This window comes from Mesocricetus auratus, unplaced genomic scaffold (genome assembly GCF_017639785.1).
Source record: "Mesocricetus auratus isolate SY011 unplaced genomic scaffold, BCM_Maur_2.0 Super-Scaffold_100081, whole genome shotgun sequence".
NCBI classification, from domain to species: domain Eukaryota; kingdom Metazoa; phylum Chordata; class Mammalia; order Rodentia; family Cricetidae; genus Mesocricetus; species Mesocricetus auratus.
The window spans coordinates 254,590-323,853 of NW_024429237.1; the positions used below are offsets into that span (position 1 = coordinate 254,590).

Below are 69,264 nucleotides of genomic sequence, written 5' to 3' on the forward strand. Positions count from 1 at the left end.
GTACAAGAATGTCTCATCCAGAAACCAGGTGAGAAGCTGAGGTGCTTAGGGAAGCAGGCAGAAGGGAAAGGGAGCATTTCTCAAGGTGAGGCATTTAAATAAATAAATAAATAAATGAGTGAATAGTCAAAATATCTGGAAAGAATAGGTACAGGCGTAACTTAACAAAAGACTCATTCAAGGACTGCAGCATGGAAAGGCAAGAGTCAAGAAACATAAACACACTTGGGAAAATCCTTTATCTTTTCCTGCTTTCAAAACCCAGTTTATCTCTGGAAATCTCACCAACTGGCAAACTAAGCAATAGTGAAGAGATTACATTAATAGCCCCTCCCTGATGATAAGGTTGATGACTACCTTATATGCCATTCTAGAACCTTCATCCAGTGACTGATACAGATACCCACAGCTAAACACTGAACTGAACTCCTGGAACCCAGTGACAGAGGTGGAGGAGTGATAAGCAAAGGGGTCAAGACCATGCTGGTGAAACCCACAAAGACAGCGGAACGGACAAGGGGGAGCTCTTGAACCCCAGACTGAGAGGCCAACAGCAGACTGATCCAGACTCCATGAATGTCAGTGAGGAGGCCTCAGAAATCTCTGGGGCCTTGGGTAGAAGATCATTGTTTACCATGGTGTACAAATGAACTTTGGGAGCCCATTCCACATGAAGGGACGCTCTCTCAGCCTGGACACATGGGAGAGAGCCTCTATCCTGCCCTGGATGAAATGAAAGACTCTGGAGATCCCCCCAAGGAGGGCCTCACCCTCCCTGGGGAATGATGCGGGGATTTGGGGGCTGGGGGTGACTGGTGGAGGGACAAGGGAGGAGGGGTGGGAGAGGGAGCTGGGATTGACATGAGAAGCAGACATGTTTCTAATTTAAATACAAACATATACTGAAAAAGAAAAAACCAGCTTATTTGTATTTTTATTTATTTGTATGTGTGTTGGGGGTTCACATGAGTACAGTATAAACAGAGCCCATAAGAAGGTGTGTCAGCTTCCTGGAGCTAGAGTTACAGGCAGCTGTGAATATAGGACAGAGGGAACCCAACTGTGGTCTTCTGAAAGAGAAACACATGCGCTTAACCAATGAGCCATCTATGCATTCTGATTAAATCCTTTCTTAATCAAATTAGATATAAATAATTAAGGAAGCTTGTAAAGACATTAAAGAATATTCAAATCTTGCAAATTTTAATTAATTATAGACATTCTGGAAGTATAATTCTCCATTGGAGAAAGTACTAGAAAGAGGCAATGCAGAGCAACTTACAAAAAGTGAATGAGTTCAGGGGTTAGAAAGGAAAAGGAAAGTCAGACATGGGATGCCTTGTTCTAAGAAACATAGAGACCAGTGTTAGAGTCAATGAAGATCCATGATTGAGAGGGTGTGCCATCCAAGTTCTGAGATTAAGATAGGAAGACAAGGGAACCAGAGTCAGAAAAAACAGCCAGAAGCTTTATAGTATTTCAACATCCTGGAGGCCTCTAGCTCAGCCCTGGGTACCATTGGTGACTCAGTACCACATACCCCATCATTCTCAGACATTCAGCATCCTCGCATAACACGATGTCATTCTGCATGCAACCTGGGCATATCCTGCCACACACTGTGTATCATCTCTGGATTATTTACATCAGATGAAGTGAACAGTTGTTACCCTATATTGTTCAGAAAATAATGACAAGAAAAGATTCCGTTCATGTTTAGTTCAGACACACTATTTTTCTATTATTTTCAATTCACAGCCACTTGAAAGCATGGATGTCACACCTATGAATATGGAGGGCTGACTGTATTTGCTGAGAATCAGCTAGGTATGGCATGGCGCAGGTATGAAGTGAAGACACTATATCCAGAGAGAGAGAGAGAGAGAGAGGAGAGCGCACAGAATTTAAAACTTTTAGTGCAGCAAGAAGTATAGAGAACTTTCCATCACATCTTGATTGGAGAAAGTATGAGAAAGCAACTAGTACTTTCTAAATGTGAAAACCAAACACCAGTACATCCTAAGAATAATCATGACCATGTTATCTTCTACAAGTTTAATCTAACATTCTTTGTCGTATCCAGCAAATGTACATAAGGTTTCTTTCTCAGTGCATGTTTGAACTACAACAGAAGTTGAACACACCAAAACAAATACCAGCTGCCCAACCATGTTATGGTGGAATCATTATCACCACCTTCACAGACACCATTCAAAGCAATAGGTGTCAGTTGTTATCTGCCTGGCATGTTAACTCAAAATTGGCAGAGTAACACTAGAAGCAGACACGTTTATTTCCTCCACTTCTCCAATCAGAACACTGAGCTTCATCTCTATCCAAACTCACATCAGAGACAGAGGCTGGATTCTGGGGAGAGGGAAAGGTATTTCCTCAGCTCTTAGCTATAGGTGAAGTCAGGCTTTGTTTCTCAATAAAAGGGCCTAATGGAAAAAGCAGTAAGAGGCCCATTGTTTTTGAATAAAGTGAATTAATAGCTATATTCACCCTCCTACCAAAAATCAATGGCTATCTCTGCAATGTGTTTATTAAATAAGTTAAGACAGCATTGACTGAATGTGACTCTGCCCCATGCACAGTGTGAGGCAGCAGACAAAAGCACTCTGCTTAAGTCACTGGTTCATCCAACTGACTAGAAGGATGAAACACATGAACCAGCATCTCTGATGGGCAGGCAAGCTTCTCTGTAACTTCTACCCTCTAGCTGACAGCCATTAAGTACAGGGGCTTAACTTAGGTTTCAAGCATTGGCCAGTACTGATAAAGTCTCATCCATCCCTTTGCCAGAGTTCCTGTTGTAGTGATACTTTGTGATCTAACAAATAAAGCTTGCCTGAAGGTCAGAGTGTAGAGCCAAGCCCCTAGTTAGGCATAGGGGCTAGGCAGTGGTGGCACACATCTTTAACTCCAGCATGTGTGAGGCAGAGGCAGAGAGATCTCTGTGAGTTCAAGGCTATCCTGGACTACATTAGATTGATCCAATCACAAAGAGAAACAGTCAAGCAGTGTTGGCTCACATGTTTAATCCCAGTTCTTGGGAGTCATATGCCTTTAACACCAGCACTAAGGAGGCAGAGATAGGAAGGGATATGGCTGGATGGAGAGAGGAATATAGAGTGGGAGGAGATAGGAGCTCATTGCATTCAGTATGAGAATTCCTAAGAGACATGATCACCCATTCAGTCTGAGGATTTGGTAGAAGTAAGAACTAGTGGCTGGCTATTCTGCTTCTGCTTCTCTGATCTTTCAGCATTTAACACTTTATCTGACCCAGGGTTTTTATTATGAAGACCAATTAGAATTTGTATTACATTCTGTTTCTGGAATGGTTTTGGTTTGGGACTCTGAGATGGCAGGTGTGGGTTTCAGAAGGTGGGAGGAAAGAGTGGGCTCTTTTTCTCAAGAAAAACATTTCCTTTCCCTCCCCAACACCAAACTGGAAGTGCACTGCAAAGTATGTAACATGAAAATCTAGCAAGAGCTAGCTCAGGTCCTAAAGGGAAAGCAGATTATGGGAAGCTGACCACACAGAAGTCAGAGAGGGAGGGAGGGAGGGAGGGAGGGAGGGAGGGAGGGAGGGAGGGAGGGAGGGAGGGAGGGAGGGAGGGAGGGAGGGAGAGAAAAGAAGCAGATTCTCCAGATACAATGAAGACACTGCTAAATTTTATGTTAGGCTGCCATTTATATAATATTTAAGGCAGGGATACATTACTCTACCCATACCATCTCTACAATTTCTCTCTACTGGGACAGGTGCACTATTTTAAAGTCACATCTCTCACCATGTTCCAATAAGAGAAGCCACAAGCCTAATTGCAATTCTTGTACAATTCTCAGCATTTTGTAGAGTATACTAAAGCTTCTTCCATGGATTCTAAAATAATCAAATTCTGTGTAGTTTTTTGGGTTTTGTTTTTTGTTTTTTTGTTTTTTGTTTTTTGTTTTTTTGTTTTTTTGTGGGTTTTTTTTTTTTTTTTTTGGTTTTTCGAGACAGGGTTTCTCTGTGGCTTTGGAGGCTGTCCTGGAACTTGCTCGGTAGACCAGGCTGGTCTCGAACTCACAGTGATCCGCCTGCCTCTGCCTCCCGAGTGCTGGGATTAAAGGCGTGCGCCACCAACGCCCGGCTAATTCTGTGTAGTTATAGGGAGTACCCTCAAGAAATTTGTAGCTTCAAGGGGAGGTTAAGTGTGTGCTTGACTGCAAGGAACTTGAATCCTGAGTCCCCCAAATCACCATGACTTCCCATGTTCATGTTACTTACTCATGGGAAGGTGAGTACATAACATGCTGAAGGGACAGATGAGATGGGGCCAGGGAAAGAATGGACATAAAGAGAAAACTGAGGTGTCATACTGTCTTGATGCATTGCAACTTATTCTACTTTATAACACACCTATGGTCAAACATACAGTTTGTCTACAGTCAATCCACATCATATCATGTAAAGAAGCTACACTGTGGTGTTGAAAAGATACCAAACGAGGTTAAAAATGCACCCAACTAAGGGTCTAGACCCTGCTCCAAATGATGTGACAGACTTTGAAGATTCCTATGGAAGGCCTTACTCTCCCTGGGGAGCAGAAAGGGGATGGGATAGGGGGTTGGTGGGGGGACAGGGGAGGAGGGCAGGGAGAGGGAACTGGGACGGACATGTAAAACAAGCTTGTTTCTAATTTAAATAAAAAAGGGAAAACATGCACCAAACTAAAGTTTTTTCATGTCTCATCTTGCTGTCTTTATTGTTTGTTTGTATTATTGTTGTTGTTTTGTTAAATTCAATGTCATTAATTTCACATTTGCAAGGAAATGTACTCTTCTAGAAAATGTGCTCTCTAGAATTTTGGTGCCAGAAAATCCTTATCCTGGTAATAGTTGTGGGAAAATAGCAAATCTAGACTCCTAAAAAGCCTTACTATCCCTGGTCTTGTTCAGAGGAATGCAATTGCCAGCTCCATGAAAGCACCAAATTGCATGCACTTAATTTTAATGGCATATCAAAGGGCTCATTCAAAGCAAACATTAAAAATTCTAACAGGGACAATTATGAATAAATTGTTTTACGACTATAAATCTTAATGCAGTTTAATTGTATTTTAAAGATTTTCCAAAGATTTTGACTACCCATTCTTCTTCACATTGAAATTACTTTATCATTTTTTAAACACAGTTACACTTTCCTATTCCATCAAAATTCAGTGATTTAATTAATACCAATATATTAATAGATATCCTGGTGTATCTATTACACCAGGCATTGAACCAAATGAAAGGGACGCAAAACCCCAAAAGCTGATAGTCTTGTCTTTGAAACCAACCCTAGTTATTAATTAATAGGAATTATGATGAGTGGTATCATACAGGTAACATGTTAATTGCCATGAAAGCAGGTTACTGACCCAAGTTCTTGGCAAGGACACTGGAGTAGTTCAGGTCAAACTAAGGAAGACCTGCATTTGCACAGAGCCGCTGGAATATGTTACAAACCACCTCAAATGTTGCTTAAAACAAAATATATCTAGAAGTTGGCCAACCAGATCCTGGGAACACTGTAAGAGGACACTAGAACAACCCCTGACAAACCAGAGCTGACAGGAAAGGGACTTTGTAACACTAACGAGAATCAAGAATGAAATAAGTAATACTGGTTATTATTAGAGCCCTGCAAAAGCCACCTGCCCTAACCAAGGCACAACTCACTCTATGGTGGCCTTCCTCACTCAGAGAAGGGTTTAGCCACAAAGTGTCATTGACTTTAGGTCAACACCACTAAAAATTCAAAGTCCTGACTACGAAGCATGCTGTAAAACTACTGAAATCTTGTTTTCCATAAAAACTCAGCCATGATCCTTACCCGGCAACTCATACAGAGAATTCAGAATGGATTTCCAAGACTCCCCTGCTTCTCACCCAGCGACGTCTGTAAAGTGAGCTGCACTACTGTAGACGTGTAAGCGGTCTATGCACTCCAGAACCAAGTTGATCATTCCCTGGAGAGGAGGTAAAAACAAATCACTATTAGAAACTAATTCTGAGCCAGGCATAGTAGTTCACCTGTACAATCCCAGCATGCAGGAGACTGATATAGGAGGACAAATACAAGTTCAAGGGTAGTCTAAGCTACAGAGGAAGACTGTCCCAAAAGAAGGAAATTAATTGTGCTCAGGACAAAAGGAAAAGAGGGATAACTTGATTTTAAAGAGAAGTCTAGCTTAACACTGTCTGTTCATTATAAAGAAAACTAAGATCATTTATTCAAAAGGCAAGAAGAAACACATCTGCCTGAGAAACTAAATGTTCTTCAGATAACTGAGAGTTTCAATCTTGGTTTTCATTCCCAAACAAAAGTGAAAGAAAATTGTGAAATTATTTCTTCACATTTGCTTTGCCAGGTTTAACAGCAGTTGGCATGAACAGGTCATGAGGGGGTATTGTACTATTAGTGACTTCATCCTTGTTCTTAATAAACATTATAGCTACTGAATTAAAGATATAGTGAATTAAGTGAAAGAAAGCAGCCAAAAAGAAATTTTAGAACAAATAAAACAATTCATTTACAAGAAGCAGTCTATGGAGCCTTCATTGTTATTGCTGGGTTGATGTTTGCAAAGTGAGACAGCACCATAAAAACAAAAGCTATAAAATATTGACTGATCGCCGGGCGGTGGTGCCACACGCCTTTAATCCCAGCACTCGGGAGGCAGAGGCAGGCGGATCTCTGTAAGTTCGAGACCAGCCTGGACTACCAAGCGAGTTCCAGGACAGCCACCAAAGCGACAGAGAAACCCTGTCTCAAAAAACCAAAAAAAAAAAATATTGACTGATCAGATTCACTCATTGGACAGAATTTTAGCAGCATCCATAGGTCTCAGCTAGGTCCCTTCTTGATTTTTCTTTGTGACAAAATGACAAAGAAAACAAATTTTATCCACATTATATTGAAAACATTTAAATTTATATTTTAAATTACCATAGTCTGATATTTAGGTGGAATTCCTTCAGATAGGAAATAATTGTATCTGTGCAGCAATCGGTCCAGTGATCCAGCATATGTGAACATGAGAACTCCTTTAATTAATCACTCTTGTTCTTACTATTAACTTGTACAGACATTGCTGCAATTTCGTGCCTTGGTGATCATAGATCATTTCTTTTATTTACACAGAGAAACAGCTGCAAAATTTAGTAGCAGTTTCAAAACTATCAGGAAAAAAAAAGCTTTAATAATACAGCATAGATTTGGGAACTATGGAAACTCAAAAATCCCCCACGCTTTTTCTTCATGCTTTTACAAGGTACTGTGTTCTTGAAAGAGAAAGGGAGAAGGAGATGGAAAGTGTTTGTTCCTAATCATATGTGTATGTCTGTGTGGATGTGTGGTATGTACATGCATGCAGTACTGTCAGAGGCCACAAGAGGCGCCTTATCACTTAGAACTCGAGCTACAGACAGTAATCCTCCTGGCATGGATGCTAGGAACCAAACTCGGCTTCTGGGTGAGAGCAGTACATGCTCTTAACCTCTGAGCCATATCTCCAGTTTAAGTTAATTCTTTAAGAGAACCATCACTCCTGTGTTGGGAACGCTTAAAATTGAAATACCTGCTAAGATCCTGACTGGCTTTATTGTCCCAACACCCTTACTTAAAGGCTGGAAACCTGTGGTGCTAATAATGACAAGCACCTCAGGACATTAGGATGGCAAACTAGTTGTAGTTTGACTCTGGTTACAGTGTGGTATATGAGGTTTTCTTGTTTTGTTTTGTTTTAGGCAGTGTGACATTATGTACAATAAATTATACATGAAAAGGCACACATGGGACTGGGAACAGCTCAGTGAAAGATCTCTCATTTGTGCAGCAAACAAAAGGACTTGGGTTTGTCTCCAGCACCACACATACACACAAAGTAATATATGCAAAGGAAAGGGTGCAGACACCTTGTTCATACTGGAAACTGGAGCTCACCCTCTTCGTTGGAGGCCATTTCCCGTTTCTATGCCAAGTTCACAGCCCTCTTAGCCTGAGGCTCTTTAAAGGACTTTCTTATAGCCTATTATATAGTTTGCAAGGCCTGATGAGTTGTGTGTGTGTGTGTGTGTGTGTGTGCAAGCTCACCTGCGCATGAACGTAGCACACGTGTGCACGCGTTCATGTGTGTGTGTTCTGTATTTATGGAACCAATATGAAACAGTGGGATCAAAATGTGTTCCTTGTTTTCAGCTTCTCTGGGCTGTGTTTTGAAACCCATAGCTTCAAAGGTGGCTAAGACGTACCTTCAAACAAAATGCTGCAAACTCAAAGCTGCTAAAGTCAAGTCTAAGACAGTCACAAAACAGACAGCAGGTAGTCACCTCTACTGGAGTCACTTCTACTGGAGTCACCCAGGAGTGCTCTACTGCAGTGGTAAAAATGGCCCAGTGAAAGCTGAGGGTAAAATTAAGTGTCCTTGCCAGGGGAGTGGCACAGAAGTAAAGATAATGAGTGGTTTCCTGTCAAGCCTGCTCTTCTGCTCAGTAATGCCCTGGTTACTCTCCTGGTATGAGTATAGATGTGGGGTGAACAGATAATTGTCTTTACTACAAAATTGTTTTCCCAAGAGAACAGAAAATGAACGGGTGTGATCTGACCTCTTCCTGGAAGAGATTCTGCCTATCCTTCAGGGCTCGCAGCCTGTTCTACTTGTCTTCATGTTCCAAGTGCTCATGGGGGGTGGGAGTGGAAGTAGCCAATGTGGTCCTGCAAACTCAGGCTCACAGAATCAATTAGTGGGTGCCTTTGCCTTCTTGCTGAGAGCATCCAGCCCCTAAATCAATAACAAACATTTCTCTAGGTTAGTGATCCACAATTTCAGTTCAAGGTACTTTGACTGGCAGATGATGTGACATTGACACCCCCTCTTATAGAAGACACAATCAACGGAACATGCAAGGCATCCTTTCTAGCAGCCATAAAGGCCGTATTCACATTATAACTGTGTAACACAGTATCTAAGTATCACAGTGCACCCCAGACTAAAGCATCCAGAGTCATGTCACTACAACAAACCCTGTTGGGCCAATGGAGAAAGGGTCCAAATACAAAGCCAAATGATAGCACTACTTTAAGATGTAAGGCCATATCTTCCTTGACATTTGCTTGTTTGAGGTTGGTTTGGCTTTTGGTAAGCGATTATTTTAGGTTTTACTATCATTGACACTAGCTGCTACTCTATTTAACTCCTATCAGTTAAAAAAAGCATGAATTTATGGGGGCTGGAAAGATAATTAGTTAATTGAGCAGTTAGGAATGTTTACTTAGTTCTGTCCTAGCACCCACATCAGGCAGCTCACAACCACCTGTAATTCCAGTGCCAGGAGGTCCAAGTCTTTCTCCTGGATTCTGTGAGCCCAGGCACTAACATACACAAACCATCCCACAGACACCTAATTTTTAAAATTAAAAGTAAGCCATTTAAAACTATACTCATGAACTCAGAGGTGAGATTATTTGCACAAGATGGAGCCTGTGGAGATGCTATCACCCACAGAGGAGAGTCTCAAAGAAGCCCGACTCCTCCTAGCAGTTAATGGTTGCTCAAGAAAAGGGAGTTATTTTATTCAGTGGTGTAGCATGCTCTCATAAATAAATCTGCACTCTTGCTCAATGGGTCACAAAAAGAATAAATAAAACTAGACAAAAAGACACACACACACACAAGCACACATGAATGTTTTGGAAAATTAAAATTAACATTTTGATTTTATCTTAGCTTTGTATTTCATAACACTCAAATTTTTATTTTATATGTATGGTCATTCATATAAAGATTGATGATGATGTTGGAATAGTTTAATTCAGCTTTTCAATCACTAGAAATAGTAAGATTACAACTATTTTGGGGTTTTGCCTGAAATTCCCTGGCAACTACACCAATTTACAGGTAATAAAAGGAGTCAAAGTACATTGTTAACATAGGCACAGCCATGTCCAGGACTCCAATGCCTCAGCCCCATGCAGATGGTAAAGTCTTACCCAGGTGAGATTCAGAGGAATGGCAGAGCTCTCCTCAGGGAAGTCTGCCTGTGAGTGTTTATGGACTACTGACCATGGTATACAAAGACTAACAATTGCAGCTTCCTCCTCCTGGATGTTTACAGTCTGAAATTGATGGTCTACAGAGACCACCTATAAAGACTAGCTAACCCCGCCCTCTGTGCTGTATCTGAGGTGAAGTTCCAGTTTTCAGTAGCAGATCCCATCTGTTATCAACTTTACTGTATGTGTGTCTGTCTGTGTGTGTGCCTGTTTTTTCTTCATTCCCTTGATGCCTCCAGCCATGATTTCAGAACCCAAGCTTCATGGGTTGTGGTACCAACTGAATCCAATTGGGATCGTGTAGACTGACACAACAATATAAGTGATACAGAACAGAAATCCAGATAATGAGTGCAATGTGAAGCTGGTTCCCACCTCACGTCTAAGATTTATTCCAGCTGATGAAATTCAAGGTTTAAATGAGACAGACAAACAACATAAGTATTAGATACACAAGATGGTAAAATTTGTGCATTTTTAGATATAAACACACACACACTTATAAGCACATACAATGAGAGCAGTCAATAATGAAATGAACTTTAATATAAACTTGGGAAGAAAAGATCTTTTGAAAGTTGGAAAGCAAAAAAGAGACTTGATTAAGGCAGTAATTCTGAAAAATAATTTAGAATTATTTTTCAAATTAATAAATTGTCAATGATACAACTACACAGGAAATTAATGTCTCTAATGTAAAAGGTAGTACTGTAGTAAGAATATTAATGAATAATAGCATAATTCAAAAAAACAAATGTAAAACATATTCATTCTCACAATTAGCAATTTTTAAAGTATATATAACTGCAAATTAAAAGCATTACACATGTTTTTGACCAGGCAGTGGTGGCACACACCTTTAATCCCAGCACTCAGGAGGCAGAGGCAGGCGAATCTCTGTGAGTTCAATGCCAGCCTGGTCTACAAGAGCTAGTTCCATGATAGCCTCCAAAGCCACAGAGAAACCCTGTCTCAAAAAACCAAAAAAAAAGTAATACACAAGTTTTAAAGCTTTCATTATACTTAGTTATGTGTGTGTGTTTACATGTGAATTTGTATATTTATAGAAAAATGTCTTCTATCATGTCTGCAAATTTAAACAGAGAAAGGTCTTCCACACAAATGATGACAAACATCTATAGCCAACTGAATGGCCAAAAACCACCTACCCCATGTCTTGCGAATGTTGGCACTGGATTCTCTAGATTGCTTCCTGTTGTCTAGGGGTGATGGCATCTTTGGGAGACCTTGGAAAAATTAGAATAATGGTCAAGTCCTGGGAGAGCTAGCTGTAATATTTATTGTCCAGTTTTTGTTCAATGAGAAAGCAGAAGGCTCCTCTGTAGTCCTGGCTAGAATAGTTGTGAGGCTGGATCATCTCAGCCAGCAGCCTTGAAGCTGTTCCAGATGCAGAATTCTGAGGAAACTACAACAGAGGCACTCTGAGAGGCTGGATCAGAGCAAGGGGCCACCTGTTTTCATTGGTGTCTGGGCCCCTTGCTCTGAAAACATACAGACTTCCAAAGGTAACATACATATCTGCATTTATATAAGTATGGAATGTGGATGTGCACAAGTCAAGCAAAAATGATTTTTTGTTTTATGTTTGAGCAGATAAAATCTATGTCACCTGCCTTGTAGGGTCTTTTTTTTTTAGGTTTATTTCTTTATGTCTGTAGCCATGATTTTCAGGGGGTCTTCCCCTATCAAACCTGATCTCTGTCACCCTTGAATGAATCCACAGCCTTTTGTTTTCTGTGGAAACAAAAGCATAACCTCTTTCCCAAAGCAATAAATTTTCTGACTTCCATTTTAAAGTTAAAGCATTTTTTTTTTTGGTTTTGATTTTTGAGACACGGTTTCTCTGTATAGCTCTGGCTGTCCTGGCCCTCACTCTGCAGACCAGGTAAAGTTAAAGCATTCTTAAAGTACCTAGGCTGATTTAATTCAGCCGTCTCTCCTACAATTCCAGGTCTCTAAGCAGCTGTCATTTGTTCATCAGCAATCAAAAAATTCAAAGTCAATAAGACACCATGTAGGATCCAGACTCTGTGTGTTTTCCATCTTTATGTGGCTTTTATTTTATTTTATTCTCTTTTTAATGACTTTATTATTTTAAACTATTTAATTTCTTATGAGCGTCTATACCCATTTTCTTTCTTCAGCATCTTAGCACGGCCTGTGTCCAAGAATGTGCGGAGGGTGTTGGGGATTGACAACACAGAGACTCGTTCAATGGTGTAAAGAAAACTTTAAGCAGGCCCCAAAAAGGCTCAAGAAAACTTCCCAAGAAAGGCCTCCCTCCAGAAAAGCTTCTGCTCTCTCTACCCCTGGCTGGTTCTGCTCTGACACCAGAAACTGATTTGGGTGTGTCAGAAGAGGCGGTTAGTCTTTGGACAAGGTCGAGGTCAGGGCGGTTCTCATGGGCCAGCCCTTTTCAGGAACTTATTGCCCCAGGCATTGTATTGTTTTTAGTAAACATGTTTTTAGTAAACATTGTCTTACAGCTGCCTACTCCCAGGCTGATGGGGAAGTGGGTCTCTGCTCAAGGTCTGGTGTCCCCACAATTGCCCCTTTTTTATTTTCTAATGAGGCACTCCTGGCTTAGGTCAAGTAGGGTCACCCTCCCTTGCCCGTCTTTGGGGGACCTTGTAACCCGTGTCCTAGGTGGGAGGTATCTTCCCCACAGGTTGTCCGTCAACGGAAGAACCTCATCCTTAAATCATCTGTAACCAAACTTCATGGCTATCGGGATTGCCATGGGCTAAGCTAAGCAATACTTGGTTACAGATCTCTTGCCTCTGGAACAAGGCACGTTTGAGCTCGGCATAAAGCCAGAATGCCTACTGCCACTGCCACCATTTCCAGGACCCCCATTGACATAGCGCCTCTCCATTACCATACCCATCACCAGATCTGGGCCATAGCATTCTACCAGCCTTCCTCTGTTACAAGGGTAACCTGCATGTGATTTACAGTTACAATTTGATGGTCAAAACAGTGATAAAATTTACAATCGTTCCAAGATCTACTCAGGAAAGCATTTAGAAAGTGCACTTGCACAGATACATTAGGTACAATCATTGATTTTACACATGTAGCATTATAAAAAATATGAACAATAGGCTTGTTGCACTATCCACAGAGCACCAAGTTGTTCCTGTGGTGATGCAGTTTGTTGATTTAACGTCACTAGCCTCAGCTCAATATGCGACTTGAGCCAAAGTCTCCTTTTTGTTGCATTAGGACAAGTTGCATTTCTCCAGATAAATAAGCGTGATTCCAGAAACAGGACCCACCAAGTCTGATATTTTAAGTGACCATGTCCTGTTCAAATACTGAAAAGAGGCTTTTGCCACTCATCACAGTCCATACCAATGTCCAAATGTTTTAAGTGGGTCCTTTTTTCCCCCAAAGGGAAAAACTGGCAAAACGAATTCTGTTGTTTCAAGGTGTGTCAAGGGCAGACAGTTAGTCTTTCCAGTTCTCTGTTGGCTTCGGGATGAAAACTCACGGGTCCGGAAGGTTGATGCAGCAGGTCTGTTGAGAAACTGGAAATCTCGAACTGACTGTTTTCTTTCTTTCTTGGGCTCTAGATTCGATGACATCAAGGGTCAGGAACACTGATTTAGGAGATCTCACTCAAACTGGCTTAGGTAGGCTCCCATGGTCTCAGGTCCAGTTTTTCTCTGCTCCATGTATCTCACTAAATGGTCTGACAGCTGCTGAAGCTTTATTCTTTTCCTGCAAGAAAACACAAACATGCCCTCGACCCCAAATTAGGGTCTTCTCCACTGTCTAGTGTGTGGATGTCTCCATTTGACCTGAGCAATGGTTGCTCAAGTTCCATCATGCCAGAATCTGTCTGAAGCTCATTGGCATTCACATTATAAAATTTTTGAATGAGGAGTGTATTATTTGATGAGTCATGTGGGGACTGGGGACATTATTCCCCCTTTTTTATTTTCTAAAAAAATTTTTTGAACTGTTGAAGCTGGACCATAACAGTAGAAGGATTTGTCTACCCTCCTTAGTTAACCATCTAGGTGAATTGGGATCACTATCTAGATTAGTAGACGCCCTTTAAAAAGGACATATCCATTAAATATTTGCCAAAAACTTCTGAAAATCACTCAAAGATTGTAAGCTATACTGTGTCCCAAATAACTTTTGAAAATTATTTGAAGTCTGTGAGCAGTCTTTCCCAATCTAACCTGTAGAGCTCTCGCTAGCTGACAAGGCCTCATTTTCATATTAACTTTTTTGTTAAAAAGACTGGATGTTCCTTTTAGCTATATCTAAAGCAATTTAGGTAGCTTTTTAACTATTTTTGAAGGTATTTAAGTATCCTTTTTAATCATATAAGCAGTTCACACTCACACATTCACAATCACATTTCATATATACCGGTGTGGCCACACCATACATTCAGAACATACATGCATCTTTCGGTCATCCTTTTTCCCTAGGTCATGATTAATCTGTTGCAATGAAGCTTCCTTAATTGAAATCTATGTAAAAGAACAACTCCAGCCAATCCTTGAACTAAAAAGGTTAAAAAGTCCTGTATGCCCTTCATCATTCCTCCATTTGAGCTACAGTCATGGGGTACAGCTGTACCTACTCCTTGTAACTCTGTAGATGCAAGGTGGAGAGGCCAGGCTTTTGGCCAAGAGTTTTTAGAGATGACTCATAAAATAGAACTTAAATGCAAACAGAATTTTCCATTTTATATACCTTTTTCTTTTTCTTTGCTTAGTACCAGTACCTCTTTACTGTTACCAATTTTTTTGATTCATCCTTTTTTTTGAGACAGGGTTTCTCTGTATTATTTGGAGGCTGTCCTGGAACTCTCTCTGTAGACCAAGCTGGCCTTGAACTCAAGAGATCTGCCTGCCTGTGTCTCCCAAGTACTGGGATTAAAGGTGTGCTGGGATTAAAGGTGTGTGCCGCCAACGCCCGGCTATTCACCCATTTTCAATCCATTCTCCAACCCAGGATGTTCCCTCAGGCAAAAAGCCTTAAGATTTACACAATCCACCCTCCAACTGAGGGCAATCTCTCGGGTTCCTCTCTTTCCCGACCTTGGTGTCAGGCTAAGGCCTAGAGATTTAATCTAGGAGACATTAAATATTTTTAATAAAACAGAGATTCCCCTTTAGGAGGGGAAAACTCAGAATGTTTAGTTTCTGATTTTTTAATCTCTCATTGGCAGCAGCTGCTCCCAATGTATTACTGGTGCTATAAAAATCGATGAACAGGGAGCTGGAATGACTAACTGGTATCAAAATGGGGGGGGATCATCACCAGCGCCCATATTTCCCTTACCTGAGTGTTCGGCTATGGTTGGACCATCTTTATCATGGTGAGCATTCCTAGTATCTGGAGTAGTATTGGGGTCGACTTGCCTGATGCACCATTCGGGGACCCAAATGGGCTTCTCACTTCCTGGAGGGAAAACACAAACAGCCCCTCGGACCCTAGCTAGTAGGGGAGTGAGTGGCTACCATTTTCCTGTAATCAAATCCTTCCATCTGACCCATCCCAAAGACTGGGAGGGTTTGTTCCAATGTCTCTCCATAGCAGACAAATTATTACGGTCTATGGTCAAAAAATTTAAAATGTAAAGTATGGTGGATAACTGAATATTGGGGGAGGTAACATACTCCCCTTTTTTATTTTCTTAAAATATTGAGAGTGGCATGGGTGCGCTCCACAATAGCCTGTCCTGTGGGGTTGTGAGGAATATCAAAAGAATGGACAATGTGATGTTCCCTGCAAAAGGCAGCAAAGCGATTGAAGGCATATGCAGGACCATTGTCCATTTTTAGGGCATCGGGAACGCCCATGTAGGCAAAGGCCTGTAGGCAATCAGAAATAACATCTTTAATCTTCTCTCCTGAGTGGAGAGAGGCAAAAATCAGTTTAGAATACGTATCCACTGAGACATGCATGTATTTTACTTTCCCTGCCTGCGGCAGGTGAGTGACATCCATTTGCCAGAGATGGTTGGCCCTGAGGCCCCGGGGATTTACCCCCTCATTGGGAGAATTATGATAAGGGGCACAATCAGGGCACTGAGAGGTAATCTGTGTAGTTATGGATAAGGGGCACCCAGTGTGAAATTTAATGGAGCGGGCATTTAGATGATACCGCTCATGGAGCTGGTGGGCAAGCTGCTCCTGAGTAAATAAGACCCTAGGGCGGGTCAAGGAGTCAGCAATTTGTTTGCCATGGGCAAGGGGTCCTGGAAGGTTAGTATGTGCACGAATAAATCCCACATAAGCAGGGTAGATGCGCTGCCAGATAAGATGTTGGAGCTGAACTAATAAAGAACGAACCTGGGAGGTTGGAAGAACATATGGAGAAGTTTCTAAAGGTCTAACAATATTGGCAACATAAACACTATCAGTATATAAATTAAAGGGCTTTCCCTCCAACATTTGGAAAGCCATCAAGCAAGCAAACAACTCGGCAGCTTGTGCTGACATCTGCCCTATGGGTACCCTCTTCTGCACCTGAGAAGAAACCACCACTGAGAAACCCTTGGAGGAGCCATCTGTAAAGACTGAGCGAGCTCCAACTAGAGGGTTCTCCTTTAAAATCTTGGGAAAAATCACAGGGTGTTGTTTAAAAAAAGACATCAAGGGGCTATTGGGATAATGGTTATCAAACTGGGTACCTGTAGATGTAATAAACAGGGTCCACCCATCATGGAAGATCTGTAGATGTTCCACCTCCTCCTTACCATAAGGAAGGATAATTTTATCAGGCCTCTTTCCAAAGGTTTGAATGCTAAACTTGTGCACCTTCCACAACAATTGTAAAATCAGATCATAGTTAGGGGCCACTACCTTCTTAGGGGAGGCTGACAATGTATCCAATAAATAGGACCAGTCTGCCAAAACACGGCAGTGGGCGAAAAGCTAGATGAAAATACAACCAGAACAAGGGGCTGCCCATAATCTATGTGTCAAAGGTGAGCTTGCTCTATACTTTTTAACAACAATTATAGGGCATCCCTGGCCTCTGGGGTAATCTGTCTAGGAGAAGTTGGAGCAGGATCCCTAGGAAGAATATCATAAAGGGCTTTAAGAGCCCCTGTTTTAATAGAAAGAGAAGGGTGAAACCACTGCACCTCTCCCAAAAATCTCTGCCAATCATGAAGCGTTTTTAAATTTGAACAATCGATTTGGAGTCTTTGTGGCCGGAGGCCAGTTTGTTGACTTTGATGACCCAAATAAGTATAAGGGGGTCTCTTTTGGATCTTTTCAGGAGCCAAAATAAATCCGCGGGCCTCCAGAAGCTCCTGTAGCTCTGCAAAGGCTGTGTAACATTGTCTTTCTTCGGCCTCGGCCAAAAGAATATCATCCATGTAGTGGATAATGTAAAGATCAGGGAACTTACGTCTGAGGGGACCTAAACAGGCAGCTACATAAATCTGGCATATAGTTGGACTGTTAGGCATCCCTTGGGGGAGCACCACCCATTGGAAGCAAAGGGCAGGCTCCCTAAAGTTAATCACAGGAAGGCTAAACGCAAACCGAGGACTATCTTGAGAATGCAAAGGAATAGAAAAGAAGCAATCCTTCAAATCAATGACAATCAAATGCCAGTCTCTAGAAATGGCCACAGGCACGGGCAAGCCAGGCTGGAGCGCCCCCATAGGCTGCATGGTTGCATTCACGGCCCTCAAGTCTTGTAGTAACCTCCATTTCCCTGAAGATTTTTTAATTACAAATATCAGGGACGTGGAAGTAACCAAATGATCCGCCTCCAATTGTTCTTGAACTAGCTGGTGAGCCGCCATTAGTTTCTCCGCTGGTTAAGGGCCACTGTTCCACCCATACCAGATCCTCAAGGTCAGGGCGATTCCCATGGGTCAGCCCTTTTCAGGAACTTATTGCCCCGGGCATTGTATTTTTTTTTTTGGTTCTTTTTTTTTTTTTTTTTGGTTTTTTTTTGGTTTTGGTTTTGTGTTTTTGGTTTTTCCAGACAGGGTTTCTCTGTGTTGTTTTGGAGGCTGTCCTGGAACTCGCTTTGTAGACCAGGCTGGCCTCGAACTCACAGAGATCCGCCTGCCTCTGCCTCCCGAGTGCTGGGACTAAAGGTGTGCGCCACCAATGCCCAGATGCATTGTATTGTTTTTAGTAAACATGTTTTTAGTAAACATTGTCTTACAGCTGCCTACTCCCAGGCCGATGGGGAAGTGGGTTTCTGCTCAAGGTCTGGTGTCCCCACATCTAAGGACATTTTTTAACATATTGTACCTTTTTAGAGGTTTTTTTTTTGTGTGTGCCTGGACCAGGCTTTACTGAGCATCTGCAGTGTTCTATGATCACGTGAGACAAATCTTAAATTCTGTCAGTCGAAGACACAGTTCAGTTTAGCACCAGCTGGCAGGCAGTAGTTGGTGACTGTGCCTCTGTATGCCGAGCACCCACCTGAGAGGCTTCAGAACTAGAAACCCATATCTTGTCCAGAACTTGTCTTAGCTTCCTCAGGCCCTATGATTGGATATTCGAGCCCCCACATTGGATGCCATATGAAGATGAATTTTGGGTCACCAGCTCACAACAATAATAATAATAACAATAACAACAACAACACAGAGACTTATTATTAATTATAAAAGCTAAGCATACAGCTTAGGATTGTCCCATTAACTCTTATAACTTAAATTAACCCATATTATTTAATCTACATTCTTTCACGTGGCTCGGTTACCTTGACGCTGTACTGCCCATCCTGCTTCCTCTGTGTCTGCCTGGCAACTCCACTTTTCTCCTTCCCAGAGCTCTCTCTGTCCAGAAGCCCCAGCTGTACCTCCTGCCTAGCTACTGGCTGTTTAGCTTTTTATTAAACTAATCACAGGGACACATCTTCACACAGTGTAAAGGAGTATTTCATAATACTCAGCCCTGACTCTTCTGGGAGAAATCTCCTTGTAGCCGTAAAACATCAAAACGCCCAACTCCATCAGAACCCAAGCCCTTGCTCTCCTTATTCCTAATGGAGGTGGGTGCTCACTGGGGGTTCCCACTGTGTCACACAACAGCTACTTCTGAGTTCTCCATGATTTCCAGTCAGGTATACAATGTTGAGTAGCAGTCTTCTCAAAGGACCCGAAAAAATGTAGCAAGGTTGCTGGTGGTCATCTGGGGGATTGTGGGCCTGGTTCCCTGGCACGGAGGAAGGACTGAACCACAGAGAACCACGCTGTGGAGAAAGGAGATTAGCAGCTTCAGGATGAGAGGGGCCTAAGACTGGGTCTGTGCTGAAGGCAGGGAGCTTGGGGATTTTACCGAGGACTTGGGTCCTCCCCTTCCCCTATTGATCCTGTTTAGAAACATGCCCCAGCGCCTTCCCACCATTCCTCCTCTCAGTGTCTTCAGGGAACAAGAAGCTTCCACTTGTCTTGTTCACCAGTGTCCCTCTAACTCTCCCTCACCTACTGCAGCAGGATATGTTTGCTTGTTTTGCAGTGCTGGGCGCTGAACCCAGAGACGTGAGTCTGGTAGGCCGCAGTCTGCCACAACCACGTAGGCTCCTCCTCTTTTCTGTGCTACACAGTTACTTTATTCTATTTTCGTGATGATTTTTGTGTGCATAGTGTTGATAAATTCATCAAGATGTGGCGGCCACACCTGTCATCCTAGAACTCCACAGCCTTCTAAAAATTCCATCACTTTAAAAAATCCAAGTTCTCTCTCAAAATCCAATGTCTCCTTAAAAGCCTAAAGTCTCTCAACTGTAGGCTTCTATATAATAGAAAAAAATTTTAAAAAGTTCTCATTCAAAGAGGGACAAACAAGGGCACTGTTACAGTTATAGTTACATCAGAGTAAATCCCAAAGCCAGATGTATAAATCAAATCTTTTAGCTCAGTGTCCAGTATCTGGAACTGAACCTTCTGGGCTCAAAGGGCTTCAGCAGCCGCATGTCCCTGGCTATTTATCTTGTCTCGTTAGTCTCAGGCAGGCTCTGCTCCACGGCCGTTGCTGCCCTTGGCAGTCATTCCATGGTCCCGGCATCCCCAGTATGCTCCGGTCTCTGCTGCAACTGAGGCTATAGTTTCACCAATGGCCTCTCTTCAGGGACTCCAACCCTACCCTACAGTGCCAAGCCCTAGCTACTCTCCATGGCCCCTTCAACCCTCAGTTTCTGTACTGCTCATAACAGCACCACATTGGAGATGCATACTGGAGGGCTCTACATCCCAAAAGCTAGCCATCGATGTCCATTCCCTTATTTGGCTGCTTCATTCCTGAGGCTGATCACCAAGGTCCAGCTATCAAAACCCCAAGACCCAGCAATCAAAATTCATTATCTGGCTACACTGGCCAACGCGTCCAGTCAGGACTTACCTAACACAGCCTTCCCCTTTTTCTCCTTGAAAAAACCACTCCTGGGAGCCAGGTGGTGGTGGCAAACACCTTTAATCCCAGCTCTTGGGAGACAAAGGCAGGTGGATCTCTGTGAATTCGAGGCCAGCCTGGTCTACAAAGCAAGTTCCGGGACAAGTTCCAAAGCTACACAGAGAAACCCTGTCTCAAAACAAACAAACAAAAACACTCCTGGGAGTTTCCCTTGCATCAGGTTTCTGTCTAACCCCCAAATGTCCCCCCACAAGATGTCTCTTTCATTACTCTCCCCCTCCATCCCCACTCCCACCAATCTATGAGGATGACTAAAGCTAAGACTCCTAGCAATAGTGGATAGGTAGTCTGAACTGGCCTTCTCCTGTAATCAGATTGGTAACTACGCCAATTGTTATAAGAGAGCCTTCATCCAGTGACTGAAGGAAACATATGCAGAGGTCCACACCCAGGCACTGGGCAAAGCTCCAGGAACCCTGTTGAAGAGAGGCAAGAGGGATTGTAAGAGCCAGGCAAGGTCAAGGTCATCACAAAGGAACCCACAGAAACAACTAACCTGAGCTCATAGGAGCTCACAGAGTCTGGATCTGGACCTATAGCTAGGAAGCCTGAATGGGACCCACATAGGCCCTCTACATATGTGTGACAATTATATAGTTTGATTTACTTGTGGGACTCCTCGTGGTGGGAGCAGGGCCTGTCCCTAATACTTTGGCCGTCTTTCAGGAACCTATTCCTCATACTGGGTTGCCTTGCCCAGCCTTAATACAAAGGGAGGAGCTTAGTCTACCTCAACTTGAAGTGCCCTGTTGTGTTCATGTCCATGGGAGGCCTGCCCCTTTCTGAAGAGAAACAGAGAAGTGGAGGGGGGAATGGGAGAAGAGAAGGGAGGGAAAACTGTGGTTGGTATATAAAATAAATGAATAAATGTAACTAATAACTTTTAAAAAACACTCCTGTAGATACCTGCTACAGTCTTTCCCCGATCCAAAAGCAGACCCCTGCTTCCCCGACCCCAGGGTAAATAATTCTCCCTTTGTGCTGAGAATTTTGTGTCTGTGTGTGTTCTGTGCTGACTCCGAGGCCCCTTCACAAACCCATTATCAAGTTCAGCTGGCAGCTTGAGCTGCAACCTTGGCTTCTGTGTGCTGACCCTGAGGAAGCTCATCCTAAACCCCACCTTGGTGACGCTGGCCTCTTCAGCCCCAGCTGATGAGCACTGATTGTCCCAGGAAAGCAAAGGCTTCACCTCAGTGCTGGCCTCTTGCTAACCACAGCTGATTCTTCAGCCCCAGATGGCCAGCAGTCAGAAATTCTTAATATAAAATATTTCAAGAACAGCCCTGAGAGTCTCTGAAAGACTTTTGACACACAAGCCAGGCTTCCATCATCTGTGGTTATCTCAGCATTTTTGTTTTTTGGTTTTTACGAGACAGGGTTTCTCTGTATTGTTTTGGAGGCTGTCGGTCCAGCCTGGCCTCGAACTCACAGAGATCCACCTGCCTCTGCCTCCCGAGTGCTGGGATTAAAGGTGTGCGCCACCAACGCCCGGCTATCTCAGCATTTTTATCTTGCAAGCTTCCGCAGAACAGTCCATTAAATTTTGAACACTAATGGCTTTTTCAACCCAAATCTCCAAACACTTCACAGTCATCCCAGAACAACACAGTCAGGTCTGTCACAGCAACTGTTCACTCTCTGCTATCAATTTCTGTCTGAGTTGGGTTTCTATTGCTGTGATAAACACCACGACCAAAAGCTACTTGTGGAGTGAAGGGTTAGAGGTGACAGGCTATCATGAAGAGAAGTCAGAGTGGGAGCTCAAAGCAGGGATCCGGAGGCAGGAACTGAAACAGAGGCCATGAAGGCATGCTATACTGGCTTGCTCCTTAGAGCTCTCTTTACATGTAACCCAGGGGTGACACTGCTCATAGGGGCCTGAGACATCCCACATCAACCATTAATCATGAAAATACTCCATAGCAGCCTGTAGGCACGGACCACCCTAGCCAGGCATGGGGGTCCCTGGGATGAGGATTCTCGAAGACTAGGTGGGTAAGGATTCAGTGGTGACAAACAGAAGCAAACACAGAGGCAGTTTGAATTTTAGTGTATTTTGCAGCTTTTCAGCAAGGCTTTTTATCCAGAATAAAGCATACCTTCTCAGAGTTTATATTCAGTGAAGCAGACAATGACATCATCATTACTAGGCTTTGTAACTCACAGCTTTTCAAAGGCTAATAAAATGATAAATCAAAAAATCCTTCAAAGCTAACCGTAGCTAACCATCTATTTCTAAGATCAGGTTAATAAATTTTATGGTTAGTTATTGTTTGACATCTATTGCCTAGTCACAATTGTTTGATATCCGCTGCCTAGTTCTTGTGAATCTTTGAATTAGATCAATTTTAACTTTTTCTAATCAAAAAAAATTTCTTTACCAAACATTAAAACCACTCTCGATCACACATGTATAGCCATATGAAATTTTATTGTTGGGAAAGTTTTTATTAATACTATCACTATTTACTTATATGAATTACCTGAATGATTCAAAAAGCACTGATTTTCCCAGAGACAAGGTCATGGTCAATGACCATGTCTCAGGGGACGGTTTCTCATTTATATCTTTTGTTTAAAATGTCAGCATAGGCTTTCAGGAACATTTTGTTAATATCAGAAAAGAATAGAGATTGCTATGAGAACTACGGCTCAATATTTTTCTCCAGCTGAGAGTTCCACAACTGTTTCCAGGAGACCTCCTTCTTTTGAAGTTATCGCCTCAGTCTGTGGAACTTGTCACACAGAATCTACTGCCTTTGGTATGGCACAATCTGATGTAGGCATTTCCTCAACTGAGTTTCTTCTTCCCAGATGACACTAGATTGTGTGAAGTTGACAAGAGCTAACCAGCACAATGTCTTTTTGTTATGTGATTCTGTAGATCGAACCTGGAGTCCTCTTTGACCCTCTGAGCCAATTCCTATGTTTGCCATAAATTATTGAGCCCCTTCAGCAAACTCCCCCCACCCCCAGCTTTTCACAGTCATATAACTGTTGTTCCAATTCAGATAAATGCATATTATGCCTGACTCCAACAAGTTAATTACAGTGGCGGTTTACATCCATGACGGGGGGCTCATTTGTGGGAAATTATGGTGTTTAAACATAAGACACCCTGGTGTATACATTCTTAGTTGGTACAACACTTGCTTGAACCAGTCCCTGGATTTGAAGGCCAGTATGCATGCACACCGACACACACACACACACACTGTGTCTAAAGTATAGGACTGTCCAAATGTTTCTATCAACTCTTCAGTTGTGGTTGATTTTGTTTATTACAAAAGGTTTTTGTATTTTGGGTTTTGATGGTCCTTCCTTTAACTCTCTCCAGCATCTGTATACCACAGTCACCTGCCTGGGAAAAGCAGTTGGATAGACTTGAGGCAGTTGGATAGACTCACCCCACCCCATCCATCAGGGTCTTGTTGCATAGCCCAAGTTGTCCTGGAATTCAGGGTCTTCCTGCCTTGTCCCCCGCCCCCCCCCCCGTTGCAGAGAAGCCACTCTCCAGTTCTAGCTTTGTTCTAAATGCCAAGAATAATACAGTAATTAATAGGGCCATTCTGAAACTTGAGACAGATTGAGGGGCACGGCAGTTACACCGGCCACTCCCTGGTCTATGGTCAGGTGATGGTGAGGCAGGAGAATGGCATAGAGAAGATACCACTCAAGGTTTGCCAAATTAGCATCCAGGAGCTTGTGGAGACAGCTCAGTCAGTGAAACGCTTGCCTTGTAAGCATGAGGGCCTGAATTTGATCCCTAAACACACATCTGTAACTCCAGCACTGAGAAGGCAGTGTCAGGAGAAGCCCTAGCCTAGCCTAATTGAAATTGGAAAAATTAATAAAAGTGTGAAAACTTAGATTCCAAAGCCCATATAGAAAAAAGAAAACTTTCAAGCTCCCCTGAGCTCCCAAAGGCAGCCCGATAGATAAGGCTAAACAAAGAACTGGGTATGTGACCAGAGGCCTGAGACCAGATAACACACCCATGTGTGTCAGCATGTCTCTGTCCTAAAGAAGACCTGATAGCCATCAGCTACAGATGTAAAAATCCCTGGCCCAGGGCTAGAGACCTTACTTTTGAAATAAGGAGCTCGTCATATAGACATTGACTACTTTGCCCAGTTTTTTATATAAATGTTGGGAGAAATTTTGGGCCTTATCCTGCAAGCAAGTGCTTTGCTGACTGAACCATATCCCTAGCCTTTCTTCAACCTTTCAATGAAGACTCCTGCCCTGACCCACAGGACATTCAACGTGGGGACTGGAGGGCATTAGGAGAAAGATGGGGGCAGGAGATATGAGAAAGGACACCAAGACAGGATTCTGATCAAGGAGACAGAACTTTATTCTTTCCAAGGTATACATAAGGGGCTTGGACGAGGAAGTGAGAAGGGGCAGCTTCAAGGAAGCTGTCAGGGCAAAAGGTCAGTGGGAGAGTTAACCCTCTGTGTTGCCTAATCCGCAGGGCAAAAGGTCAGGGGTAGAACCTCCTGTGTTGCTAGGTAACCTAACCATAGGTCCTTACTTTATCTATCTCAATCTTTCCCTATTGTCCAAGCCTATCACCTGGCAGACTTGGGGGCTTTCTGTTGAGCTAATCTTTAACTGCTAATTAAGCTGTAGGCCTGTTTCTGGAATTTAGCAGAGGTAGTAGGGTGTCCAAAGTCACATACTCTCTATGAGGGTTGAGTCACGACTTCTCTATGAGTATGTGAGGCAGCCGTAGCTGGCTGATGGCTGGAGGCCCCTGACAGACTCCCAGTCAGCACTCTGCAGGTAGCATTGGATTTCCTGGAACTGGAGCTACAGACAATTGTGAACCATAATATGGGTGGTGGGAATCAAACCCAAGTCCTCTGGAAAAACAGCCAGTGACAAGTGTTGTATTTGTGTGTGTGTGTGTGTGTGTGTGTGTGTGTGTGTGTGTGTGTGTGTGTGTGTCTGTATGCTCAAGTATGTGTTAAATATATGTAAGAGAATACATACCATATTTGTCTTTTGGGACCTGGATTATTTCACTCAGGGTGATTTTTTTATTGCTCCATCTATTTATCTGTGAATTTCATGGATAGTTTTTTTTCTTAACTGCTGAGTAATACTGAGTAAATGAACCACGTTGTCTACCCATTCATCCATCAATGTTCATCTAGACTGTTTCTAATTTCTGACTATTATGAATAGAGCAGCAACAACATGGTTTTGCAAGTGTCTCTGTAGTAGGGTATAGAGCCCTTTGGCTATATGCTCAAGAGTGATGTAGCTGAATCTTAAAGAACCACCACACTGATATACATGGTGGCTGTACAAGTCGGCACTCCCACCAGAAGTGAGTGTTCTTCTTACTCCACATCCTCTTCAGCATGGGCTGTCATTTGTGTTACTGACCTTAACCATCTGACAGGTGTAAGATGAAAGCGCAAGCCAAGCAGGGTGTTGCACACCTTTAATCTCAGCACTCTGAAGCAGAGGCAGGTGGATCTCTGAGTTTGAAGCCAGCCTGGTCTACAGAGCAAGTTCCAGGACAGCCAGGGCTACACAAAGAAATCCTATCTCAATAAAATAAAATCTGGACGTAGTTTTGATGTACATTTCCCTGATACTGATGATTAATTTTTGAAGCTTAACTTCTCTAAGCTATAATGTATGTCCCAAATAACTTTTGAAAATTAATTAGTTTGTGAGCAGTCTTCTCTAATTCAACTTGTAAAGTTCTCGATAGCTGACAAGGCCTCATTTGCATCTTGGCTGACTTGGCCTAGCTTATATCTACACTGACACCTTTGTGGGTGGGGTCTAACCAAGAGGCAGTTCCCTGAGTCTTCTTCTCAAAAACTTTTTCCAAATCATGTATTAACTTCTATTTTCTAGATTTCTTTTGTTAACCATAAAATTTTAGAAGGCTGTCTGTGTCCTCTCTGCTAAACTCTATAGAATCATTTATACAGATTCCCTTTGCTCTTAGATCAGTGCAGCAGGCTTTTGCTATTTTTCCATCAACTGGCTCTGAGGACTCAATTCGCCCATCTTTCCTGTTAAGACACTAACTGACTAGCTAGGTGCTTCCTTTGGCTATATCCAAAGCAATTATATAGCTTTTTAACTGTATCCAAAGCAATTTAAGTATTCTTTTAAATCATATCCAAGGCAATTTGAGTAGTTACTTTTTTGTCAACATTCACACATTCACAATCACATTCCATATGTACCGGTGTGGCCACACCATACACGCATAACAAACACATGTTTTTCATCTCTCCTTTTGCTTGGGTTATGATTAGTTAGTTGAAATGAAACTTTTTAAATAGAAGTCTCTTCCTTGAATTATGAGCATCCAAAATCTGAACAGATCCAAATCTATCCATGTTGTATTTCTTTCTCTATAAGGTCTTAAAACAGTTTCTGTCTGGCTGTATTAACAGCATTTTCTATACATTTGTCTGGGCATCAGCCACAGCAGCAGCTCTCACGGCTGTGAGCTTCCTAGGCTTTGGCCTTGGCCTTCCTTGCCTTTGTCCTTTGGACCTAGGCTGGCCTGTTGTAGGTCATCTGTGACTGCTTTCCTCTCCTGCATCCTGGGCACCAAGCTGGTCCCTTTTTTTTTTTTTTTTTTTTTTTTTTTGTTAGGACACTGTCTGACCATATCCAAAGTAACCTCTAGAAGGGTGTATGCCTCTCTTTCTCAGTATGCCTTGCTTTCTCTTTAGGAGTAACATTTTTTTAATTGAAGTTCCTGTCAGCCTGTTATCTGAACAAATCTTAATAGACTCATCTGTGTTACTTTCCTTTCTGTAAGGTCTTAGCATGGCCTGGCATGCCGCATTAGCATTTTTATAAGCTAGTTGTCTCCATCAAAAGTTTAACACCTGTATCTCTCCTTATTTTGGATGATGCCTGTATTAGCCTAGAGACAAAATTCTGAAATAACTCCTCAGGTCCTTGCCTGTTCTTTCTAAAGCCGTTAGTCTGTGTCCTGGCGGCTGGAAGCTTGCTCCAAGTTCTCTCGGCAGCTGTGCCAATCTGTGTTCACACTGCTATCTCAAAACGTAACTGCTGATCTGTATCCTTGTGTTGCCCTTCCTCAGCGAGCACCTCATAAGAAACGGGAAGGTTTGGGGCTCTGTTTTTTTTCAGCTGTGTTCTGACACTGCTCTGTAAATTCTGTTTTTCAGAACAAATTAGTTCCCTTCTGTCATGACCACCTCGACCAGCAAGGAAGACGCAACGCTCAGACTCTTCTTTAAGCAGTTTATTCAGGAACCTTGAACAATCTTCTGACCCCGGGGAGTGCCCACCCACAGCTTAAAAAGGCCCTTGAGCAGCCAACCCCAGTAAGCCATGTGGCGACAGCAGATAGGTCCACATACGAGGAAGCAAGCCTGATATCCAGCCTTGACCAAATAAGAAGTTGTTTATCACAGAGAGCACTTGCTGTCGGGCTAGCAGAAGGTGGAAGCCAGCACCATCTTAAGGGTGCAGCACTTCGCAGCTCTCTACACCCTTCTGATAGGCAGGACTTGGCTCTCAGCTTCCAGTCTCCTGGAGGTAAGGTTTCTATAGCAATATTTTCTATTAGCATCTGGACAAAAACTGCTTTTGGTCTATACTGAATATGAGCCATATTTAGCCCCTTGAGCTGTTTACATGGTATCAGCATACACACCCTGATTCCCTGGTCCCTATGCTCTGTCATAGGAAATGTCTGAAATCCCTGTACATCTTCTCCTTTGTCTGCTGCCTCTCTAACACTAGCTGGCACTGGAGGCATCTGACGTGCCACGGCTGCCGGCCATGATCTGAGGGGTACTTGCCCCTAGGCTGATCTATGCTTGCTGCTGCCTTAGACGAAGGAACATTTCTCAGATCCGAGGAAACTTGAAAAGTTCTTATCTCCCATGAGAGCGATTCCACTAAATCTTTCGAGCCTCTTAGCTTCTGCTGAGTTTTACCACTATGTTCCAGCCTCTCTGTCTTTCTAGTTCCCAGTCTCTCTGCCCTGTATGTTCTTTCTCATCTAGCCACTCCTCAGTAGGTGTGGTGGTCACTGTCACACTGCTAACTGGTTTAGGGGTGGATACTTTTTGCTGTCCTTTGCTTACGTATTGTTGAATCTTTATTTTCCCAAGTCCTGGGGCAGCTCTGATACAGTTGCAGTGGTAGCTTTTGTTAGAGGGAAAGATCTTTTTAAAACTTTTAAACTCTAAAATTTTTTTGTAATTAGTTTGGTTTTATTTCAGCTTTCCTGTCTATTAAAATATACATAAGTAAATATACAATCATCTGACCAATAATTTTTGATTCATATTTCTAAGTATGTACATTCCCTTAATAATCTTGAAGGCAGTCGCCACCCCTTTTTTATTTCTTTTTTTTCTTTTTTTTTTTTTTTTTTGGTTTTACGAGACAGGGTTTCTCTGTATTGTTTTGGAGGCTGTCGGTCCAGCCTGGCCTCGAACTCACAGAGATCCGCCTGCCTCTGCCTCCCGAGTGCTGGGATTAAAGGCTTGCGCCGCTACCGCCCAGCTCCTTTTTTATTTCTTTGTATCTATCATCCCCTCTAGGGGACAAACATCTCCAATATAATCTAAAAACCTTTTTTAAATCTTTGTTTTTAACCCATGTTCCTCATACCAGAAGGGCTTCCCTAAGCTCGGAAAGAGATTTCTTGTCCCATCACTTACCTCACCATAAGATCTCACCTCTCGCCACCAACTGATCAGACTTTCTGGCTTGTGCAGGTCATGAAGCAGAGAATTGTGTAGTCCACGGGGGACACTCTGAAGGGCCCTTCCCTCCACAAGTGGCGTTTTCTCCACAGGGTCCTGCCCCACATTGGGGTGCTACTTGACCCATCTGGCAGGGGACAGTCAACGTAAGACCAGGGAGAAAATGTGGGGACAAGGGGTACAAGAACAGACAGCAAGTCAACATGACTGATCAAACTGACAACTTTTATTCATCCCAAAGGGATTTATATAGGACCATAGGTGGGAAGTGAGGAGGGGAGGGAATGGGGTGTTAACTGCAGCTGCAATGAGCCTGGTGGAGCAGAGGTCAGTGGGAGGCTTAGGTCATCCTGTGTCTCCTAGTAACCTAACTGCAGGTTTTAATTCTGTCTTTCACAATCTTATCCTCTATTGCTTAAGCCTATAGCCTGAGTGACTTGGTAATTTTCACTAGGTTTGATCTTTAACTGATGGATAAGCCTCAAGTCTGTCTTCTCGGAGCTTGCTTCCCATCTTAAGAGGCTGCTTCCTATCTTAAGAGGCAGTATTTCTGCAGTGTGGCCTGGAGTCATGTCTTCTCTATGAGGAGGGCGTGATAATGCTATGGCTGGATTATGGCGGAGGTCGTTGACAAGTTTGTTGAACATTTCTTTGTGTTTCTCAGTCATTTGTGTTCCAACTTTTGAGTTGAACTAAAACTGTTTATTTCTGGACCCCATTTTAAATTGAGTTACTTACCTTTTGGTTTTGTTTTAGTTTTGGGTTTTTTGTTTGTTTACTTGTTTTCCAATTTTTGTTTTTAGTTCTTTACATATTTTGGATATTAGCCATCTATCAGATGTGTAATTGGTGAAAACTTTTACCATTCCATAGCCTGCTGCTTTGCAAGAATAATGGTGTCCTTTGCCATATAGAAGCTTTTCATGAGGTCCCATTTATTAATAAATCTTATTGCCTGTGCTACCAGTGTCCTGTTCAGAAAGTCCTTTCCTGTGCCAATAAGTTCAAGGCTATTCCTCCTATCAGATTCAGGGTGACTGACCTCAGGATCTTTGATCCATTTGGAGTTGAGTTTTGGGTGGGGTGATAAGTATGAATCTATCTAGATTCTTCTACATGCAGCTGTCCAGTTTGACCAACATTATTTGTTGAAGATACTTTTTCTAAGTATTTATTTCTGGTTTGTTTATTTAAAAATCAGGTGTCCATAGGTATGTGGACTTATTTTTGGGTCTTCAATTCAAGTCCATTGATCAACCTGTCTGTTTTTATGCTAATACCAAACTGTTTTTATTACTATCGCTTCGTAGTACAGTTTGAGATCTGGGATGGTGATACTTCTGATATTCTTTTATTACTCAAGATTGTTTTAGCTATCCTGAGGTCTTTGTGTTTCCATATGAAACTGGAAATTGTCCTTTCAATTTCTGTGAAGAATTGTGTTGAAATCCTTCATCTTCTGATACCCTCTTCGATGTCTTAAGGTTTTATATATTATACAAGTCTTTCACTTGCTTGTTATCCCTAAGATATTTTATTTTATAATTTGAGGCTATTGTGAAAGGTATTCGTATAAACTAATAACATGAGCACTCCATGTATGGTTAAGGAAGGTGTTTATTTTAGCTATGAGAGACAGAACAACCAGAGGCATTGGGCGTAGTCCAGAGCAGAAAGAGAAAAAGTGGCCTGAGCATGTCCACAGAAGAGAGAGAAAGAGAGACACATGGAGAGAGCAGGGAAGAGACTAAAAGAGAGTTTATAAAAACAGTAGTATTATAAGGAAAATTAGTATGAGTGAATATGAGTAGCTTGGGGGACGGAAGCCTTGAACTGGGGGGTTTAGGGTGAATTCAACTCCCAGAACCCATGTAATTGATGAAGGAGAGACCATCTACTGAACATTGTCCTCTTCCACACCCACATCCTGGCACATGTGCCAACAAACACACACAGCTGGGGACCAAGTGCTCAAACACAGGAACTGGCACAGGACATTTCATGTTCAAATATCAGCTTACCGTTGTTATGCCAGGTTTGGGAGCCTACTCTCCTGATTTCTTTATTTTCAAGCCAGACAGCCAGGATCTCACTCCATCAAGAGGAAGTGAAACCCCAACCAGTAATTAAGAGAAACTTTTAAAGGGAAAGACCTAAGACTGAAGGCCACAAATTACAAAGTTTCCATGGCTACTCAAGGTCATTACAAAGTACAAAGTAAAGAAAAAACTATACATTTTAGAAAGATACATTTGAGCAAGGTAGGGCAGGTACATGGGGTCATGGGGACATGGGGTCACAAATTTGCCAATTATCCCCTGGGCCAGGGGATTTCTACAACTGGCAATTAGTGGTTATCTGGTTTTCTCTAGGACAAAGGAATGTTGACACAGATGGTAGCAAGCTAACTCCCTTTCTCCCTCTCTCAGGCTCCTAATCACATACTCCCGGTTAGGGGATCAAATTCTTTCCACCATCAGAAGTTCCCTTTTTCTCCATGTAGGTTCAGCAGCCCGGATCTCTAGACTTTTATTAATTTTAGTTTTTGGTCTCTCACCACCACTGTGACTAAATGCCTGAGACAGTCCTGAAAGGAGTGACGCTTCTTTGAACTCACTGGTTCAGCAGCATCAGCCCGTGGTCATCTGTAGTAGGGCAGGACATGGTGATAGAAGGCACAGCAAAGGATGATGCTCATGGTGGCTAGGAAGCAAAAGAGCCTGTAAGGAAGGAGCTGGGGACAAAATACAGCCTTCAAGGACACAACCCTAGTGGCCTACTTCCTGCCTAGCTACATAGCTAACTCCAGGTCAGCCAGAGATTCACAATGAGACCCTTTCTCAAAAAACTAAACTAGCACACAAACAAGAACCCAAATCCCCAAAGACAACCGTGCTTTCCTTATGTTGCTTCTGCCAGGTGTTTTGTGACGGCCCTGAGCCTGGGGCGAGCATCTGGACCATCTCTTAGCACCTTGGCATGTTTTGAAATGCCCTATGAGACAGGGACACAGGGTAGCTGTGATCTGGACTGAAATGTCCCCCCAAAAGTCATGTATCGAGGATGTGGTTCTCAGTGCAATAGCATTGTGCCTGAGGCCTCTGACCCCCATCAACAGAGCAACCCATAGGCTGGTTCAGAGCAGACAGAGCCATGGAGAAGTCGAGGAAATAGAGGATGTGGTGCCGCCATTTAGGGAGTCAAGAAAGGGTTTAATTTCTTTTTTCTTTTATTTTCTTTTTTGTTTGTTTGTTTTGTTTTTTGAGACAGGATTTCTTCTTTCTGCAGACCAGGCTGGCCTCAAACTTAGAGAGATCCACCTGCCTCTGCCTCCTGAGTGCTGGGACTAGAGGCATGCACCATCACTCCCAGCTTTAATTTCATTACCAATTAAGTAATTAAAAGACAATAGTAGTAAAAGGACTGTGTATTCTAAAAAGTAATAATAACAACTAAAAGGCAGCAAAGACATTTTTAATTTTTCATTTATGTATTTTATGAGTGCATGTATGCCTGCATGCCAGAAGAGGGCATGAGACCCCATAGTAGATGGTTATAAGCCACCATGTGGTTGCTGGGAATTAAACTCAGGACCTCTGTAAGAGCAACCCATCCTCTTAAACACTGAGCCATCTCTCCAGCCCCCAACAAAGAAGTTTACAAAGGCAAATTTTCTTCAAAAGGAGGCTAGTGAGAAAGTGGCCACTTCATGACAGGCATGTACCATCACACCCAGCTTCCAGCCTTAGAAACAAGCACTGATGGAATAGAGGACATGCTCACAGTGAACAACTCTCTCTTCTAAGACTTTCTTATTTTTTCTAAGGATTTTTAGTTTATTTTTATTTATATGTCTCTGTCTTTGTCTGTGTGAGCTTATGTGCAGGTACCCATGGAGGCCAAAGAAGGTGCCAGATCCCTTGGAAGTGATGTTATAGTCAGTTGTGATCTGCCCAATGTGGATTCTGGAAATTGAATCTAGGTCCTCTGCAAGAGCCACTGAGCTACCATCTGTCTTAGTCACAGTTTCTATTGCTATGATAAGCACCATGACTGCCTGAGTTAGGATTACTACAGCTGTGATGAAAACACCAAGACCAAGCCTGGTGGTGATGGCGCACGTCTTTAATCCGAGCATTTGGAGACAGAGGCAGATGGATCTCTGAGTTCAAAGATGGCCTGGTCTACAGAGCCAGTTCCAGGACAGCCAAGGCTACACAGAGAAACCCTATCTTGAAAAACAAAAAAGGGAGTAAAGATAGACCATGACCAAAAGCAATTTGAGAAGGAAAGGCTTTATGTGGCTTACACTTCTATATCAGTGATCACCATCGAAGGAAGTCAGAACTGGAACCCATGCAGGCCAGGAACCTGGAGGCAGAGGCCATAGAGGACGCTGCTTACTGGCTTGCCTCCCATGGCTTGCTCAGCCTGCTTTCTTACAGCCCAAGACCACCATCCCAGGAGTGATCCCACCCACAATGGGCTGGGCCCTCCCCCATCAGTCACTAAGAAAATACAGGCTTGCCTACAGCTGATCTTACGGAGGCTTTTTTTTTAAAACTGAGGTACCCTCTCTGATAAATCCTGCTTGTGTCACACTGACATAAAACTAAGCATATCACTCTCCATCCCCTCGTCTTTTTTAAAAAAGAATTTAAATTCATTTGTTGTGGGGACAAGCACGTGTGTGAGGTCAGAGAAAAACTTTTGGACTTGGGTGGTTCCTTCCCTGATTCTCTTTGTCCCTCCTCCCAAAGAGGAAACATTGAATAAACCCCTTTTCTTCTGTATTTATCTATTTTACCTGTATGGATATTTTGGCTGCATGTATGTATGTGCATGCCCAGAAATCCACGGGGTTCCCTCTAACGCTCCTTCCCTGAGAACGTCGCCTTTCTGGCAACCCAGCACTCACCCACACACGCTTTTTTTTTTTTTTTTTTGAGACAGTGTCTCAGTGTGTACCCCTGACTGCCCTTTGATTGTGTAACCCAGACTACCTGGCTCTCCCTCCAGAATGTTGGGATTAAAGCCGTTCGCCACCAGCTTGGCCAGAAATATATATATTTTTAATTCATTAATAAACAAACAACCGATGCTGTGCAGCACACGAGTAATCCCACTACTTGGAGATCGCAAACCGAGTTAGAAGTTCAGTGTCATCCTCAGCAATATAATGAGGTCCTGGCCAAACTGAGCTAACGAGAAAAAAAGTATCAAAAATCAATTAAAGTTTTGAAATGACGAATCAGCTTCTTTTGAAAACGCAGCCTCCAGGCCTAAAGGGTGGCAAGCTAGCACTTCCGGGAGGGAGGGAGGGAGGGACCACGCAAGCGGTCTTGATTTGAGTCCCCCTGTGGGTGGGCGGGGTTTTCCAGCTAGACGGGCCCGAATTGGTCTGCCTGCAGTAATCTTAGCCAATCAAGATGACGAAAGTGCCTCGCCCCGCCTCGCGCAGGCGCTTTTGCTCCGCGGAGGAGGGCACTTGGGTTTGCAGAGACGAGTTTGCTTCCGGGCTGGTAGCGGCGTGACGTCAGGAGGAGGGCAGGTAGGTACGGGGTGCGGACCGGTCCGCGGCGGCGATGGGGGTGGCAGGACCTCTACCGCCTTGGCGCGGTAGATGTGAGACGTGCGGACCCGAGCGGGTTCCCAGGGCCCAGCAGCCGTTTCACGCCAAGGGCTCCCCTAGCCGTCTTCACGCAGAAGACGAGCCCAAGGGTGGAACATGGTGCTTAGGAACTGTGGCTTGACGGCCTGACGACATGAGTTCGACCCCCGAGCATACTGAGAAGAATCGATTCTTGTGGGGTGTTCTCTGCCCTACACACACACACACTTAGTGGCACACTTCCCCAACACACATACACACAAAACAAATGTGATTTTTTTTTGAGGGCCTGGAGAGACTACTTAACGGTTAAGAGCTTGTTCTGCTCTTGCAAAAGACTGGGGGCTTCAGTTCCCAGAGCTCACACCTGCCTGTAGCTCCGTAGACTCCAGCCCTCCGGCCTCTCGAGCACTTGCACTCACTGGTGCGTAAACACACACCCATACACATAACTTAATCATTTTAAAATTTGTTAGTAGGTAGAAGAAAACTTTGTCCCATGCTCTTTCTTCTCAATGCTTAACTCCTCGACGACTCCCAGCCGCAGCCAGCCAGGACTCGGGCAGCTAGGAACAGCAGAGGAGACTGATGCGTAGGCTGTCATGTGCTCAGATGTGATGACCTCATCCCTGTGCATCCACCTGAGCAGCCTGTGTGTACCTGGCTGTGGTACTCCCTATGGTGATTAACCATCTTTAAGGCTTTGGAAGCTGAGGCGGGAGAATCTGGAGTACAGGGCCAGTCTCCAAAACCTATGTTAAACATTCTGGAACAGACCCCAGGCACACACCAATTCACAAGCTGCGTGTCTATACTATAGGCAGCCCCCATACACTTACAGCAAGCCCCAAAGTCATTCCTCCTGTTGTTTTGTTTGTTTTGTTTTTGCTTTTTGAGATAGGGTTTCACTGTGTAGCTCTGGCTGACCTGGACTTGCTGTGTAGAGCAGTCTGTACCCTTGGTTCTGTCCCCTGAGTGCAAGATTAAGACGCATCACACCCTATACCTTATTCTGCCCTGACAGATAAAGAAGTGGGAGCTCCAGGAAATTCAGCTGTAACTCCAGGGTGGGCACTTAAGTACCTGGCCATCAGAAGTATTTGGGTGACAGGCTCAGTAGGTGAGGACCCTTGCCACCAAGCCTGACAAACTTCCATCTCTGGACCCACATGTTGGAAGTGGGGAACGGACTCCTCCAAGCTGTCCTCTGACCTGCACACACTGACACATTCTTGCCTGTACACACACAGTGATTTTTTTTTTTAACTTAGGGGTGGGAAGATCGCTTAGCAGTTAAAGAGACATACTGCTTTTCTGAAGGTTGAGTTCAGTTCCCAGAACCCATGTCAGGTGACTCACTGCTGCCTGTAACTCCAAGTCCAGGGAATCTGACATCCTCTCCTAGACTCTAGGTGTGTTGCACACACACCACACACATACAAACACAATTTTTTTCTTTTTCTTTTTTTTTTTTTTCTTTTTTTTTTTTTTTTTTTGAGACAGGGTTTCTCTGTATCTTTGGAGCCTGTCCTGGAACTCACTCTGTAGACCAGGCTGGCCTCAAACTCAGAGATTCGCCTGCCTCTGCCTCCCGAGTGCTGGGACTAAAGGCTTTCACCACCACTGCCTGGCCCATATACACACACAATTTAAAAATAAATCTTTTGTTACAAAATGCTCAAGCTGGGCAGTGATAACTCATACCTTTGACCCCAGCAGGAAGCAGAGGCAGGCATGAGTTCGATACCCATGTGGTCTACAGAGCAAGTTCCAGAACAGCCAGAGCTCTTACCCAGAGAAACCCTATCTTGAAAAACCAAAACAAGAAAATCTTGTTTTTACACTGGATGTATTCATTTTGTATGCATTCTGGTGTGTGGGTATATGTCATGGCACACTTGGAGGCTGAATCTATTCTCTGCTTCCATCATGTTGGCCCCAATTTTCTTCGAGTTTTAAGTGGCTGGGGAACCACAGCTCAGCCTTTTGGTTAAGATAAAGTACAAATCGTTTAGAATGTCAGAAGACAGGTTACACTTACATGAAATAAAAACCTACTAAGGATCAGTATGGTGCCTCGGTGGCTCATAGCACCTGCCACACAATCCTGGAAACCCAAAACCTGTTAAATTTGTAAGGGCACAAAGTTGTCTTATGGCCTGCACATGTGCACACACAATAATATCTATACATGTACCTAGCCTAGGACAGTTGACCATGGATGTTCTGTGTTAAGAAGACAGAAGTGTGTGTGTATTATCCATCCTGTCATAGCAGTTTTACCTGCCTGTGCTCACTCTGTAACACCTGTCCTCCCCTGACAGGGCTGTCGCTAAGTAAACAATCACTATACTAACCAAGCCATAGCCCTGTTCTTCCCACCCACCCACCCCTTTTTTTTTTTTTTTTTTTTTTTGGTTTGGTTTTTCAAGACAGGATTTCTCTGTATAACAGTCCTGACTGTCCTAGAACTCCCTCTGTAGGCCAGGCTACCTCTTCCTCCCAAGTGCTGGACTAAAGGTGTGTGCTACCACTATCTGACTCTTAATTTTTATTTTTAATTAACTTACTTATTTTGCGATGCTGGGGATGGAAGGCAGGATCTTCTGCATGCTTGGCAAATATGGTCCCCATGAACTATACCCCCAAACATTTTTTAGTTTTATTTTGACATTGCCCGTGCTGGTCTCAAATTTGAACTCCTCCTATCTCAATCCTATTATCCTTAGTAGCTAGGATTATAAGAATTACACCTAGCGCCGGGCGGTGGTGGTGCACACCTTTAATCCCAGCACTCGGGAGGCAGAGGCAGGCGGATCTCTGTGAGTTCGAGGCCGGGCTGGACCGATAGCCTCCAAAACAATACAGAGAGACCCTGTCTCGTAAAAACCAAAAAAAGAAAAAAAAAAAAAGAATTACACCTAGCTCCAAGAAGTGACTTTAGATGGGGTGATTGAATGAGGCCTCTGGCATTCAAGAGAAACATCAAAATCTGCAGTGCTGGGGCCTACCTAGAATCCTCCAGTAAGGGGAGGGACGTGGGGCTCAGTGGTAGAGTACTGGCTTAGCATTTGTGAGTCTCTGAGTCCATCACAGTAGTTCAGGAGCAGACAGCCAGAAGTCAGCTTGGCCAGAACAGAGAGAGTAAGTGACCTCCGAGGGCTGAGGTGGGGAGGCAGTAGGGCCTGTAGGCTGATTAGAAATCTGACTGGGAGTGTCTGGAGGCCAGGGGACATGACACAGTAGTACCTAGTGTAAGATACCCCCGCTGGGCTGGTGAGACTGTTCACTGACTTTTCACCAAGCCTGCAACCTGAGTTTGATAAAAAGTTGAAGTGGGAAAAGGAGAGAACGGACTCCTACAGGATGTTCTCTGATCTCCACATGCTTAACATGCCATGCACATCTACACACAGGCATATACAATAGGTAACAATTTAACATGTAAATTTTAAAGAGCCCTTGCAGCTTCTGCATCCAGAGCAGGACAAGCAGTAGGAATTGAGGGCAGGGCTAGGACACAGACCACCATCCCTCTTGGTCACCCCAGTGTAGTGTCTGGAGCCACATGGTTCTCTTAACTGTCTTTCTGCCTCCCTCCCTCCCTCCCTCCCTCTAGGCTGTCCTTGGATGCCCTTGCACCCTGTGGAGGCTCAGTGCCAGGTCACAGCTCACCTACTGTGAACCTTCAAGAAATAGGAGTAGCCAAGCCAGACCACCACTTAGCCACATCTGTACAGAGCCTGAAGCCTCTGCAGGCTCCACAAGAGGGCATACCCCATCGCTGCATGCACTGACTACTGACCAGGCAACTCTCCTTGTTGCAGTCTTGCTACTGAGGACCCAGAGGCAGCTCCCAAGATGGTGAGTAGAAGATTCCCTGGCCTGGTCCCTCCTGGGCACCAGCAGTCTCCAGCAGCCCTGCCCCTCCCAGGCTCTTGTGTGGTAGCTGGTGATTGTTGTGTGTAGTGGTTGCAGACCTTTTCTGGGCACAAACCACCACCACCTAGCAAGTCCTCTCTCCACCTGGATCTTGCTCTCTCCCTCCCCTTTCCCTTCCTTTCTGATGCTATTTAGCTGAGGATGACCTTAAACTCCTGTCCCTTCTGCTCAGAGATCCTTACCTAGTGCTGGGTTATGCTGCAGAGCTGGGCAGGGACCAGGGCCTCGTGCTTGCCAGGCAGGCACTCTGCTACTGAGCCGAGTTCCCACCCTGTGTTAGCCACTGTGAAGTATGGGGGTATTCTGCCCTCTCGCCCTCGCAGGCATTCTAGGAGAGTGTTGTCCTCTGGAAACTCTGCAGTCACTCTTTCAGATGTGACTGGACTTTGTTTGCTTATGTAGAGTGGCTATACACGCACGTGGTGGTCAACCTAGGGGAGTAGGAACCTTCTACCGTGGGTTTCAGGGTCCTTAGGGTTGCTGACAGACACCTTCACCCACCGTCTCATCAGACCTAAGTAATCACTCTTTGTCCTTCCCTCCTCACCATCCCGACAGCCACTCAGCTACCTCCAGACTCTGAATCTCCCTGCATGAGCATGTGTGCTGGCCTGTCTGATTTCACACTCAGCATGAGATGTTCAAGGATGTGCCATGTACTGTGCCCCAGGCAGGGCTGGCCTCAGGACTCTAGGCAGGTGCTTTGCCACTGGGCTACATCCGCAGCACTAGACCATGGTTTTTTGTTGCTGTTTATTTTTGAGATTGTATTTTAATTATATTTCCCCTTCCCGTTCTTCCTTCAAATTCTCTCATAAATCCTTCCAGCTATCCTTCAAATTCATGGCGTCTTTTTTCATCACTTTCTTACATGGATATATGTATTTGTAAATGCATGTGTATTCCCAAATATAACCTGTTGAGTCCATATAATGTCACATGTGTATGTTTTCAGGGCTGACCATTTTGCTGGACCACCCTCTTAGATTTCTTCTTGGGGAGTGCTACCCCTGCTGCTCTCAGTCTTCCTCGGTTGTCTGTAGCTCTTTGTGTAGGGTTGAGACCTCGTGGTCTTTACCCACCTTGGAATGTTTGTTGGCGTCCTTCTTGTTCAGCTCACGTTAGGATGATCCTATTGTTGAGACTTTACGGGTATAACTTCTGATGTTACTAAGAGACATAATCGCACAGCAGAGTCCCCGATCCTCTGTTTCTTGCATTCTTCCTGCCCCCCTTCCACAGAGTCCCTGAGCCTTGGTGTGGAAGTGCTCTGTAGATGTATCCATTGGGACTGGGCCCCACATCTCTGAATGTTAATTGCCTGTGGTTTTCTGTAGTGGTCTCTGTTGCAAAGAGAAGTTTCCTGGATGATGGGTAAAGACTACAGTTCTCAACCTGTGGGCTATGAGTCAAGATCCTTTAGGGGTCACATATCAGATATCCTGCATATCAGGTATTTACATTATAGTTAATAAGAGTAGCAAAATTACAGTTATAAAGTAGCAACGAAATAATTTTATGGTTGGGGTCATCACAGTATGAGGAACTGTATTAAAGGGCCAAGCATAAGGTCTGGATTCCGTTCCTAGCAGCCCATAAACCGGGGAGGTGGCCTTGGGAGGTGAAGGCAGGAGGACCGTGGCCAGCTTCAGCTACATAGCAAGTTTATGACCATCTGGGCCTTGTGAAACACTACTCAAAAAAGACAAACCACCAGGAGTCAGTGGCCACACCTGCTTCTTTACCATTGCATACAGTCTCTTATAAGACACAGTGGCCTTAAGGGACTTCCCAAAGCCATAACAATTGGTTTTCCAGCCAAGTTACCACTTAGATGGAACCTTCAGCATGCCCCCAGATCCCTGCATCATCCTCTCTGACTCATGCTTCCCCTCTGTTTTCAGGGTGAAAGGAAAGGCCAAAACAAGTACTACCCCCCGGACTTCAACCCCGAGAAGGTGAGTAACTTCCCCAAGACCCCCAAGCCTCAAGGATCAAGTGTCACGCATCACCTAGAGAAAACTCCAAGGCCCCTGAAGGATGTGTGCAGGCTCTACCCAGTTACCATGCAATTGCATAGAAAGTCCTTCTATAGACTCTGGTGTCCCTGGGGGCTCCTGGAACCACATCCTTCAGATACCAAGGACAACTCTGTCCCTGGCTCCAGACTGTACCTTACCAAGACCTCCACACCTGCCACATGGCTTGTAGGATGTAAGACTGAAGCCCCTTCTACCCAGGGAGGCACTTGTCCCCTAGCAGTAGGAACAGCAAGAAAACAGCTAGCCCAGCTTGGTCTTGCTTACCTTCACTCACCCTTTCCTACAGCATGGCTCTCTCAACCGATATCACAACAGTCACCCCCTTCGAGAACGGGCTCGGAAGCTGTCACAAGGCATCCTTATAATCCGGTAAGAAACTACCCACCCCTCTCCCAAAACCCCCACTTTGCATCAGTCGCATGTCCCCTGATTGATTAGCCCAGTGCTGCAAGGTTGTAATTCCGTAAAACAGGAAGACACTGCATCAGACAGCTATTGCTGCATAACAAAACAATAAGTATTTGTTATTAATAACAAGTCTGGGTACCTCTTCTGGGCTTGGAAGGGCTTGTCTAGGTCTTCTTTCTTCATTGGTGGGGGCTTGGTAGCTGAAAACCAATTGGTCCAGCAGGGCCTTGGCCTATAGAGATAGACTGTTCCACAGGGGACCTTTCTTCCAGCAAACCAGCAATATCATGGCTCCAAAAGAGCGAGCAAAAGTGCCAGGACTCTTAAGACCAAGCCCCAGACCTGTCACACTTCTACATTCTCTCCCTTCAACTGCCCAGTGTGGATCTTGATTCCAGGCTGGGGCCAAACTCTTCCTCTGTGTGGAACATGCCACAGAGTGATGAGCAAGGATATGACCACAGAAGGAAGAGTGGCTGGCCAGGGCCTTCCAGATAATAGATGGCTTGAGGCAGTGGGATCACTTGGGTCCAAGAGTTCAAGAGCATGCTGGGTAACATAGCCAGAACATATCTTAAGAAAAAGGGGAGCAGCAGTGACCCAGTGGGCGAAGGTGTTTGTTGCCATCCAGACATCTGAATTAAATCCCAGAACACACATAGTGGAAGGAAAGAGCCAGCTCACAAGCATTGTCTTCTGACTGCCACACATACAGTGGGTAAGTAAGTATGAGTCAGGGAAAGCAACAATGACAACGCGTGTCTTTTCTTTAGGTTTGAAATGCCATATAATATCTGGTGTGATGGCTGCAAGAACCACATCGGCATGGGTGAGTTCACCCTCCTCTGTCCTGCTGCCCCTTCAGCCAGGTGCTAAGAGACACCGGAAACGTTGTCAACCCAAGGCCAAACCGGAAGGTGGCAGGTACCCAAGCTAGAGAACAATGAGAAGGCTGGGCCCTGGGATCCAGAGCCTGTCTCTGCCAGTTGCTAGCAGATGATCTTTACCCATCGACTGGACTTTGTGTGCCTCAGTTTCCCAGTCTCTAAAGTGGGTGATGTAAGGCCCAGTCCTGTATGCCCAAGGTGCTTTTTGCAGCATGTGTTCTGTAAAGAAGGCTGGGGCATGCTCTCTGCCCGCACATTACTGCTGTATCTGAGCCAGCAGCATGACACCTGGGCAGGGGTTGCCTTCCTGGCTTCCATCTCCACCTCTGGGATGTGTAACAAACCCTCAGTTTCCCTCTGCTCTCACACTACAGCAGTCCACAGCATCCCGTCTTCTTTTAATTTGATTTATTGTGTGTGTGTGGTGGGGGTTGTGTACGAATTTGTGTGTGCATGCAAACACAGTCACACATGTGTCACAAAATTGTGGCAGTCAGATGGCAACTTGTGGGTGTCAGGTCTCTCCTTGTGCTGTGTGGTGTTTCCCAGAGATGGAACTCAGGTTGTCTGCTTTAGCAGCAAACACCTTTATCCACCGAACAGTCCTTCCCCACACCTTTACCCCATCCCATCCCGTCTGGATTCAGAGCTTTCGTTGTTAACCACTACGCCACTGTCTCAGCTAAGGGCTGCTGTTGTGATGAAACATCATGACAAAAGGCACTTGGGGAAGAAAGGGTTTGTTTTACTCACAGGTCTATACAACAGTTCTTCATCAAAAGCAGTGAGGGCAGGAACTCATGCACGGCAGGAAGCTGGAGGCAGGAGCTGCTTACTGACTTGCTCCTCATGGCTGCTTTCTTACAGAACCCAACACCACCAGCCCAGGGATGTCCCTACCCACAATGGGCTGGGTCCTCCCCCATCAACCACTAATTGAGAAGATGCCTCACAACTGGATCTTATGGAGAACTTTTCTCAGTTGGGGATTCCCTCCTCTCTGATAGCCAGCACACCCACAGAGCCTCACACATGTGCCATCTATGCTGGTACCTGATGGTAGGGATGTCCCTCATGCCAGTTCTGCAGCAGCCAGTCTGTAATCCACTGAGTTTTCTCAGGCTATGCCTCATGGTCACATCAGATCCCCCAGAGGGAAGCACTGTTCCCAAGACCACCCCAACAGATACTCCTCAGAGTCGTCACCAGCCCCAGGCAGCTTTTCCTGGGAAACTGACCAATGAAAATTGCTTAGAATTCCACAACCCTCCGAAACAGCTGCCAGAACTGAAGAAACACATTTACTCATTTATTATAAGATACTACAACCAGTTTGGTGGCCTTTCCAGTGCTGGAGAGGCTGAGGCAAGAGAATGGTGAGATAGAGGCCAGCCTGAACTACATAGTGAAACACTGTCTCAAAAAAGTAAAGGCTGGGTATGATAATTTAGTAGAATGTTTGTCTAACATTTCTTTTTTTTTTTTTTTTTTTTTTTGGTTTTTCGAGGCAGGGTTTCTCTGTATTGTCTTGGAGGCTGTCCTGGAACTTGCTCTGTAGACCAGGCTGGCCTCGAACTCACTGAGATCCACCTGCCTCTGCCTCCCGAGTGCTGGGATTAAAGGCGTGCACCACCAACGCCCGGCTTTGTCTGACATTTCAAGGCCTTGGGTTCAGCTTCATAATAAAATACATGCATAGATGAATGAAAGATAAAAGATAGATGGATGGATGATTGGCTCTTCATAGATAGAACAAGCAAATAAAGATGGGCAATGGTGGCAATGCCTTTAATCCCAGCACTCAGGAGACAGAGGCTAGCGGATCTCTGTGAGTTCAAAGCCAGCCTGATCTACAAAGCAAGTTCCAGGACAGCTATGGCTGCACAGATACCCTGTCTTTAAAAAGCAAAAAACCAAACAAACAAACAAAAAAAGCAAATAAGTGAGAGACACATGGCATGGAGATATCAGGGGCACCCCTCCAGGAGCCTTGCCCTGTCCAGCTACCCAAGAGCCCTAGTATCTTTTGGAGGCCTCATTATATAAAAACCTTTACTATGAGTAAGACCTGCTGTTGAGCCTTATCTTGGAATTGCTCATCCTAGGCAGAGGCAAGAACCTCTCAGTGAGCAGGACCTACCACTGGGTAAGGGCAGGGCAGGGATTTTCTTTGGATCCAGCACCAGAGCAGATGTTGCTGTGGTAGCCTATGGAGCAGAGACATTGTCATGTCTGTGGCCTGCCTCTGGGCTCACTAGGAACCAGAAAGTGGGGATAGTAGCCAGATGCACACAAGGTGGCTGAGGAAAGGAGAGGATGAGGCCTTTGCTGACAGGGGAAGTGCGAGAGGCCCACAGGCCTGCAGACCACAGGACAGAGACTGGGCCAGGGCATGTCTAAGACCTTGGATCCTGTCCCCAACACTGAGAAGAGTGGGCACTGAACCACCCCAGATGCTCATGGCCACCCTTCAGCCATTAAAGTAGCTGGCCCAGAAAGGAAAACAGCCAGGTCAATGCCATCAGTAGCACCCAGGCTCAGTTGTTCCCATCAGGCTGTCACTCAAGGTCAGAAGGCAAGACTACATCACCTCCCAGGAAAAATGGACGTGTTTGTCAAAGGAGTGTTGAAACCTGAGTTCATACTCACTCAGGTAGTATGTATTTACTTATCTGCGACAGGGTCTGGCTGTGTCACCCAGGCTGGCTGCAAACTCCACCTTGCCTCTGCCTCCCAGGTGCTGTGGTCTTGGGTATACCCCCACATCCAGCTCTCCATTGCCATTTATTCTCAGAGCCCTGTGTGATCAGAATTTCCATAATCTCTGTTGGCCAGATGGGAAACTGAGGCCCAGAGGGATGAGGCACCATGCTTAGGGATACACAGTGAAAGCAGCCCTGAAACCCGAGCCTTCCTGTTCTGGGCCACGCTTTCCAGGGGTTGGGTAGTCAGTGCCTCCCAAACTTCATTCTTTCCTGCCTTGGTTTCTGTGCCTTCCAGGGCACTTGCCCTACCAGGCAACAAATCACCAGCTTGGCCCCCACCCAGAGAAAGCTGTCACAACGTCTGGGTCCCAGCCTCTTTTCCTGCCCTCAGGTGTGCGCTACAATGCAGAAAAGAAGAAGGTTGGCAACTACTACACAACTCCAATCTACAGGTAGGAGCATCTGGTGGCACCTTTGTGACAGGTGTGGCATCACATTTAAAGGGTCTGTAGAGGAGTCTTGGAGGGGAAGGGAACTTAGCATCTTCCTCTAGAGCCATTCTTTGTATAACTGCCTGTCTTGGCCCACCAATCAGGGCTTGTCCCTACCTCCTCCAACCCTTCATGGCCCCTACCTGCCCCAGTGAAAGCTCAGGTCCTCTCACTCTGCTTCAGACCACGCAGCCTCTGTTTCCTCCACACAGAAAGCTCTTCTCCAGGAAGCCAAATTGCCCCTCCCTGTGCTGCTCAAACACTCCCTCCACAGGGACCTGTTTTAAGCCATTACCTCTTATGTGGTCATTCTTCTTGCTGGCACATGCTCATCTCAGGCACATCTGCCCCTCCTAGAGCAAACTGTCTTATTCTGCTAGCAATATCCCCAGCTGCTGGCAGCAGCCTGGTGCAGAGTAGCCAACAGAGGGAGGGCAGGAGGATGCCCAGGTGGGTAGCTATTGAGTGGGAGAGTGAATAGGTAGAAGATGGACAAATGGATGAATAGTTGGTGGGTGGATCAATAGGTAGGTAAATGGGTCTGTATACCAATGCATAGATGGACCAATGGGCAGGCAAGTGGGGGATGGATGGATGGATGGATGGATGGATGGATGGATGGATGGATGGATGGATGAATAGGTAGATGCACAGGCATACAGATGGATAAATGGATGAGTAGGTGTGTGTGTGGATAGGTAGATGACGAATGAGCAAATGAATGAAAGAGTCGGCTTTAGTGCCTGAGTGGTTGGTTGTAGGTGTAGACACGATCTTAAAGTGTATCCTAGGGAGCATTGGGATCACAAATGGGTGCCACTACACCTATCATTAAACGTTGGGTTTTTGTCACACTGGGGGGTGAAGGCTAACACTTGGAGCATGCTGAACAGGCTCTGTACTTTGGAGCCCCAGCCCCATCTTCAGTCTCTTGGTTGCTCTGTCTAGATGCAAGCCTACGTATCTTCCTCAGAGTTCTCCCAGATCTGAACTGGGTGCAGTGGGTGCTCAGTGATTTTTTGGAAGAGTGTGTACCCCAAAGGAAGTGGGCAGTGGTCTCAGGGTAGGATCACTGTGCCCTAACTCCAGTTCCTCTCCAGGTTCCGGATGAAATGCCACCTCTGCATCAACTACATCGAGATGCAAACAGACCCTGCCAACTGTGACTATGTCATCGTGAGTGGTGCCAGTCGCAAGGAGGAGCGTTGGGATATGGAAGACAATGAGCAGGTTCTGACCACAGGTGAGCACTGTCTGCTTGTCCATCCCACATGACCCCAGGCTGCTTCCCCGAGCCATGCTTATGTGGTCCTTGCAGAGCATGAGAAGAAAGAGAAACTGGAGACGGATGCCATGTTCCGCCTGGAGCATGGTGAGGCTGACCGCAGCACACTGAAGAAGGCCCTGCCCACACTCAGCCACATCCAGGAGGCACAGAATGCCTGGAAGGATGACTTCGCTCTGAATAGCATGCTACGCAGGCACTTCCGGGTGAGGGAACCCCACAGTAGACATCAGCAGACTAAGAGCTGGGAGACAGTGGTTCAGATCTGTGTCCCCATATCCCACTTGCCAGCTGGTCATTTCCACCCTGATCCCAGGCAGTACAGAGTCATGCCCCTGCCTAATCTCTTCTTGCTACTATAACAAACATACCACAGACTGGGGAGTTTATATACTAAAAATGTATCATTCACTGCTATACAAGCTGCAAGTCTAGCATTGAGGCATCCACTAATTCACTATGTACAGAGTGCCTGGTCTGGTTCCTCTAGAACTTCCTGCTGGATGGATCCTCAAGGGCCAGACAGGACACATAGGCTCCCTATAAACTCCTGTGTAAGGCACTGATCCCATTCATTGGGGAGAGCCCTAACAACCTAGTCGCCTCCCCAAAGCCTCATGTTGTCAGCTATCACACAGGGCACTAAGTTTCAACATAAGCAGGGAGCCAGTTTGTTTGTTTGTTTTACTTTGGTTTTGGTTTTCTTTCCTTCTTTTTTTCTTTCTTTCTTTATTTTTTTTTTTTTTTAGATGGTTTCTCTGTGTAACAGGCTGTCCTGGAACTCATAGAGATCCACCTGCCTCTGCCTCCCAAGTGCTGGGATCAAAGGTGTGCACTACCACCGCCTGGCTTTTAAATGTGTAGCCCAGGCTGACCTTGAACTTATGATACTCCTGCCTCTGCCTCTTTCAGCAAATCCTACCAATGTGAGCCACCACAATTGGCTGGAGCCAGTTTTGATGATGTGGTTCCAGTCACACCAGGGACTGAAACAGGAAACTCCTGGCCCAGGAGTTGGAGATTAACCTCAAAACCAGAAAGCTGGGCCTGATGCTCAGGAAGCTGAGGCAGGGGAACTACTTTAAGTTCCAGATCCATCTGGATTGCAGAGGGAGTTCCCCCCCCCAAAAAGAAGGTGGAGAGAAGAAAAAGTTCTAGGGCCCCAGAATTGGCAGTATGGCTTAGGTCTAAGTATGGCCTTAAATTCCCTTTCCCCTGCCTGGACCTCCCAAGTACTGGGATCACTGGCCTGGCCACCAAAGCTTCTTTATCATGTCATGAAATGTATCTAGCAGGTCACACCTGCTGCCCATCATTAATCAAAGTGTAGTGTTGTAGCACATGACCATCTCTCTGGCATGAAGGCGCGAAGGGCTGAATGCAGGACCCTGATGTGAGCCCATCACGTGGGGTTGCTTGTGCGTCACGGGTACTGTATGGGCCCTTCGCTTGCTTCAGGCCAAGGGAGAACAGACCCAGTGGCTGGAGTGAGACCTGTGGGATTCTGATGTCCTTCCCTGTGTGTTATACCCACCCACAGGAAAAAAAGAAAGCCATGCTAGAGGAGGAAGAGAAGGACCAGGCACTCCAGGCAAAGGCCAGCCTAGCCATCCCTCTTGTCCCAGAGACAGAGGACGACCGAAGGCTGGCTGCCCTGCTACGGTTGCATACCCTGGACTGTGAGTGGTGGCACTGGGCCAGAAGGTTCATGGGAGGCAAAGGTTGCCAGGTTTGGGGGCACCTGGTCCCTAGGGAGCCCTGTTGCTTACAGTGGCGAGGGGAGCGCAAAGCTTGGGTGTGTTTTATGCACACTGCCACTGAGCCTTAGGCCCTTTACAGTACCCCTTCCTCCCTACAGCCTATGAGGACAAACAGAGACTGAAGCGCACAGAGATCATCCACCGCTCTTGGTTCCCCTCAGCCCAGGGACCTAGTGCCAGCAGCAGCAAAGCTAGCAACGTCCTCAAGAAACTGTGCCAGGGCCGCAGACCACCCCCCAGCACCACGGGCACAGTGGGGGACCTGGGCATAGTGAGGAGATCTCGAGACGTTCCAGAAAGCCCCCAGTGTGCAACAGACAGTTCCTTGTCAGCAGAGCCAAGGGGGCCACCAGGAACAACCCAGGACAGACTTCAAGAGACAGCAGAGGCCCCTAGAACCAGCAAGACACCAGAATCCAACAGGAATTGTAGAGTCTTACCCTTAGGTTCTTCCCAGAAGGACCTACTGTACCCCAGCAACCCCAGTGCCTCCCTGGTGGCTGACTACTCGGACTCAGAGAGTGAGTAAGGGAGTCAGAATTCCAGGGACCAGAAGCCATGACTCGTCCAGACCTTACAGACTGCAGGCCTCATTGCTGCCAGCCCAGCCACAGACTTCTCTCCCTATACAGATCATTATTTATTTAGTTTTGGTGAGGATGTCTGTGCCTTGGTGTAACCCCTGACACCTTAATATTAAAGCCCTGTTCTTTGTCCCTGCCTTGGGTTGCTAAAGTTGCCTAGTATCTCTCCTGCTTTCCCTTCCACCTAATCCAACTAAGCAGATGCTGCTGCAGCCACTAATGTGACAGCAATGCCCCCGCACAGCAGAATGAAGGGTCTGAGATACTGGATCAAGACTGGCCATGGCCTGGGATAGCCTCCTGTATGAGGTGGCAGGAAGGACATCCAGGCTGCATGCCATAAACCAGTATGAGCCATTCATAACGACCCAACTATTAGTAGTAACTGTGAAACAACCATCAAAAACACCCTGGTCCCAAGCTAGTGAGAGATCACTGACTCCGGTCTGACAAATGGGGAACCTGCATAAGACCGAACTAGCCTCCCTTAATATAGGTGTCAATGGTGCAGCTGGGACAATATATGAGGCCACTGGCAGTGGGTCCAAGACCTAACTAACTCTAATGCACAAACTGACTTAGTGGAGCCTATTCTATGTGGAGAGATACCTTGCTCAGCCTAGACACAGGAGTATGGGGAGGTGCCTTGATCCTGCCTCAACAAGATGATAGGACAGACTAAATAGACTTCCTAGGGGAGGTCTTAACCCTCTCCAAGGAGCAGATGGGAGGGGGGAGCAGGAGGAGAAGAGGGAGGGGGAACTAGGGCTGGAATGTAAAATAAATTAATAAAAAAATGTTAAAAGAAAAAAAAGTTGTATTAGCAAACCACTGACTTCCACAATCCAAAGGCAAGGATAGTAAAGATCGCTAGAACCCTCAGCAGAGAACTTCTGCTTCACTGTATCCCACCAATGTATTTGAAAAGTGCCTTGATTGATAATCCCTTCTTTTAGTATATAAACATTGTAGGGAGAGATCTTACCAACCCTTAGCACTGACCACGCCCATTTGGGCTTGGTCACAGGTCCGTGGGAGGAGGCAGGAAATAAAGGACTGGGAAGAGAGAGCCTTAGTCTCTTGCTGGGATTCACATCCGGTCTTGTTTCTGTCTTCAAAGGACCCTTGAGGCCTGCACTGAGTTCTCAACTAGACTGTATGGTATAGGGGCAAGACTATGAACTGGAGTCAACCGGAATGTTCATCCTGGATTGGCTTTCTAGTTACAAAGTCACAAAGCAGCAAGATGTATAAATTGTTCACACACACACAATATATACATATATATATATGAATCACACACTTTATGAAGGGTTAAGATGGCTACTGTGGAAATTTCTTAAAAGAGAAACCGGCAACCCAAGTTGGTCTAGGCGGCTTCTGAGACCTCTCTCCTCCCAGTCCTTTATTCCCTGCCTCCTCCCACCTGTGACCACGCCCAAAAGGTGGCCAGTGCTAAGGGTACATTAAGATCTCTCGCTATAAAACATAATAAAATTGTAACCATATTGGAACAGGGGTAAAAAAAAAAAAACACCCTGGTCCAGCCAGTGGTGGGCACACACCAGTTATCCTGGCGCCCCAGCAGTACAGAGAAGGTGTGGTCCAGTCCAACCTGGGCTACGTAGAGAAATCCCTGTGGGTTTTGTTTGCTTAGTTTTGTTTTTAAGATAGGGTTTCTCTATCCCTGGCCGTCCTGGAACTTACTATGTAGACTAGGGGGAACTCACAGAGCTCTGCCTCCCAAGCGCTGATATTAAAGTCTGAGATTTATTAGATTTATTTTTAATTAAGCGTTTGCATGTATGAATATGTTGTCCCACTGAGGTCTGAAGGTCTGTAACTGGGGTTAGAAGCAGCTGTGAAGCCACCTGGGAACCGAACTCTGGTCCTTTACAAGATCAGTATACGCTCTTAGCCAGTGAGCAGTCTCTTCAGCCCCGAAGAATAAAAGTTCCTCGTGGTACTTGCTTTTAAAGAAATGGGACTAAAAGTAATCCGAGGCTGGGTGTCTGTGAGCCGTGAACGAGTAAAGCTGAGGCTGCCAAGTATCGCTTCAGTAACGAATGAACAGTTCTCAGCAAAAATAACCCCATCACTGATCACCAACTCTGGCCTTGGCGCAAGGTCTCAGCGACACCGGAAGAAGGAAGAAGCTAATCACCGGGCATGGCTCCGTGTGTGCATGCGCAGGCGCCGGCCGCAGGATGCGGCTCCGCCACTCAGCCTGAGCGGGTTGCAGTGTGGCCCAACGCGCCAGGCACCATGCGTCTGGAATCGATCCGCTACTCCCCGGGCTCCCTGCAGATCCTCAATCAGCTGCAATTGCCTGAGCACTGCAGCTACGAGGCACTGGGCTCGGTGCAGCAGGCCAGCGAGGCCATCCGCGCCATGAAGGTGCGAGGCGCCCCCGCCATCGCCCTGGTGGGCTGCCTCAGCCTGGCGGTGGAGCTGCGGGCGGGCGCCGGCGGTCCTGGGCTTGCTTCTCTGGTGGCCTTCGTGCAAAACCAGCTGCGTCTCCTTGTCGCCGCCAGGCCCACCGCTGTCAACATGGCCCGTGCCGCCCGAGATCTGGCTCGCGTGGCAGCCCGGGAGGCGGAGCGCAAGGGTGCCACGGAGGAGACCGTGCGGGAAAGGTACGGGAACCTGGACCAGGCAGTGCAAGCGGAAGCTAACTGACCCCCCTTTTCCCTTCTACAAACACCAGGAAGCAGGCGTCGTGCAGGTGTGCGGTGTCTAGGGGCCCACTGGCAGGACTAGAAGTCCATCCCCGTGCTGTGTTCCCCAGGTCCTTCAACTCAGTCCCTCGTACCGCCACACCAGGCTCTTAACACCCGTCCTGTTAGGCTCTGCCGTGCGGTCTCCTGTCTTGTCCTGCTTTCCTCTCTACCTCTCTCCTTCCTTTCCCACTTCCGGTCAAGCCACTTCGTTCTCAGCGTTCTGCTGCATCTGTCAGGTTCCTGCGCCCTCCTTCCCCTTCTGTAATAACACCTTGTCCCCAACTCTGCCTTCTTGTCCTTGATTTTACCAGTTAATCAACTGCCTCTCCCACCACTAATGTCATCACCGCAGAGGCAGATTTTTTATTGTGTTTACTACCACCCCCAGCACCTGACTCACACGGATCTAGTGAGTAGAGTGGCAGGTGTCCCCAGGAGAGCCCCACAACTTTGAGGAATGGAGAGCAGCTAGCCAGGTCCTTTCCAGCAGTGCTAAGAGCTCCTGTTGTCCCCAGAGTGATCTGCTTCGCCGAGGATATGTTGGAGAAAGACCTCAAAGATAACCGGAACATCGGGGACTTGGGAGCCCGCCACCTTCTAGAGCATACCAATCCCAGGGGTGGCAAGGTGACAGTGCTGACCCACTGTAACACCGGCGCTCTGGCCACTGCCGGCTATGGGACAGCCCTAGGTGAGGAGGCACTGTCAATTGGCAGGGCATGGGGGGGTCTTCTTTGGGGTGCAGGGAAAAGCACTTGAGCTGGGATGTTGTTCGGTGGCAAGAGTACACGCTTGGCTGAGGCTGGCTGAGCAGTTAAAGGTTAAACTGCTTTAGGGAGGAACCTGTTCAGTTCTCAACACCCACACTGGCTCATGGCCACCTGCAATGCTAGCTGCAGAGGACCCAACACCCTCTTCTGCCTCCATGGACACCTGTGTTCACATGCTTATAAACATACACACACACTATTGAAAATAAATTCTTTAGAAGATTACATACTTAGCTTAAGATGAACAAAATCCAGTATTTAGTTGCCAGAACCCAAAAGAAGAAACCCAAACTTTCAGCCACAGAATGGTTTTGGGTTTGGTCTTTTTGGGAGGGGGGAGGTGGTGTTTGTTTTTTTGTTTTGTTTTGAGGTTTTTTGGTTTGGTTGGGTTTGGTTTTTTTTTGTTTTTTTTTTTTTTTTTTGGTTTTTTGTTTTTGTTTTTTCAGACAGGGTTTCTCTGTAGCTTTGGAGCTTGTCCTGGAACTTACTCTCTATACCAGGCTGGTCTTGAACTCACAGAGATCCGCCTGCAACTGCCCCCCTCTGTTGGATTTAAAGTTGTGTGCCACCACCTCCTGGCATTTGTTTTGCTTTTTTGTTTTTCAAATATTATTTTTGTGTGTGTGAGAGTTTTTGCCTTCTTGTGTATATGTGCACACATGTGTGCCTGGTGCCCAAGGAGTACAAAAGATGCTTCTGAGTCCCCCAAAGCTGAGTTACAGATGGTTGTGAGCCGCTGTGTGGGTATGTGGAGCCATCTCTCCAGCTGGGGATATTAGTCTGTTGTTGTTGTTGTTGTTGTTGTGCTGTTTTCCCTACCCCAGTATATTAGTTCCTGTACAGAAATACTTAGGAAATTGTTGGCAGTACTGGTATATCAAGGAGTTCAACCAATGGCGTTAGGATCCTATCCCTCATTTTGCCCATAGATTGAAATAGTTCTGCTATCAGAGACTGGAAACTTCCCTGGGCCACCTGCCTGACCTGAGCCACTTGCCTAGAGAAGGAACATGGTGTTGACTCCCAGAGGCCTGGGGAGCAGAGTGACATACCTAGTAAGACTGGGAAAGCTGTAACCAGGAGATAGGGACTTGGGAATCAAGGCAGTGGATTCCTCCTAGCCCTTGGTTGTCCAGGAAGCAATCGTGTCTGCCTAAACCCAGCGCTGGGTCTTGGGAACCCAGATCTTCAGAACAAGGCTCACCTGCCCCGTTCACTGATTCAGCCTGCATTCACTAAGCAACTATCAACTTCAGGGAGTGAAAACACAGTGGTAAACTGTGGAGGAGATGCCAGGCTTGTGCAGACTGAAAACAATGGAGTGATAAGGGATTTAGGGGTATGGTCAGCCACGGCGCACTGCTAAGAATCCCCCATTAAAGAGCTGGGTGGCTGGGGGTGGTGGTGCATGCATTTAATCCCAGCACTCGGGAGGCAGAGGCAGGCAGATCTCTGTGAGTTCGAGGCCGGGCTGGACCAATAGCCTCCAAATCAATACAGAGAAACCCTGTCTCGTAAAAACCAAAAAAAAAAAAAAAAAAAAAAAAGCTGGGTGTGTGGCTCAGCTGTTGAGCCTCTGCCACCCAAATGCAATGCCATGGGTTCCATCCATCCCTAACACCGCAGAACAAACAAAAAATAAATTATTAGAAGGTGCTAAAAGCTACTCAACAGGCTGGGGCAAGACCCTATGTCAACAATGACAAATGCCCTAAATGACAAGGACGGGGCAGGGACTAAAGAGAGAGTGGTGGGGCTGCTGTGTGTGCGAGACTGAGGAATCTCAGGGTGTCAGGCATGGATGTAAAGATGGGGTGAGCAGTGTGTCCACACAGGGAGCAGTGACATCAAAGGCTGCAAGTCTCGCTGTGCTCTGCACTGGCCTCGGCATCCGCAGCCTAGTCTCAGGCCACCCTGCTTGTCCTCTGGTTTGCCCCACAGGCGTGATCCGATCCCTACATGAGATGGGCCGATTGGAGCATACCTTCTGCACAGAGACCCGGCCCTACAACCAGGGAGCCCGGCTGACAGCCTTCGAGCTGGTGTACGAGCAGATTCCTGCTACCCTCATCACCGACAGCATGGCGGCTGCTGCTATGGCACACCAGGGTGTATCAGGTCAGTGAGCCTGGCTCAGTGGGGCAGGTAGTGCTGTGGGCATAAAGCCAGGTATGTAACCTTCCTGGCTGTCCCCCACCCCACCCCCCAGCTGTGGTAGTGGGAGCTGACCGTGTCGTTGCCAATGGAGACACAGCCAACAAAATAGGCACGTACCAACTGGCCATTGTCGCCAAGCACCACGGAATCCCCTTCTACGTGGCTGCCCCCAGCTCATCCTGTGACCTCCAACTGGAGACTGGCAGGGAGATTGTCATAGAGGAGCGACCTAGCCAGGAGCTGACGGACCTGAATGGAGTCAGGATTGCTGCACAGGGTAAGGTGTGGGCTTGGCACTCGGTTGTGTGGGCATCAGTGGCATGAGCTGCTTTGCTCATTCACCCTCCTCCTCAGCTGGGTTCTGATGTTGGAGGTTACATTCAAGGTCAGACTTCGTAAATTGTGCTGGTGGGTAGAGATGGGGCTCAGGAGGTAGAGCATTGGGTTGGAGACCTAAGTTTGGTGCCCAGAACCAACTTTATAAAAAGACAGCTGTGGTGGCATGGGTGGGTTTTTGTTTGCTTTTATTTGTTTTTTTTAATTAATTAATTTATTGAGACAAGGTTTCTCTGTGTAGGTAGCCTTGGCTATCCTGTAACTCACTTTATAGACCAGGATGGCCTTGAACTCACATAGATCCGCCTGTCTCTGCCTCCCAAATGCTGGGTTTAAAGGCGTGTGCCACCACCTCCCGGCATGGCACAGGTTTATAATCTCAGTGCTGGGGAAACAGATGGCAAATCCTTGGTACTTCTAGCCAACTGAGTCTAACCAGCCAGTCCTAGATGCAGTGAGAGACCATCTCAAAAGCTAAGCTGGATGGTTCCTGAGGAACCCTAACCCAGGCTGACTGCTAGCCTCTGTTTGCAAGAGCACATGCATGCACACACAGGACAGGGCTAGGCGTGGGGGTGCAAACTGTAATCCCAGCATTCCAGAAGCCCAGGCAGAAAAGCCACACGAGTTCAAGACCAGGTGGTACAAGTGAATTTCAGGCTAGTGTGTAACTGACAAGTGAGGCACTGTCTGAAAAACCAAAAACAATAAGAAAAGCATAAAACCAACAAGTCCCCCTCTGCTCAACAAATGTCTGTATAGACAGGCAGGGATGATGTACATACTGTGCTCCCAGCACCAGAGAGGCTGAGGCAGGGGGTCTGCTCAGACTTCAGGTTCATCCTGGGCTACATAGTGAGACCCCACCTCAAAAACCAGAAAGAATTGGGTGATTGGTAGTGGTGTATACCTTGATCCCAGCACTCGGGAGGCAGAGGCAGGCAGATCTCTGAGTTTGAGGTCAGCTTAATCTACAGAGTAAGTTCCAGGGCAGCCAGGGCTGTTACCCAGAGAAACCTTGTCTTTAAAAAAAATTCAGAAAGCGGGGACCTGATGGCTGCTCATGAGGCTGAGGCAAGATCACCAGTTCAAGGGTAGCCTAGTCAACATTAACTCTATCTCAAAATAAACATTTTTAAAGGGGCCACGAATATAACTCAGATGTGGAACACTTACCAGAATGTACAAGGCCTGAGATTCAACACCCAGTACTACATCAAAAACGTTTACATTAAAAATAGTCAAAGTACATTGTATACACATTAAAAAGTCTTTAGTATGTGTGAACCCCTAGATTCTCAAGGACTCTCTAGCCCTAAGAATTGCTGTGGACAAATGACATCAGCCAGGGAGTTGTCAGAGCCAAATCCCACCTTATGTGCCCTCTCTCCCTGCAGGAATCCGGGTTTGGAATCCTGCCTTTGATGTCACCCCCCACGAACTCATCACCGGTGGCATCATCACTGAACTGGGTGTCTTTGCCCCTGAGGAGCTCCGAGCAGCCCTAAGTGCCTCCGTCTTCTCAGAGGGACAGACCCTAGATAATCTCCAGATGTGACACGCCCCCATACCTGCTGTAGTTCCTCTGGTTTTATAATAAAGTTTTCAAATGGCTATCCCAAAGCCCATCCTCACCCACACCCCTCCTTTAGCTGCTGGAGCAGACCTGACTCTGCAGAGTCCCAGCATCCCAAGCAAAGCTGCCCAAGTTTATACATGTCAGGCCATCCTTTGTATGACCTATGCATGGGGTGCAAAACCAGATGTGGGGGTGCACACCTGTAATCCCAGGTCCCGGGAGCCTGAGGCAGGAGGATTTCTTTGAGTTTTAAGTTATCCTGGGCTATAGATCGAAAAAAAAATAACAACAACAACAATGTAGAGATAATCAGGATGATCTTAGCTGTCTTTGAAGTGTTTGTTTCTTTGTTTTGTTTTGTTTTTCAAGACAGGATTTTTCTAAGTAACCCTGCCTGTCCTGGAACTTGTACACCTGCCTCTGCCTCCTAAATCCTGGGATTAAAGGCATACACACCACCACCACCACCCGGATATATATATATATATATATATATATATGTATATATATATTTTTTTTTATTTTATGTGTGAGTGCTTTACATGCAAATGCCTGGTGCCCTCAGAGGCCAGAAAAGGACCCTGGATCTCCTGAAACTGGAGTTACTGATGGTTGCGAGCTGCCGTGTGGATGCTGGAAACAGAACCCAGGTCCTCGCTGCAAAAGCAACAAGTGCACTGAAAGAGAACAATCAGTAATCAAGATAAATGTTTGTTTTTTCTTTCTTTCTTTCTTTCTTTCTTTCTTTTTTTTTTTTTTTTTTTTTTTTTGGTTTTACGAGACAAGGTTTCTCTGTATTGGCCTCGAATTCACAGAGATCCGCCTGCCTCTGCCTCCTGAGTGCTGGGATTAAAGGCGTGCACCACCACCGCCCGGCAAATGTTTGTTTTTTTCAGACACAGTTTCTATGTATCTATGTGGACCAGACTGGCCTGGAACTCACGGAGCAAAAGGTCAAAGGTGTGAGCCACGACAACCTGCCTGCCTCACTTTATTTTTCTATTTATTTTATTTTTGAGTCTCTGAACCTGGAACTCATCAAAGAGGCTAGACTGAGTGACCCTCCCACCTCTCTTCAGCCTCCTTAGCACTGGGATCACAGGTCTGTGCACCATCACCCACTGGGGATGGAACTCGGGTCCTCATGCATGAGCAGGAGGCACTTTGCTCACTGGGTGATGTTCCCAGCCACCAGGTGTATATTGCAAATCTTGTGTTTGTTTGTTTTGTTTTTGTTTTCTGAGACAGGGTTTCTCTGTGTAGCTTTGAAATCTATCCTGGAACTCTATAGACTAAACTGGCCTCGAACTCACAGAGATCCGCCTGCTCTGCCTCCCGGAGTGCTGGTACTACAGGTGTGTACTGCCAACGCCCGGCTTATTTTAAATCTTTTCATATTGAAAAAAGCTGGATGGTGGTGGCACACGCCTTTAATCCCAGCAGAGACAGAGGATCTCTGAGTTCTGCAGCCCAGTGCACGCCTTTAACCCCAGCACTCAGGAGGCAGAGGCAGGTGGATCGCTGTGAGTTCAAGGCCAGAACTGGCTCCATAGCTACTTAGAAACCCTGCCTTGAAAACCAAACAAACAAAAAACCTGCAGGTGTCAGTTCTGAGTGCGCCACCACCCAAGATAGAACTCCAGCGCCTTTACACACAGGGCCACCTCACCAATGATTACTGAAGCTTTTTGGCACTCCCTTAATTTTCCACCAAAAGTGAGTTCCTTGCTTGCCTCACCCCAGGTCAAGCTTGAACTTTTATGTATAAAACGCACAAATCATCGTGTTTTATAATACACAAGCGTCCCGACCCCTGAAAATGGTAACGTAATTCTCCTCCAGACTTTTTGAACAGCTATTCTTCTCTAATGTGAGCCTCTGGGTCCCCTGTGCCTGTGGCCAATGACGTCTTGCGACTTCCGGTTCTCCGGCGCGTGGCCCCGCCCCCGCATCCCCCAGCGCGTGGTGAAACATGGCGCAGGGACAGCGCAAGTTCCAGGCGCAGAAACCTAAAAGCAAGGCAGCGGCAGCGGCGGACCGGAGCCGAGGGCCGAGGAAAGGCGGTGAGGAACGGCGTGGGATGAGGGCGAGAGGGCGGCGGTACTCGGGGAGGGCGGCCCAGGCTCACTGGCTGGTGTCACTCCGTAGGTCGAGTCATCGCTCCCAAGAAGGCGCGCGTCGTGCAGCAGCAAAAGCTGAAGAAGGTGAGTGGCGGAGGTGGAAACGGGCCGAGGGGATTCCAGCTCTGGGTCTCTGCCCTCTCTTGTTCCATGGATCCAGACCCCGCACTTAGCTTCTGTGGGGTTCAGACTTCGTAGGGACTGTGAGGAAATAGCCTCGGACTGTTTGTTTGTTATGTGTTTTAGTGTTTTACCTGTTTGTGTCGTGTGTGTGTGCGTGCAGTAAGTGTGTGCCTGATATCCGAAGAGGTCAGCAGAGGATTCCAATCCCCTGTAACTAGAGTTGTTGGTGATTTTGAGCCCTCATGTGTGCTGGGAACTGAACATTGGCCTTAAAGGATCAGAAGTGCTGAAGCCTGGCGAGGTAGCGCACGCCTTTGATCCCAGCGCTCCGGGCGCAGAAGCAGGCTGGTTTACTTATATGTATGTGTGGTGTGTACCCATGCCCACGGAAGCCAAAAGAAAAAGCACCGGCTGCTCTTCCACCCGATCTCAACTCAGTTTCCAGCACCTACACGTCAGCTCACAGCCATCTATAACTCCAGTTCCCAAGGGATCTCCAATTCCGTCTTCTACAGGCACTGTGTGAGTGTGGTACACAGACATACATGTGAGCAAAACACTCTCATACACATAAATAAACTGGTTTAAGTCTTGAGTAGATCATTCTGTCTTCCCTAACCCAGCAGCCTGCTCTGCCCCTTGGGGCACCCACTCTCAGGCTCTTAAGTGAGTTCCTTCACAGTATACCACTAGATCACTTTGCCTTTTTGCCTTCCAGTCTAGTCCAGAAACGGCCTCCTACTTCTGCCCCATCGCCTCTCATCCGCCTTCAAGGCTGGCTCCTCGACAACACTACCCTCTTCCTGCCCTAGCTGCTGTGACATCTGCCTGTGCTCACAGCTGGTTCCCCTCTGCCCAGAACCTTCCAGGTCTGCTTCCTATTCAGCAAAAGCCCAAGTCCTTCAGCTTTCCGGCCACATTGCCTTTCATCCTTTCTTCTGGCCCTCTGGCCTTGCTGGCCCTTTAAGGATTGTTTGTCCCGGTGCTAGATATGTTCTTTTGACCTGAGCATGGTAGCACATGGGCCTGTAGTGGTAAATCCAGGCAGGAGTAGCTTGAATCTGAAGCTGTTCTCAGAGAACAAAAGGAAAGGATGTGGGAGGGTTTGTGTGTGTGTGTGTGTAGGCTGGGAACAGTGAGAGCTTGCTCTGTGTCCCTCACAGACCCTGGAAGTGGGGATCCGGAAGAAGATTGAGCATGACGTGGTGATGAAAGCCAACTCCAGCCTGCCTAAGAAGCTCGCACTGCTAAAGGGCCCATCAAAGAAGACAGGGGCCGACACACCCAGCAAGACACCATCCTAAAGGCACTGGGACTTTGCAGGTGACCCCACAGGCTGGCCGGACTTGAACAGGACCCCCCCTCCACTCCTAATGGCACCTGGGACAGCAATGGGCAGGTGATGATAAAGCCTGAGGCCAGCTCCGCAGGGTACTGAAGAGGCACTCAGCTTCCTGTAGGCTCAGAGTCTGTCTTTACTGTGGTGACACCGTGTGATGAACCTGGCTCTGATGTCCCTCTGGCTCTCAAGCAGCTCAGTGGGGAGGCTGTTTGAGGGTAGGTGAGCCTCACTGTTCTCCACAAGAAACTTCCCCCACCCCCTCAGTGCCCTTGACAGCCACAGACCCAAGAAAGGGCAATGGCATCAATAGCAGAAGCTGGCGAGTACAGGTAATCTCTTCCCCAGGTCCTGGGTGGCCCTGGCCCCAAAAGCCATCCCCTCTAGTCATCTAGTGTCAGTTGTCCTATACATGAAGAAGGGTTCCATATCTTCAGTGAGGCACCATCTCATCCTGTCACACTAGTGATCCAAAGCCACTTGGGGATGGCCAGTGTTACCCAATAAACCTGTGCTCACAGAGGCTGCCTGCCATTCCTGTGCTTCCTGTTCTCTCCCCATCTCCCATCTCTCGTCTCTCATCGTGCCTGGGGGGCTAGCCTGCTAACACTCCAGAACCTGGCCAGCTCAGCCACCCTACTCCTTACTCTGCTTCTGTCCATTGAGGGGCTCACACCTCTGATAGTCACTCAGACCTGCTGGACCCGATGTTGATCGTGTCATATGCAGAGTGCTTGACCTGGTGGCATCTCCCTTGGTGTGGCCCTGGGGCAAGCGATGAGTATGCTGATGGCCTATCTGTTGTTCTTTTGTTTAAGATTAAAATTAGGGCAGTTGTTGGTGGTACATACCCTTAATCCCAGCACTCAGAGGCATAGGCAGGCGGATGTCTGAGTTTGAGGCCACCCTGGTCTCCAGAGCGAGTTCCAGGACAGGCTCCAAAGCCACAGAGAAACCCTGTCTCGAAAAACCGAAAAAAAATTTTAAGAAGGCGTGAGATGGAACTGGCAGGATGGAATATGAACCAGAGAGTGCATTAATCATAGGGTTTATTTGGGGAGGGGAGCATAAGTGGGCAGAGTCTGTCTGTTTTTGGTTTTTCCAGACAGGGTTTCTCTGTGGCTTTAGAGGCTGTCCTGGAACTCACTTGGTAGTCCAGGCTGGTCTCGAACTTACAGAGATCTGCGATCCGCCTGCCTCTGCCTCCCGAGTGCTGAGATTAAAGGTGTGCCCCACCAACGCCCGGCCAGAGTCTGTCTTTTTTTAAAGGGGTCCTTTGCACCTGCTTGCAGACTAGTGGAACCCTGGGCTGACCAGAGTGCTGCCTGAGTGCATTCTGCCAGGGAACAGAACCAGGCCAGCGTAATTCCTGAACCTTTCACTATCCCTCTGTGCCCAGCTATTTCACACACCGAGGAAGCAGAAAAGTGTCGAGTCACCAATGACTGCCCCAGCTCTGGCTGGATGAATTTGTTTCCATACAGTTGGAACTGAGTGTTAAGACTGTCTGATGCTCCCAGGCTGGCTTCTGACTCACCGTAGCTGGCTGTTAGGCATCAGATCTTCATGTGTGCTTAGCAAGCTCACCCTAGTCTAAGCTCCCGATGTGCCTGCACTGCAGAGGAAGGACCTGCTGGGTTTTAGTCCTCCCAGGACACCGTTGCTCTGCTGTGAGCATGGAGGGCACCATTAGAGACTGAGGCTTCCTTCAAGGCTGGATCTTGAAGGCCGTTGTTAGTGCCTCTAGCTTGTGATGGAGCAGTGTCCTGAGATGCAGCTCCCACCACACGTACCTTCTGGTACCCTCACCACAGATCCTGAGGAATGGGCCCACCCCATTGTGGATACAGCCCCAGAATCATGAGCTCATCAGTGGCCTGCCTCAGGTTTAGTTTGGTTTTCTGAGACAAGGTCTTCCTGTGAAGACCAGGCTGGCCTCAAACTCAACTAAACCTGCCTCTGCCTCCCAAGGTCTGAGATTAAAACGTCCAGGGGCCAAGGGCAAGTTTTATGGGTGTGGGTGTGTGTGTGTGTGTGTGTGTGTGTGTGTGTGTGTGTGTGTGTGTGTGTGTGTGTGTGTGTACATGAGGATGGGCATCTGAGGAGACAGAGGCAATCTGCCCTCTAGAGTTGGAATCATAGGCAGGTCTGAACCACCCAGTGGAAGCTTCGCTGTAGCCCTGTCACAGGTGTTTCATGCTATGCGAGACTAAGATGGCTGGTCAGAGTGGCACACGCCTTTAATCCCAGCACTTGGTGGAAATCATGCTTACACACCTGTAGACCCAGCACTTGATGGAGAAAGGAAAACTGAGAAAATTTCAGCCTCCACTAAATGGTTCAGGCTGGAACTAGAGAGATGGCTCAGCGGTTAAGAGCACTGGCTGTTCTTCCCTCTGCACTTTGTAAGAAACCAGGTGCAGAGGGTCCAGTTCTGTGAAAGGGCAGAGCTGGCGAGTTCTATATCCAGCAACCACATGGTGGCTCACTACCGTCTATAATGGGGTCTGATGCCCTCTTCTGGCATACAGGCATACATGCAGACAGGATGCTCATACCTAAAATTGTGTGTGTGTGTGTATTTTTTTTTAATAGTTCAAGGCTAAGCCAAGTGGTGGTGGCACATGCCTTTAATCCCAGCACTCCGGGAGGCAGAGGCAGGCAATTCTCTGAGTTCGAGACCAGCCTGTTCTACAAGAGCTAGTTTCAGGATAGCCTCAAAAGCCACAGAGAAATACTGTCTCGAAAAACAAAACAAAAAAGCATAGTTCAAGGCTAACCTGAGCTACTTGAGACCCTGCCAGAAAATTTTTTTAAATGGCCTGGTGGTGCATGCCTTTAATCCCAGGGCTCTGGAGGCAGAAGCAGGGAAGTCTCGAGTTACCCTTGTAAGAAACCAGGTGCAGAGGGTCCAGTTCTGTGAAAGGGCAGAGCTGGCGAGTGGTGCCTGGGAGAAGAGGAGCATGGTGGCATAAACACTGGGTTTCCTCCTGATCTGAAAGTTCTGGAACTAAATAGACGAGATCGGGCACATTCAGGATGGTGTGGCCGTAGACATGGAATTAAATAGAGATGAGCGTTCTATTATATTGGGAATGTGATAACTGAGACAACATGGGCTCACTTTTGATGGCTGACATCAACAGCTCTTCTGGAGTCCCGTGAAGACTGCAGATCACCTCATTCTCACCTAGAAAGACTGGAGAACCAGGGGCCAGCAGTATGCCCATGGCTAAAGCAAGACCATAGGCTTCATTACGTTGAACTAAGACACGTTTGTGGACTGGGTAATTCAGGAAAATCCACACAATCAAACAAGATCACACTGGCTCTTTGGACACACATTTTTAAACATCCCCCCTCCAAAAAATGTAGCGATAGGGAGTGGGCACCTGTAAACTCGGTGCTTAGAAGACTGAGGCAGGAGGATCCCCAACAGTGTGAGGCTTGGCAGGTCAGCATGGGCTATATACAGAGTTATAACTGTCCAAAAGCCAAGGGATGCGGTATCAGTAGTAGACAGCTTGCTGCCTCTGGCAAGACCGCAGTTCCATCTTCAGCACCACAAAAAGGAAAGAAGTGTGAGGGACAGTCACCAAGAAAAACTAGAGCTAGGAGAGCTGGGCTGGCATTTGAGAGCCTGCTGTCTGGCTCCTGGCTGGGTTCGTGTACACCAGGAAGACTGAACTGAGAAGAGACTCAGACTCACTGGGAATGGAGCTCCGTGGGGGTCAGCCTCTTTCCTCCCCGGTCCCTAAGGGACTGGTCCTGTGTAACTCCAGAGCCACACTTGGGAATGAGGGCTCTCAGTCACCTGTGACCACCTCAGTACATAGTATCCTTTCTTTAAGGTGGGGCTCCTTAGCCTAGAGTGCATCCTTCATGCTTCTCAGCACCATCTTCTGACACAGGGAGAGCTGAAAGCTGCCTGACTTTGCTCTTCTAAAGAGCCTGCAAGGAGACTCAGCAGGTAAAAGGGCTTGCTACAGTCTGACGACTGGAGCTACACCCCAGATCCCACACGGTGGAAGGAGAGAACTCACCTCCACATACATGCTGTGGCACTTGTGCACGTACAAAAATAATTGTTTTGTTGTTTTGTTTAAGAAACCAGATGCAGATAAACCCTGTCTTGAAAAACCATTAAAAGAAAGAATGTATGCAAATTATGGATTCTCAAACTGTGTTGATCTTGCTAACATTTCCTTTAGTTCTTTTGTCTCCCTACTCCTGAAGCCAGCTGACAGCTGCTTTAGAAAGCGGCCTCCGTGTCATTACAAGTGTGCTGTAATGACCTGGTGTCTTAGAGAGCAGAAAGCAGGACAACACCCAGCCCAGCCAGGAAGGCATGAGAATAGCTGTATATGACTCTGAATCCAGTTTGGCGGTCCCCTTCAAATGCCAGTAGCCAGGGCCTGGAATGATGGCATACCTGTCACTTAGGCCTCACTCCCCTACCCTGTGATGCTAATAGTTTCCCCCACCTCAAATTCTACATGAAGGTGTTAGGTTACTGTGTTCTAACACCTTCTGTGTAGTTCAGACTAGCCTCAAACGTGACATGTTCCTGCTGTAGCCTCAGTGCTGGGATGGCAGGCAGGCCCAACCATGTCCATCAGTCTGTGCCAGATTCTTCTACCTCCTGGCTGTGTGTGAGACCATCAGCTAGTCTTTGAACCTCTCTGAGCCACTATGGCCCAATCTATTTAAAATGAGGACCCAGCACCCCATCCTAGTGGGGCAGAGCAGGAGCCTAGAGTACTTGGGGCTCTTTAGTGTGGTCATAAGTTGTCATTGGAGACCCCTTCTCCAGGGCCATGGAGCCATCAAATGTAATTTCAGACTCAAGTCTTCCCCTGTCTAGAATGCCACTTTCCCTGGTAACCATCTACCCATGAGCTTGTGTTTCCAGAAGGAAGCAGTCCCAAAGCTGAACTGGCCAGCAGGGCTGCTGCTTAGTTAAAGCGCAACCACAAGCAAGCCAGACTGCCTGCGTCAGCTAGCTGCTGTTGGCCATGCTGCAGAATGGGGACCCTCAGAAAGCCAGGGTGGACAGATCAGTGTCCTCTCTCTCATCTGAGCCTGTAGGGCAGCCCTACTTCACCAGTGGGTCGGGAACACTTGGGTTTGGGGTCAGGAGCTCCAGATGCCTAGACAGTGAGCTCACAGTATAGGCTGAGTAGACATGGCTGGCACTTCCTGAAGCCACAACCTCTGTGCTCCAGCAGAGGGAGGGCACCAGTGGCTGGAACAACACCACCACCACCTCCTTTCATGAAAGTATTGCTTTTAAGGACACATGCTCAAAATAAGCTCTGAGAATTTGGGAGACACTCTAAGCCTTCCTGGCTCTTTTCTGACCCCGTTTTACCAGTATCTCTGTGACTGTGGGCAGCATCCTGACCTCACTGAACCCCACTTCCCTCATCTGTCCTGTGTCCTGAACTCAGATTCAGACCCTTCTACTGTGACCCCAGTCAGGTCAACACTCAGCTTTTCTGTTCCCCAGCTGTCTCATTTATTGTCAATATTTATGTCAACTATGACAGAATAAAGGAAACAAGCAGCCAGGCATTCTGAAATACACCTGTCATATTGGCCCTTGGGAAGCTAGCCGTGGCTACATAGCAAATTCTAGGCCTGTTAAGGCTACAAGAGCTTGTCTCAAAACATAGAGCTTAGCTGGCAGAGCCCTCGGTGGGCCATGAGTGCCTGCGATGGATCCCCAGCACTCAGTAAACTCTGTGTGGTGGCACAGGCCTGAAATCTCAACACTGCAGATGTGAAGACAAGAGAATCAGAAATTCAAGGCCATTCTCAGCAAAATACAGTGAGTTCAAGGTCCACTGAGACCCCGTGTCAATAAATGAAATAAAATATAAAAGCTGTCCTCACCCTGTGTTGAGTAATGCTCACAGTCAGGACACTTGATGAGTACCCATGAGCACGCATGATCAGTCTCTCACTGGTCCCCAGGCAGCCATCCCATGAGCCCCACTCATAAGGGAAGACCCTAGCTCCCCCAGCCTCCCCCACCCTGGCCACTCCTTCCCATGGCTCTGTCTTTGCCCCAGCATGCTCAGTATGGAGCTATCCCAACCTGCTAACTGAAAATGAAGAGTGAAGATGCCCAGTAATCCAGGTTTGCTACCTCCCCCTGCTGGGTTACCTCAGGCAAATGGCTCTTCTCTCCAAGCCTCAGTTCTCATCTGAGAAATGGAAGGTACTGTTACTGTCATTGTGGCTAGACTTTGAGAGTTTCATTCTTTTCTTTCCCCTCCCCCCCTTCTTCCTTCTCCCCCTTCTGTTCCTGAGGATGGAACCCTGGGTTTAACAAGCAAAGCCAGCACTCTGTCAGAGAGTCAAGACAGTGACTCCTGTCTATGCTATTATATGTTACTCATTTTGTGTCCGTGTGTACATATGTGTGTGCACGCCACAGTGCCGTGTGTGGAAGTCTGATGGCCACTTGTAGGATTCTGCTCTCTCCTTTAGTCCTTCTGGTTGAGGGGCTCAAACTCAGGTAGTCAGGGTTGGTAGCAGGAACTCCTATCTGCCGAGCCATCTTGCTGGACCCAAGGCAATGGCTTCTTAAGGCCAGCAGAGTTCAATAAAAATGCAGCTTGCAGGACTGCAGAGATGGGTTAGCAGATTGGGGTCCGATGACTCTTCTGGTCCCATGGCCACTCCGTGGTGCACAGATATCCATGCAGACAAAACACCCAAACACGTAGAATAGGAATAAAATCTCAAAAACCTGTTTTGTTTTGTTTTTGAGACAGGGTTTCTCTGTGGCTTTGGAAGCTGTCCTGGAACTCACTTTGTAGACCAGACTGGTCTCGAACTCACAGAGATCCACCTGCCTCTGCCTCCCGAGTGCTAGGATTAAAGCCATGCACCACCACCACCACCACCTGGCTCAAAAACCTGTTTTTACAAATATGAAAGGAGGGGCTGGAGAGATGAAGAGGCACTTTCAGAACAAGTCTAGAGGCCAGAGTTTGACCTCTGTAACCCACATAAAGTGAAAGAACCAAAGTGACCCCTCAGTGTTGTTCTCTGACACACACACTACATAATAAACGAGCAATGTTTCATACTATTTAAAAACAGTATGAAAGGAAGATAACTATAAAAATAGTAATATACTTGTATTACAACCATCATGCTAGGCTTGTGTTTTTGTTGTTGTTTGGATTTTTTTTTAATGTGTGTGGGTGTTTTGCACAAATGTATGTCTATGCATCATGTGTGTGCCTGGTGCTCCTGCAGGCTAGAAGAGAATGTGATTATTTCCTAGAGCTAGAACTCCAGTCAGTTGTGAACTGCTGGGTGGTGTTGGGAATTCAATGGGGGTCCTCTGGAAGAGCAGTCAGTGCTCTTAACTGCTATCTCTCCCAGCTCCTCTTGGTTTTTGAAACAGGGATCTCAATATGTATCTCAGGCTGCCCTCGGACTCATGCTTGTGCCTGAGCTATTTGAGTGCTGGGATGACAGGCATGTACCGCCACACCTGGCTTTCTAAAACTGCTTTAAAGATTTTTTTTTTTTATTGTGGTAGGGCATTCGTGCATGTACCACGCACACGTGAAGATCAGAGACAACCTGCAGGAGTCACTTCTCTCCTACCGTGTGGGTCCCCGGGACTGAACTCAGGTCCTCAGGGTTGGTGGCCACCACCCTCACCTGTGAAACCAGCAGTCCTCAACCTGTGGGTAGCAAGCTTCCATCTCCAAAAATATTTACGACACTGGCTGCTCTTCCAGAGGTCCTGAGTTCAATTCCCAGCAACCACAAGTAATGAGATCTGGTGCCCTCTTCTGGCCTGCAGGCATACATGGAGTGCTGTATACATAATAAAGAAATAAAACCTTTTTAAAAAATTTACGTTACGATTTATAACAGTAGCAAAATTACAGTTATGAATTAGCAACAAAAATAACCTTATGGTTAGGAGTCATCACAACATGAGGAACTATATTAAAGGGTCACAGCATCAGTCTTTTGGTGTACACACCTTTAATCCCAGCATTCAGGAGGCAGAGGCAGGTGGATCTCTGTGAGTTCTGTTTCAGCTCCTGCCTCTAGGCTCCTGCTTGACATTGCTGTGAGTTTGAGGCCAGCCTGGTCTACAAAGAGCGTTCCAGGACAGCTAGGGCTACACAGAGAAACCCTATTAGGGGGCGGGGGTAAAAAAAAAAAGAAAGGAAAGCTAGGACATTACTGGTGCTGCTATTATTGAGACAGGGTACCACTGAGGATGTAAGACCCCTCTGGATTTGAAATCAGGGCAGTGTGAGCTGCTGTTGGTTCTATGAATCCAACCCAAGTCTCTGGAAGATCGGCCAGTGCTCTTAACCCCTGAGCCATCTTTCCAGTTCCTCCAATGTGTTCCTTACCCCTACAGCATAACCCCACTTGAACTAGCCCTGTTTGAAGGATTCACGGGCTATTAGTTTTTGTCATAGGGAGGGGCAAGTCCAGAGGAAACACTCAACCAGTGCCAGATCCTGCAGTTGTGAGGCCTGGAGGGGAAAACGAGTTCCAGGCCGGCTTCTGGGGACCAGCTTGGGTTTTCCCTGTTTTGAGCATCATGTCAACTAAATGGAATCATAGCATAAACTGGCTGGGTCAACAAGTCCTAGATGGAGTGTCTACTGCATGCTAAGCACTAATCCATGTGCTGACTTGTCTCTGCAGGGCATATTTCTCAATGGAGCCCAGAGCCCAGGGTAACCACCTCCTTACCCTGGTACAAACCTGGCATCCCAGCGTTCTTGAGGATGAGGCAGAAGGATCTCCGATCAAGACACTAACCCTGATTACATAATGAGACCTTGCTGAGAGAGGGTGTGGGGGAGCTAGAGGTAGTGAGAGGGGGTGGATGGTAATCCTGGACAGGATGAATAAATGTTGGAGAGGCCGCGAGGGTAGGAGTGTTCTTTTATGTCATGGGGATGGGCTTGCGGAAGGGTTCCGAAGACGGTGGCTGGCTTCCGGGCTATGGATAAACCAAGCTGAGTCAGAAAAAGGCAAATAAAACGATTCGAGGCGGGGGATCTGACATGCATTAAGTTGAAACGAACGAAAACTGCCGTTCTCGTGGGTCGACAGGGTCGCAGTAGGCAACTCCAGTTCACG

The 69,264-nt window shown here is 46.4% G+C and overlaps 3 protein-coding genes across 3 annotated transcripts; all 3 read left to right on the forward strand.

Annotated features, from left to right (window-relative positions):
* Positions 1–34,746: 34,746 nt before the first annotated feature.
* On the forward strand, positions 34,747–49,116 carry Yju2b (YJU2 splicing factor homolog B). The gene is made up of 10 exons (XM_040736782.1): positions 34,747–34,815; positions 38,495–38,739; positions 40,722–40,775; positions 41,146–41,228; positions 42,041–42,096; positions 45,251–45,311; positions 46,451–46,593; positions 46,669–46,841; positions 48,176–48,314; positions 48,494–49,116. The coding sequence occupies exons 2-10, from the start codon at positions 38,737–38,739 to the stop codon at positions 48,922–48,924; spliced, it is 1,143 nt and encodes a 380-aa protein (XP_040592716.1). The 5' UTR covers positions 34,747–34,815; positions 38,495–38,736; the 3' UTR covers positions 48,925–49,116.
* A 1,630-nt stretch (positions 49,117–50,746) lies between these two features.
* Mri1 (methylthioribose-1-phosphate isomerase 1) lies at positions 50,747–56,576 on the forward strand. Its single transcript, XM_040736788.1, has 5 exons — positions 50,747–51,615; positions 52,215–52,390; positions 54,411–54,587; positions 54,679–54,903; positions 56,360–56,576. Exons 1-5 carry the CDS (start codon positions 51,149–51,151, stop codon positions 56,518–56,520), a joined length of 1,206 nt encoding a protein of 401 aa, XP_040592722.1. The 5' UTR covers positions 50,747–51,148; the 3' UTR covers positions 56,521–56,576.
* Positions 56,577–58,024: 1,448 nt separating this feature from the next.
* CUNH19orf53 (chromosome unknown C19orf53 homolog) lies at positions 58,025–60,643 on the forward strand. Its single transcript, XM_040736781.1, has 3 exons — positions 58,025–58,604; positions 58,690–58,745; positions 59,948–60,643. Exons 1-3 carry the CDS (start codon positions 58,514–58,516, stop codon positions 60,086–60,088), a joined length of 288 nt encoding a protein of 95 aa, XP_040592715.1. The 5' UTR covers positions 58,025–58,513; the 3' UTR covers positions 60,089–60,643.
* Positions 60,644–69,264: the final 8,621 nt, after the last annotated feature.

Bases quoted from the DNA above. Each gene is read 5' to 3' on its own strand.
- CUNH19orf53 (XM_040736781.1), top strand. From the start codon at position 58,514: ATGGCGCAGGGACAGCGCAAGTTCCAGGCGCAGAAACCTAAAAGCAAG. The intron at 58,605-58,689 runs GTGAGGAACGGC...GTCACTCCGTAG, and splicing joins CCGAGGGCCGAGGAAAGGCG to GTCGAGTCATCGCTCCCAAG. The intron at 58,746-59,947 runs GTGAGTGGCGGA...TGTCCCTCACAG, and splicing joins AGCAGCAAAAGCTGAAGAAG to ACCCTGGAAGTGGGGATCCG.
- Yju2b (XM_040736782.1), top strand. The intron at 45,312-46,450 runs GTAGGAGCATCT...GTTCCTCTCCAG, and splicing joins TACACAACTCCAATCTACAG to GTTCCGGATGAAATGCCACC. The intron at 48,315-48,493 runs GTGAGTGGTGGC...TCCTCCCTACAG, and splicing joins ACGGTTGCATACCCTGGACT to CCTATGAGGACAAACAGAGA.
- Mri1 (XM_040736788.1), top strand. From the start codon at position 51,149: ATGGCTCCGTGTGTGCATGCGCAGGCGCCGGCCGCAGGATGCGGCTCC. The intron at 54,588-54,678 runs GTCAGTGAGCCT...CCCACCCCCCAG, and splicing joins GGCACACCAGGGTGTATCAG to CTGTGGTAGTGGGAGCTGAC. The intron at 54,904-56,359 runs GTAAGGTGTGGG...CTCTCCCTGCAG, and splicing joins AGTCAGGATTGCTGCACAGG to GAATCCGGGTTTGGAATCCT.